Below are 72,089 nucleotides of genomic sequence, written 5' to 3'. Positions count from 1 at the left end.
TATACAATTCTCTCACAAGTCTAAACGCATTAGACCCTAACCTCCTAAGTAAAACTACATTAGGGGCATAAATCACCCAGTGGAACATAATCTCACTAGCATAAACCCTGATATGCAAAACAACCTCATAATCATGAAAGACCCCATTTAGAGGCATAACACAGGGTGCGTAAAACATACTCCATGAATTACATTTCCTAGCACCATAATATTTTTAGCACATAGATCAAATTAGGGCCTGGCGCCCTATTTACCTTCTAGTCCCCCTGGCCAACTGCATCTCAAAAGGGGCTCAAATGCCCTAGGTCCCCAGAGTCAAGGCGTGCTGCAAAGGCAGAGAAAGTCAGGGGTGCGCACTTTGCGCAGGCCTTAACGTAGCAGCTGGCACTAAGTGCTGCGCAGCTGGGAAGGAAAAGATGGGGCGAAGGAGTGCGTCTCACTCCTGCATTCAAATCCTGTCACCTAAAAAGAAAGACCTAAACGGTGCAGCTGCTCACTACTTGCTGGGCAGCTGGGAATCCAATGAGGCCTGGCACCACTGTGCCTCTCCTGCACCTCTCAGGGACTCCTAAATCCAATACTTGCACAGAAAATGTTGCAGCTGCCTGCGCTCTCGCAGGGCAGCTGAGATCAGCCAAATACGCGGGCACCACTGTGCCCCTACATGGTGAAAAGCATGGGCTCCTTTGGGCCCTCTAAATAATCCTGGCCAACTGTGGCAGCTGCCCTCTAGGCATCGGGGCAGCTGGGGACAAGGTATGCAGGCACGGCACCACTGGGCCGTCAAAATAGCTTTGCCCTTGGTTGGAGCCATCTAGGCTCTAGGAACATTCGGCCATGTCGTTGGAGCGGCCGGCTGCCAGACGGGCCGTTCTGACTCTGCCTCTCCCCACCTGGACTCACTCGCACAACTCACCGGCTGGGGGGCGAAGGCAGGACTTGTTCTCCGGGGACTCTGGAGCGGCGCCTTCCACGCCGGGCTCTCTCTCCTCATGAGAACTTCACTTCGAGTCGCACCAGCCTTCCTGTCCCCGCGGGGCTCTTCTCTCGCAGGGCTTCCCTTCCCGGAAGCACCGCCCACGGAGTCCCTGCCTTCCGGGTCACGCTGAGCAGCGGCCCAGATTGAATTCAATATGCGGCTCGGGCCACGGCGGTGATTCTCATCAGTAAAATGCGGGTTGGGCTCCCGCTAAGGCACACAACGCGGGGTGGGCACCCGCATTAAAAATACTCACAACACGGGGTGGGCACCCGCTAAATAAAGCGAAGTCGCGGGGTGGGCGCCCGCGCACTAATCAAAAGGGAAGGGCAGCGAAGATGCAGGGTGGGCACCTGCGCACTATAATAAAAATAAGCGGGGTGGGCACCCGCAAGGCTGGCATCACGGGGGCATCCCCAAGGTGGGGGTTCCCTCCCACAGGGGCTGCAGCTCAGCGCTGCTCAGCTCCCAAGTTCTCCCCTCAGCTGGGCAAATCACCAGCAATAGCAAGCGTTCCTCCTCAGGATAGCACAGGCTTCATCAAGCCTTGTCAAAGGAAAGGCAACGCTAAAAACAAAAGGTCCAAGAAGTCCTGAGCATCAGGGATGAAGCACAACAGCTCCCAGCAAGGGAAAGTCCTCCAGGCATCCAGGGTCAGGGCAGGGCCCAGGGAGGCAAGCCTTCCCCTGAGCCCCAACAGCAGCACGCCCCTGGTAGATTCAAGTCCAGAACAAGAACGTTTTCATGGGGTCACAGCCCCTCTATTTATATCACCAAATCCTTTGTTTTACAACTGTAGGGCAAGGGGAGAACCAGATACAACTGGTTCAAGAGCACTTGAGCACTTTGTTTTGCTCAGCTCCTCTTTTCTATTCACAGAACAGGCCAGGGACATCAGACGCACCACAGGGGGTGGAGCCAGCATTGTGGAGGGAAGGCCCAGCCCTATTCAGGTCCCAGGTGCAACTCCTCCCTCCCATCTACATGCAGATCTCTCCATTCACCACTGGGCAGACTCACCCTGGTTCCTGGAATTCCCCAGCCCTCTCAGCTCCTGTCAATCACAAGCCAGACAGGCAATTCACATCATATAGCACACAGACATGCCAACTTCTAGAAGTGGCACTTCTCCTATAGTTATAATAAATCCACGTACATCATTGTGCAGCATTTATTCTTACGAGTTCGCACATACTAATCTTGACCCTGCACTCCTCTCACATCAGGAACTACCATGGACACACATATCCCCCATGCATTCCTAAGGGAGGGCAGGCCTATCTCACCACATGCACTCAGAGAGCGCACGCACTTTACACTGGGCCACAGTGCTAAAGTGCGCAGAGGCCACAAATCACTACCAATATGTCAGAGCTTAAGGCAAAAAGTTCAGGGGTGACCCTGCCAGAAGGGCCAGGTCCAACACAACCCCCTTCCAGCAAAAACGCAGGGCAGACCATTCACCACCGTGATGGTCTTCCCTGCTTTGGGCGATAGAACACGGACGGGGGCCCGTACTGCAGGGACACCCTCCGGTTCTACGCCACTCTGAACCAACGTGGTTCCCTCTGAAAAAAACTTCTCAGGCCCAACTAGGCCACCCCACTGGTACTCCCTAGTTGTGCATGGCCAGGACCAGGCCCGAGGCCACCCAGATACCACCGGTCCTTGCCAAAGCACAGAGTGGGGGGTAGCAACCCCTGGCATCCAATAGCCATTCTCCACTCTCCCTCTCAGTGTAGTTCCAAACTACCACTGATCCTTCAACCTAAGGTCCGCACCCTCAGGCTGACCAGAGGTCACGGGCAAGAATGCCCCACCCTACCTCTACTTCTGGGGTTCTGCACCCTCCCAGGGAGGCACCCCACAGAAAACAACTCTCCCACCAGTTCAGGACCTCTCTCCATCAACTGGTCTACCACCTGGGACCAACATTCACCGGATGCACCGGGGTCAGAGGCGAGGATTCCCTCTCTGCACCCCCTTCCAGAGCCCTCTACCCCCTTTACGGGAGTGGTACCCCTTAGAAGGCAAACCGGCCAGGACACTGATTACAGTTGCCCTAACGTCCAGATCCGGAAACACCGGCTACTGGCTCCCCAACTCAGGGACGTAAACTTTGTTCAGATGCCTGGCGAACCAGGACTTCACGGGGAGCACGCATGCCCCCCCCCCCCGAGGGTGACACATCACAAATGTGTCGTGTGACAGTCTGCCTGGCGCAGATCTCTCGACCTCCTGTCCATCTGACAGTGCGTGCAGATCCCCCAGGACAGAAGTGGCGTCACCATGGCCAATCACTGGCGACTCAGCCCTCCCGGCTGGCCCCTGACCTACTGGTTCCCACTGGGGAATCCCTCCCCCTCTCACCCCTCCATCTGGACTTCTGCACCCTCCAAACTGGAGCGGTACTGCCAGACACCAGGACTGCTGGAGCTCTGATTACAGACACTCCACGTCCTCTAGACACTGGGAGATCCTACACAAGTTGAAAATTAAGTACACACACAGGTCCTTCCTCCTTTCTTGGGCAGTCAGGCAACCACTGCAGGCCACCTCCCCCAGTTTCAGGGATAGTCTCTCCTCAGTTTCATCTGGTTCCTCTACCCAACAAAAGTTTCTTCTTGTTTCTTAAAGTGATCACTCCCAAATGCCTCTTCAGATCCTAGAACACGGATAGATCCCCCTCAAATGGCTTATTAGTACAGCCTAGGCCCCCAACCTGGTGTTCCTTTAAGAAACCATCCAGGTCCTGAGACGGGTTGTGGTTTGGAATACGGCCCAGTCTTACACCTTCCTCGCAGGACATGATGTGAGGCCTTGCAACCCTCTCACTATACCGGGACCCAGCTGGGCTACTCCGAACCTCTTCCACCACTCTGGGCTGGAAAACACCTCAGCCACTCCTTTTGGAATCACTCCCCAATGCAAGTTCCTTATTTTAGAGAACTCACACCCAATTATTCAGTGCCACACATCACTCATCCACACTCCCCCCCCCAACACTGGTGAGACAGTATCTACTGCCCCTGAATCTCAACCTGCACCCCTTTTACGGGAACCAGGTACCACCCTCTGGGAACTTGGAATGGGACTTCATGCACTGGACACACACACTTCTGCTGCCACCACTGGATTCCACCCTTACTGGTGAATCCAGAAACCACACTGCCCTTAGGCCCTCCCGAGCTAGTGACTCCATACCAATTAAGTCCCCACTGTAGGCCAACCCAAGAAATAGCAAACAGCACAAGAGCAGTTACCTCCTCCAGCTTCTCTGGTTTCTGTCCTTGGCAGGACACCCAACTCAAAGTGCACAAGAAACACATTTCCAAAGAAATTACACTTAAAACAAACTTAGAACAATAATCCCTTTCCATGTGACTATCTAAAATGCATAGTTTTGAAGTGCAGCCAGTCGTCGCTGTGGTAATGCGCAAATGCAAGTTCTAATCCCACCGCTGATCACCAATGTTAGAAATGAGATTTCTGGTTGGCTAAGGCGTGCGCCAAAGCCAGGCAGAAACCACCACTCTAGTCAGGGCAAGGGAGTTACACGCCAAAGATAACCCCTGCTCACTCCCTTGGTAGCTTGACACGAGCAGTCAGGCTTATCCCGAGGCAATGTGTAAAGCATTTGCGCACGCACACAGCAACAACATCCCAGGCCCACCACAAAGGAAACTCCACACCAGGTTATATATAAAAATAGCCTTTGTATTATCATAACACATTAGAATAGTGAACACATATTATACATGGTGCCACCTGGCACTAGGTCATATTTACAAGGGATTATTTACACCTGACAGGGCCCACTGGACCACTGTCAGTACCGTCACAAAGTGAACTTAGTAAATGTAGAATTTAGCATAAACATAGAACACAACCAGTACTACTGGTAAACACTGCACATAGCATCAGCCTGTGACATAAACTACCTTATGCACAGTATCACATTAGGCGCCAAACGCATTTTACGCCAACCTCATCAGTATAACCACACTATACAATTCTCTCACAAGTCTAAACGCTTTAGACCCTAACCTCCTAAGTATAACTACATTAGGGGCATAAATCACCTAGTGGATAATCTCACAAGCATAAACCCTGATATGCAAAACAACCTCATAATCATGAAAGACCCCATTTAGAGGCATAACACAGGGTGCGTAAAACATACTCTCTGAATTACATTTCCTAGCACCATAATATTTTTAGCACATAGATCACATTAGGGGCCTATTTACCTTCTAGTCCCCCTGGCCAACTGGCCATCTCAAAAGGGGCTCAAATGCCCTAGGTCCCCAGAGTCAAGGCGTGCTGCAAAGGCAGCGAAAGTCAGGGGTGCGCACTTTGCGCAGGCCTATACGTAGCAGCTGGCACTAAGTGCTGCGCAGCTGGGAAGGAAAACATTGGGGCGAAGGAGTGCGTCTCACTCCTGCATTCAAAACCTGTCCCCTAAAAAGAAAGACCTAAACGGTGCAGCTGCCCAATACTTGCTGGGCAGCTGGGAATCCAATGAGGCCTGGCACCACTGTGCCGCTCCTGCACCTCTCAGGGACTCCTAAATCCAATACTTGCACAGAAAACGTTGCAGCTGCCTGCGCTCTCGCAGGGCAGCTGAGATCAGCCAAAAACGTGGGCACCACTGTGCCCCTACACGGTGAAAAGCATGGGCTCCTCTGGGCCCTCTAAATAATCCTGGACAACTGTGGCTGCTGCCCTCTAGGCATCGGGGCAGCTGGGGACAAGGTATGCGGGCACGGCACCACGGGGCCGTCAAAATAGCTTTGGCCGATGGTTGGAGCCATCTAGGCTCTAGGAGCATTTGGCCATGTCGTTGAAGCGGCCCGCTGCCAGACGGGGCCGCTCCTCTCCCCACCCGGACTCACTCACACAACTCACCGGCTGGGGGGCGGAGGTAGGACTCGGTCTACGGGGACTCTGGAGCAGCGCCTTCCGCGCGGGGCTCTCTCTCCTCATGAGAGCTCCGCTTCGAGTCGCGCCAGCCTTCCTGTCCCCGCGGGGCTCTTCTCTCGCGGAGCTTCCCTTCCCAGAAGCCCCGCCCCGGAGTCCCTGCCTTCCGGGTCGCGCTGGGCAGCGGCCCGGAAGGAATTCAATGTACGGCTCGGGCCGCGGCGGTGATTCTCATCAGTAAAATGCGGGGTGGGCTCCCGCTAAGGCACACAACGCGGGGTGGGCACCCGCATTAAAAATACTCACAACACGGGGTGGGCACCCGCTAAATAAAGCGAAGTCGTGGGGTGGGCACCTGCGCACTAATCAAAAGGGAAGGCCAGCGAAGACGCAGGGCGGGCACCTGCGCACTATAATAAAAATAAGCGGGGTGGGCACCCGCAAGGCTGGCATCACGGGGGCATCCCCAAGGAGGGGGTTCCCTCTCACAGGGGCTGCAGCTCAGCGCTGCTCAGCCCCCAGGCTCTCCCCTCAGCTGGGCAAATCACCAGCAATAGCAAGCGCTCCTCCTCAGGATAGCACAGGCTTCATCAAGCCTTGGCAAAGGAAAGGCAACGCTAAAAACAAAAGGTCCAAGAAGTCTTGGGCATCAGGGATGGAGCACAACAGCTCCCAGCAAGCCAAAGTCCTCCAGGCATCCAGGGTCAGGGCAGGGCCCAGGGAGGCAAGCCTTCCCCTGAGCCCCAGCAGCAGCACGCCCCTGGTAGATTCAAGTCCAGAACAAGAACATTTTCATGGGGTCACAGCCCCTCTATTTATATCAGCAAATCCTTTGTTTTACAACTGTAGAGCAAGAGGAGAACCAGATACAACTGGTTCAGGAGCACTTGAGCACTTCGTGTTGCTCAGCTCCTCTCTTCTATTCACAGGACAGGCCAGGGACATCAGACGCACCACAGGGGGTGGAGCCAGCATTGTGGAGGGAAGGCCCAGCCCTATTCAGGTCCCAGGTGCAACTCCTCCCTCCCATCTACATGCAGATCTCTCCATTCACCATCGGGCAGACTCACCCTGGCTCCTGGAATCCCCCAGCCCTCTCATCTCCTGTCAATCACAAGCCAGACAGGCAATTCACATCATACAGCACACAGACATGCCAACTTTTAGAAGTGGCACTTCTCCTATAGTTATAATAAATCCGCGCACATCATTGCGCAGCATTTATTCATACGAGTTCGCACATACTAAACTTGACCCTGCTTCCTCTCACATCAGGAACTACCATGGACACACATATCCCCCATGCATTCCTATGGGAGGGCAGGCCTATCTCACCACATGCACTCAGAGAGCGCACACACTTTACACTGGGCCACAGTGCTAAAGTGCGCAGAGGCCACAAATCACTACCAATATGTCAGAGCTTAAGGCAAAAAGTTCAGGGGTGAACCTGCCAGAAGGGCCAAGTCCAACAGGATCGCAGGAAGAATTGACCAATAAATGTTAGCATTGGCTTACGAGAAATAGGACTTTTCCCCCTGCATTGGCTGTCAGTATCCTTCTTGCTCGAAGAGTGAGTTAGATAGGGCAGGGCCCCATTGATCAGCCTGGTGACTGTGTCGTCATGAATTTTAGAAGCCGGCTGTTTGCCCATAAACTCCTGGCAGGCGAATCATATAAACAGGAGCAAGGCTCTGCCATATCTCTTCTTAACCTTGGGTCATTTCTATAGACCTCATCCTATGTAAAAAGCAATATTTTGGTCCTTCAGTCTTTGAGGCCAGCTCCTACAAAGGAGCATTCCAACTCCCTGGAGCAACACACCTTGGCACATAAGGTAAATACAGCCAACAGATTTGACACATTAGAGGGGGTAGATTGACATAATGTCATTGGGGCTGGATTTGAATCCAGAATCAATGAGGGTGTACCTGAACCTCCTGATGGTGGGAGGTAAGGGCAATTAGTATTCCCACATCTACTGCAGGCCCGAGCATATCCCCTTTTGTCAGGCACCTATATCCAGCCAATAGTTGCTGTGGTGAAGTCCATATGGCAGCCCCCCCCCTGTCAAAGCAGGTGGTTTGTCTATGCTGGCTGCCCCTACTTTAGAATCTCACACTCCTAGTCAAGAGTTCCACAATCTAGCCAGCAGGTCAAGTTCTCTGTGCTATAATGTGGTGGGTGTGGATTCAGGTTTTGACTTCAGGAATGGATAGAGGAAAACAAGATTCTAAGCCCCTTTCAAGCTGGTTTTTGGCAACGCACCTCCATGGTAGACCAAGTGTTTAAACTCCAACTCCTCTATTGGAAATCAGTGGTTCTAGAGGAAGGCAGACTTTACCCGGTCTTTGTGGATTTAAAGTCAGCATTTGACTAGGTCACTGGGAATTTACTATGGCATGTCCTGGCAGATAGGGGGGTCCCATCCTATTTGTGTTATCTCAACCAAAGGCTTCATGAGACTAATTTTGTGCAGGAGCGTTGCGGCAAATTAGGGGAAGTCACTGAACCTTTCCCCGTTAATAAGGGCATCAGGCAAGGCTGTGTATTGGCACCAACATTATTTACCTTGTATATCAACTGTTTGCTGATGACACTTGTTAGAAATGGAGGTCTCCAGATGGCAGAGATAGGTACTTTTGTACAAATAGGGACCCTTGCTTCTAGTCAGGGTAAGGGGGATACACAATTTAGATAACCCCTCGTCACCCCCTGGGTAGCTTGGCATGAGCAGACAGACTTATCCCAGAGGCAATGTGTGAAGTATTTGTACTCAAATCACACAGTAATACAGCGGTAACACCACAAATGGACACCACACCAGTTGAGAAAGATAAAGTATCTTTATCTAAATTCAACAAGACCAAAACAACAAAAATCCAACATACATGTAATAAGAATATGACTTTCCAAATGTTTCAGACAACTTGGTCCATAGAAAACTATGGATGCGTGATTTCTCACAAAGTATCTGTAGATACCTCAAAATTCACAAGGCCAAACAGCTGCAGAGATGGGCAGCATCGAGAAACAAAGAGATGTATCAGTTCCTGAGACCTTGGGGAGGCAATGCAGCAGTTCTGCTGCACGCAGGAGAAGTGATGCGTCAAATACGTTCTGTAGTGGGAAGTGATACGTCGACTCCAAGGCGATTCTGGTCCACGGGTGATGCGTATGGAAGACTTGCACAGGTGTGATGTGTGGAAATCCGGGATGCGGCGGCGATCGAAGTGGCAGTGTCGAGTGGTAATGCCTCGGTTTCTTCAGCCGCGATCCCTCGATGTGTCAGTTCTTGCAGTGATGACAGGTGCTGCATAGGTTCTGCAGCAGTGCAGCGATGCTTGGAGATTTTTTCTCGCACAGCAGTGCTGCATTGGAAAAACAGCTGCAAGAAGAGCGATGCATCGTTTTTTTCAGTTCTTTAGGTTTCTTCCACTTCCATTAGCAAGTGCAACCTCCAGATGCCCATAATTGGAATAGGCACCTCATGGCAGGTCAGAACTTTCAGCAGCAGAGTTCAGGGGAGCTGGGGGTGAAAGTCTTGGTGTCCCTGAGACTTTGGAACAGGAGGCCAGCACACATAGGCCCTTGGAGATCTTCTTCAAGCAGGTTCACAGCAAAGTTCCAGTCTTCATGTCCTTTCCTTGGCAGAAACAGCAACTGCAGGCCAATCCCACACAGCACACAGCAAAGTGGCAGTGCTCCTCCCCACAGCTCTTCAGCTCTTCTCCTTGGCAAAGGTTCCTCTTGAGTCCAGACGTAATCTAAATCTCTGGGGTTTCAGGTGTAATATTTATACCCCAAAATGTCTTTCTTCTCTTTGTGCAAGGGTCTCTGAGCTCAGTCCAAACCAGTTCTGTCCTCACTGGTGCAGTATGACCACAGGAGGTGGAGACAGCATTATGCAAGGGAGACAGGCCCTATTTAGGTGCAAGCAAAGGTCCTCCCACTACTCTAAATTCAGCCAAGGCCTATTCAGCTCAGCTCTGAGTCATCCAGGAAGGGCCAGGCACACCTCAACCCCCCCAGTGGCTGTTTACAGTGAATGCACACCCTCAGCCCCTGTCACTCCAAAACCAGACAGTCAATACACAAACAGGCAGAGGCCCACAGAATGGTTATACAAGAAAATGCCTACTTTCTAAAAGTGCAAAAGAAACAATTGATGATGAATGCTGGACAATGCAAACATTCACCCCCAGTCACAAGGATCTAGGTTTAATCCATCATTCTTTTGCTCACCACACCACCCCAGTTTGGACCCAGCCATATGCAAATCAGTCTTGTCCCTGTACCTTGTGGCAACACTCCAGCCCGAACTGCCAAGCCAGGTACTCCCTGCACTGGAAACAAGCATCCTGGGGCTGTTTTCAGGGCATCACCCCTCATCAGCCAGGATAGCTTGAATCCAGTGGTGCAGTGAGCACGAGGCCCACATCTGGGCACACCCTTCATACTAAGGGCAACAAATGCAAAAGAAACAGTTGATGGACGGAATGCTGGACACTGCTTTGCTTTTATCACCCCTAGTGGGATGGGTATACCCAGACGTGGGTCCCGTGCTCTACATGCCACTGGAGTTAAGCTATCTTGGCTGATGTGGAGTGAAACCCCAAAACCGGTCCTAGGATGTTTGTTTCCAGTCCAGGGAGGACCTGGTCTGGCAGTTTTGGCTGGACTGTTCCCATTGGGTGCAGAGTCAAGACTGATTTGCATATGGCTGGGTTCAAACTGGAATGGCATGGGGAGCAAAACAACAATGGACTTAGGCCCAGATCCCTGTACTGGGGTGAATGTATGACATTGTTCTGCATTCTGTCCATTAATTCTTCTTTTTGATTTTTTTACTTTCTAAAAGTGTCATTTTTAAACACACAATTTAAAAACCATTTTTACTAAAAATGTGTTATTACATTTTGAGTTCAGAGAGCCTAAACTTTATTCCTCTATCTTGTTCCTGTGGGACGTTATACTTGTAAGATGTTACAAAGTACTTCCCTTTCTAATCAATGGGACAGATAGCTTTTCAATAGTGAAAAACGAAATTGGCAGTATTTTACTATCAGGACATGTCACATACATCAATGCCTGTCCTGCCTTTCACATACACTGCACCGTGCCCAGGGGGGTACTTTGGGCCTACCATAGGGGTCCCTTACATGTAAAATAAGGGAAGATTAGGGCCTGACAAGTAGGTGCACTTGCCAGGTCGACATGGCAGTTAACAAACTGTGCACAAACACTGCAGTGGCAGGTCTGAGATGCATTTTCAGGGCTACTCATGTGGGTGGCACAATCAGTGCTGCAGGCCCACTAGTAGCATTTGATTTACAGGCCCTGACACACTCATTGCACTTTACTAGGGTCTTACCAGTTAATCAAATTTGCCAATCAGGGAGAACCAATTGTATTCACAACTTTACACAGGGAGCACTTGCATTTTGACACTGATCAGCAGTGGCAAAGTGCCCAAAGCATCTAAGCCAGCAACACAAAATCCAGCACAGCATCAAAAATACAGAAGGCAGAGGCAAAATGTCAGGGGGAAATCACGCCAAAGATGCCAAGTCTAAAAACACTCTTCTGCTCTCTAAGACGATTGGGCATCCAGAGGGTATTGGACAATTCCAACATCTTTTGTAAGCCACGGGCCTAGAAATTAATATCAGGAAAACAAAATTTATGGTCTTCAATTCTGGCCAATCCACTTGTCCAAACCCAAGTTTCAATGGGACTCCATAAGAGAGGGTCTCAACTTTTTACTACCTTGGGATTACGCTTAGTGAACTAATGGATTGGCCATTTCATATTGCCAAGCAAAGACTCAAACTGGCACAATATACTGGTGAGTTTTCAAAGGTGTATAGGTGGTCCTTTCATAAGCCAATCAGCCCTACTATTTAGATTTATAAGCTTCAAGCCTTGGGGGCCTCTATGTATGGGGCCGACCTATACGGCCAAAAGCCTGATAGTGCTATTACACAGACAGAGAATAGCTTGCTTAGGCATTCGTTGAATCTCCTCCGCATTACTATGTAGGTTCCCCTCAGTTTGGATATGGGGAGTAGGCCCATCTTGGAGGGAATCAGCCTTAGGCCTCTTCTCTATTGGTGAAGAATTTGGGCAACTCCCAAATTAATCTCTTATAGTTCAGCCCTGGAGGAGATCCTAGGGTGATGGGAGCTAGTAGATTGCAGTGGCTCTGTCACATTAGGGAAAGCTTTAGAAGCATTGGTAGAGCTAGTCTGTGGGAAAATCCAATTTCAGGCTTGTTCCACTGTCTCTAAAGTAGAACTCGCCAAATGCTACAAGGAGCATAAGTTGGCATCCCTCCTAATGAATTCTTCTTTTGTATCCTTGACCCTTACATGTATAGGTCAAAAGGCCACCTATAAATTGCAAGGAATCTAGGACAAAATGCAACCGGCCTAGCAAGGAAGCACTATGTTTAGTTTAAGCATGCAACCCAATTGTCAAGATGGCCGCCATGTGAGGAGCTCCGGCCAGGAGTTCTGGCCATTGGTCACGTTTTCGGTCCCAATCCCCTGGTGTCCACTTCCTCCTGGACCCTTTTGCTCACCTGATGGTCGTTCTTGGACTACGGTCTCCATTGTTCCTTTCCTCCTGTTTTTGGTCTCCAAAGTGTCAGATGTAATCAGTATCATCGCTCAAACCGGTGGAGCGCAAGCAACATGGTTGATGCCCGATGGAGCGGCATCGACCGCTATAGAGGAGATTGGTTCCGGCACACCGCCATGGCCATCACCTACCCAGCTTGAGATCAGACATGGTTCTCGTCATTTCTCTGGTGCTGTCTCCTCCCTCTCCCTGCCTCCTGATGAAGTGTTGTTTGTCGCCTGTTGACGGAGCCAGTATCAGCAGCGCTGATGCCTGGTTGAGTTCTCAGGATGACTTTTGAGGTTCTGGGAGGAGGTCCACCCCTCCTGATCTTCCCTCTCCCTTTCCGAGCATGAATGCCGCAACTTGCCCTGCTGCCTGCCTCCCTTTATCTCCTGTGGGATGTTTGGTCTTGTGAGTATTTTGCCAGGTATGGGGGTTCAGGGGTGGTGAGCTTTTGCGGCACAGCGGTACGATGCCCCTGGGCTTTTCATTGCCTCCTGAGCCTGGAGGCATGCCTGGACTTCGCCGCTGCCTCCCCTTCTCCAAGTCTGCTCTCTTACACCCAGGCAGTTTTCACGTGATCCTCGTTGTGCTGATCGACAACCCTGTTGCCCTCGCGGTACTGTGCCTGTGAACACAATCAGCTGACATTCTACTGCCCTCCGCCCTCCCTTGCTGCTGTGGCTGCGGCCCCCCTCCAATCCTACTCGACTGACCTCTGCTCTCTTGGTTTTTTGGATCTGGGCTTGTATGTATCCAGCCATTTTGAGATGGTTTCCTTCGATGACCATGACCCGGATCCGCCATCTTGTGGATCTTTGTCCTTTCCTTCGTTCCGCTGGACTCCATCCTACCGACCTTCATACATTTCTCTTTTACAGGACTGCCTTATCTCTAACTCCCATTCAGGTCCCCCTCTCTCCTCTCACCTATCTCAGACTCTGACTCTACCTCTCTCTACCCCTTTTGATGTTTTATTTCTCCGTCACGCCACCTGCTAATAATGCACTCTTCTGCAGTAATTATGTTTTCATCAGTTACCCTTATTTGCTGTCCGCTAGTAACACTTGTTTTTTTTACTGTGTAATCTTCGTGCAACTAATGTGTAATTATTGTACCTTGCAACTTCCCTGTTCCTTGTGTAAAGGGCTCTGATACCTTCGGGTCTAGCCGGTGCTATATAAAACTCATCAAATAAATAAATAAAAAATAAATAAAATACCCCTACCTTTGCAACCATTGGTGTTATGGGGGGCATGAACTGCAGCAGAATTGTCCATCCTGTAGCATAGTCGAGGAAACGGAGACCCATGCTGTTTTCTTTTGTGCTGCTAACAAGAAAGCTAGGTTCAATTAGTAAGTTACACTGTGCAGGAATCTGGGGACAGCACAATGTGTTGAGGCACTTAGAGTTTGGGAATCAGAAACTCACCTTCTCTGTCTCTAGATATCTATTCTCAATTTGGTGCATAAGAAAAAGGTTTCTTTCATTGTATCCACCCTGTTTAAAAGGTTCAATCAAAATAGCTGCTGAGTTTGTTAAAATCTATGGGCCCGATTCACAAAAGTAATCTGGGACAAAATCCTAACTTTACGACTTTCGGTATTCACAAAAGGCATTTAGGAGTAATGAAGTTAGGATTCCTAACTTTACTACTCCTAAACTGTACAAAATCCTAACTTTATGACTTTGGGTATTCTAAAATCTAAACTCCTATTTGTGCATAACATTATGATAAAGAATACAGACATAGAAATATGTGCATTGATATAATGGAGCTTGTATGTGTTCTGAAGAAGTTAAGCTAGAAATGCCAGGTCTAGAGGTAAGATAATCAAGCATCCAAACTATATGAACAATATGAAACGGCGAAGGGTAAAAACTATGAAAAAAGGTGTGAGATAACAGGTAACAGATAACAATATATACAGGGTGAGTAAGCACATAAGTGTGTCTGGACAATCTGTAAGTGTAAAAATAAAAAATTATTGTCCGTAAATGCATTATAAATAACACAAGAATTCCATTCAGTCATTAAGACCACAAGGTTTTATGGAGTCCAAAAATGTGATCCAGTAATTCTCTCTTTGTAGAAGACGATTGTTATTGTCTCTTCCTTCAAGGTTTTCTACGACTTCCAAAATGGTGAATTTCAATTGTCTTATGTTGTGGTTTCATTCCACAAAGTGAGCAGCCACTACAGATTTAAGGTTTTTGGTTCGTATACATGTAGGTTAATCTTAGTACCTTTCATGGGATGAGTTATTACTGAACATTTGATCATATTATTGCAGTTGCTACAATTATAACACCGTGACGATACTTTATGAGATGATTGTATAACACTTTTAGGTGGTTGAGTAATCAGTTCTTTAATATTCTTGCCTCTGTTGAAAGCAAAAATAGGAGTCTCTCCAAAGATGCCCTTGAAGTCTGATTCCAACACTAGTATGGACCAATGATTATTAATAGAATTTTTTAAACGATTGCTCATGGTGGAAAATTTGGAGACTACTACCACGCGTGTAGGTTCCTTCTTTTTGGTTTGCGTCATCAAATCTAGTCTTGATTTAATCGTGCTTCTCAATCTGGCATGTTCTAAAATCTTTCGCGGGTAGCCACGTTGACTAAACCTATGTAGCATAATTTCAGTTTGTTCTTTTAAATCCCTAGGGTCAGATACAATTCTTTTCACTCTGAGAAGTTATGAATATGGTAAGTGGTTTTTGAGAGAATTTTGATGGAAACTTTGATAGTGTAACATATTGTTTCTGTCCGTGATCTTTCTAAATACTGTGGTCTCCAATCTGTCATTGACTCTGTTGATCTCTACGTCCAAGTAAGCTATACTCTTCTGTTGTATGTCGAAAGTGAATTGAATTTGATTGTTGATTTCATTGAGCATGTTCACCACTGCCTGCAGTGTGGTGTACAATCCTTTCCATAGCACGAATATATTGTCAATATATCTTAAAAAGATTGCAATGTGCTCTTTCCATTTATCTAAATTCAAGATGTTTCTTTCTTCACAGATGTGCATGAAAATATTGGCATATGCTGGGGCGGCTCAATTGCCCATTGAAGTCCCAGTGAGTTGGAGATAACACTGGTCTTCCCATTTAAAGTAACTCTGGTAAAGAGTGAAATGTAGTAGTTCTATAAGGAACAGTTTAAAATCTTGATCAAAGTCTGAGTTAAGTAAGGCTTCTTCAATGGCTTCAAAACCAAGGTTGTGTGGAATGGAAGTATAGAGGGCTTTCACGTCCACGGTGCACAACCACATCTCTTCATCAGCCTTGAAAGTGACTTGATTGATTTTCTTAAGGAAGTCTGTAGTATCTTTAATGTAGGTACGTGTCTTGGTAACAAATGGTTGGAGATATTTGTCTAAAAATGTGCCCACTGGTTCATGTAAACTCCCTTTAGTGGAAACAATTGGGCAAAAAGGGGGATGCTGTAGATCTTTATGTATTTTTGGGAGCATGTATATATGTGGTGCTTTAGGGTGGTCCTGCATCAGGTGTTTGCGTACCTTTTCATTGATGGTGCCATCTTCAGTTGCTTTTTTCATTACATTTTTCAGAAGGTTTGAGAACTGTTCAGTCGGATTATATTCCAGTGCACAATAAGTTGTAGTATCATTGACATGATTAAGAACTTGGGCTTTGTAAAAATCGATATCCATAGTTACTAGTGCCCCTCCTTTTTCCGCAATCTGACATGTGATGGTGGGATTGCTACCTCATTTTTTAAGCGTGCCTCGTTCCTTCATGGAAAGGTTGTGGTGTTTAGATCTGTGTTTGAAGTTGAATTTACGAATGTCGTTTTGCACAAGGTTTTCAAACGTGTATAGACTTTTATGGCTGATGGGAGCCATGATTGTGCTTTTGCTTCTGAGACCGCGAAGGAGGTTTTCATCCTTATTGTCTCGTTGCTCGACTGTGTTTTCAAAATAATGTTGTAGACTTAGGTTCCGCATTAGTTTAAACAAGCTGATCTCCAGCTCTAAACTATGTGTGTAACAAGTGGGTACAAAGACGTACCTTTCTGAAGAGTTTTAATTTCCACTGTGCTGAGTTCATAAGAAGAAATATTGATGACTAGGTTGTTGTGTTCTGAGTCTTCTTCCCCTTCAGTCTCTTGCTCATCACTGGTAATGTCTTCGCTTCCGAGCTGTCTTTCTCTGGTTCTTTTTCTTTTGCGCCTCCTGGGTCATCCTTGTCTTTTGGGCCTTCCTCCAAAAAAGGAACACCTTTAGTTTGTGGTTGTTCTATGTTTGTAGAAGTAGAGGGTTGTTCGACAACTGTTCTGCGGATTTTTGATCCTGTATCTCCCCCAGATAACGATGTTTCAGTTTCTGTGTGTTGACTGTAAGGTTTGTTTTGGCGTCGTCTAGCATATACTTCAGCCCAGGAATAAACTTCTCCAAGTTTATAGTCAATAGTGTCTCTTTTGTATTTGTGAATTTTCCTGTCATTGATTTCCTGGGTGTATTTGCTGAGTTGAAAATTGATATCATCCAATGTCTTCGTCCAATCTTCAGTATTCATTATGCTCTCCAGTTCAGATTTGATTTGAACTATTTCCTTAGACAATTCTTCTAATATTCTGGACAGTTCTTCAATTATTAATAAAATGAAGTCCAAGGAGCACTTGTTGAGTATGACGTACCATTTCTCTACAAATTTGGGACTATTCTTACATAAAAGAGGTTTGAGTGGGATCCGTAGACCTCTTGGAATTCGTTGTGTGCGATATTTTATTAACGTGCTGGCATGTAAACGTTGGTTGATTTCTCTTTTTGTGAGTTACAACAATTGTCTGATGTTACTTTCCTTGTTTCTAATATTAGTAGTCGGTGATGGTGCTATAGAAGAGACCCACAAGGTGAATGAGGCTCGCAGCCACAGAAGATGTGATCGGCGGTGACCATTGCGGTGACGCAGACATATTAGGCTCGCCATGTGGAGAAGCAGAGAGCCGGGGCCTAAACAGCAGTGACATTGTACCGGAGGCCATGAGAAGCAGTTTGGCAGAGCGGCACCGGAGGCAAAAGCACAGGTGGTAGAAGCAGCAGTGGGACTCCCAGAGAGGAGAGAAGATGCCCACCTGACCCTGAGAGGCACAAACTGGAAACTGACCAGAGCAGTCGGATGCGACTGTGGCCTGAAGGTAGGTGGAGTAGCCACAACATTGAGTGGGGCGCAGCAGCCTATCCACCACAATGTCGCCCCCTCGTGAAGAGACTTTCCTCCCGGCACCTGTTACTCCATTCAGTGTGTCCCCGCCACTGATCATCCGGAGGGGTGGAAGGAAGACGAGCGGGCCAAACTGCATGTAGCCCTGAAGGCACCGGTAAGTAGACGGCAGGCAGGTCCCCTGACACCGAGGAGCTGGAACGGCTCTCGGTTGCGGCGGCGGACTGGTTGCTCTGTCCCTGCTTCTCCTCCTCACCTCATGCTGCTAGTCGGGGACCTACCACACCATCATTGGCAATGGGAATGGTAAGCTGGGGCCCTCATGGGTGTCGGCACCTGCTAATCGCTGGCCAGGTGGCTTCAGGGAGAGAGATGAACATGAGCGGCCCCTACATCACGGAGAACCACAGCAATAGGTGAACTAGCTCAGAGCGATGTTGGAACATCCTTTGCCTCTTCCCTTAATGATCTCCTTGCAACCGGCAGGGGGCCCCCACAGGAGAATGAAATTACTTGATTGGGAGAGTGTCCAACCTGGAGGCTTCGGGGAAGTGGGGATCTGCATCAGACATATACAGCCCCCCCTCGGACTAACCCCCCCAATAACAGATACCAGGTGCATTCACCACCCCCCAAGGCCCCACCACGGCCTGTGAAAGCTTGCCTACTCTTCTACAAAGACAAAGGCCATATTTTAAAACAGGTCATTATTGAAGAGACTGTCATAGTGGGAAACAGTAAAGTCAGGATATTTCCAGACTTTTCAAGAGAAATGCAGAAACTGAGATTGTCCTTCCTGGAAGCAAAAAAGTGCTCCTGCAGCAGGGAATACAATACGCAATGCTTTTCCCAGCTAAGCTTCGAGTGACAACTGAAGAGGGCTTACGTTTTTCACATTACCCACAAGACGTGTGGAACTGGTTAAACCAATACCCGCATCAAGGCCCTAGCCAGTGAGCACAGGGGAGCCGACCTTGCAGATCCCAATCATGGCAGAGACTTAGGTGCTGCAACACAGTAGTCCCAACGTCAGAAGAGATCCAGCTGGAGAGGAGAAGAGCGATGGCAGTGGTGGCATCACTGAGTCGCAGCAGAACCGTGCCACCATTGCCCACAGAGGGCAGAGGGAGTAGAGAATCTCCCCGATGTTTGTGGACTCCAATGGCCGCCTGCCAGTTAAATGAAGGAAAGCACTCTATTCACTACTCCTGATCACTTCCTCCCAAACATTTGTACATGGGATTAGGCTTTTGGTAGCCACTTCATCCGCTTTCAAAGATGCTGCTACCATCACCATATATAACAATGGGTAAATCTGCATCCAAGCCGCAGACTGCCATCTTGGGCCATTTGAGGCAATTTTCCACATTATCAAGAACTCCATAACTAAGAGAAATCATGACACTTTGACGAGGTGGCTTAGCTCCCCATCCTCCCCTCTGGTCACCGAAACGATCTCATCACATAGTTCCACCCACCCATATACTCCACCCCGTTCCCCACTTCACTCTTCGACCAAGAGCTGCTCACATTTTCCCATCTCCCCACCTCTGCTGACAGGATCGGATTCTCTTGAGGTTATCTGTGATTCCCCGAATGCAGGCATACATAGCAATGGATCTCTCTCAGCCATTCCATACTTACCCTCATCCTTCGCTAACCCTTGCTTACTCTCTACTAATGTCTCCACAATACGTCCCTTGGCTCATAAGGTGACTACCCTGAAGTCCGAACCCCAAATCACTAACAACATCAGTACTCTTTCGACCCCAGAGTCTCTAGGAAATCAGCACATGAGTTCTCCCACGCTCCCTGGCAAACTTAGCTACCTTTCCAACTTAACCTCCCCATCTTGGGAACTTTCAGGACAGCAGTACCCAACCTCTTCTATCAGAACTCCCTCTCCACCTACTGGCTCCTGGATACACTCCACCAAGTTTCATCACCACCCTTTGCCTTCATCCACCCTAGATTATATCTCTTGGGATCTTCAACAACTTGAGGGTGCCTTACAAAAGCTTATAATCATCACCTCAAAATTTGCTAAATGACTGGTGGCTAACAGGTCGTCAGGGAAGAACAGGCACAATCTAGTACCAGATACTTACCACTACACTAAGCTGTCATCTACCCCTTCAGTCAAGGGATTATCTCCGAACTATGCCTCCCCCTCCAGAGTTGGAGAACCATACCCTGCCCGAACACTCCCTCTAGACCCTTTAGATTTAAGAATTCCTTCACAGTTAGGGATATTCACTCCCTCCTGCTTACTCATAATTCTACCCACACAGACAAGCTAGATAACCGGGAACATATTCAACCCATTCCCCTGAACCCGCTCAGAAGACCCAGACACAACCCTAATGCTTTAAACACCTCCAACCCCAAACAAGTTCTTATCCCACACTCCACTTCCAGCTAATTCATTCCTCACTTGAATTGTATGCTTATCAATTGTAGTTCTGGAGTGAAACAAGCCACGGACATCGATGAACTCATCCTTTCTTAGGAACTTGATCTCCTAATACTTACGGAAACCTGGCTAAAGGATTTTTCTGGTCCGGTTCTTGGCATTCTAGTTCCTCTGAGCCATAACATCATCAGACTTGACAGATCTGACAGACCTGGTGAAGGCATCACCTGTATATAGCAGAATAGTCTTATAGTGAAACAGTCACACACAGCTGCTGTCTTTCTTGCGAATACGTGTGCATAGACATCACAAACAACCGCAGGCCGCTATGCAAATTGCATATGTTTTACCATCCACCAGAATGATACCTTCCCCTTTATGGGAAAAATCATGGAAATCATCTCTTCCAATGTGGGACAACACTGTCCCCAAATCTTCCTCCGAGACTTCAATCTTCACTGGAACGTGAATGACCTTGCAGTGACAGCCTCAAAACCTTCTTAGCCAACCTTAAGCTGATTCAGATCTTTTACAGCCCCTCACACATTTTGAGCTCGATCCAGGACCTAATCATTGCTAAACCCAATTCTAACTGCAATCGGTTGTCCCTTGTGACTGGACTGACTATCACTACATCTTCTTCCGCATCATTGAAAATTGGACAAGGAAAATATCACAACCAAAGACTCCCAGGCATTGGAAATGATCTTTCTGAAATGAAAACATGAATGAAATTATATCCCTTAGCAATAAGACCTTGCTTCTACCTATTGACATGTCTGAGGTACAGGTCCTCACAGAGCATCACAACAATTCCATTTGAGCATTCTAGATGCAATTGCACCCTTACAACTAAAAGGAAGCTCTACCAAAGACTCCAAACCTGGCCCAATGATAGCTTAAACACCGATAGACGCAAGCTGAGACTACCAGAAAGATCCTGGAGAGACTCTCTGTCCCTTGAACACATTATGCTTATGAGAACTAGGAGGAGCACTTACAATAAACATATCAGGAGTGTGAAAGCTAACTTCTTCAGAAGCCAACTACAAAATGCCAGAAACAGACCAAAAAAACTTTTGAATTAATCAAACTCCAATTCAACTATCTTTCCATTCTCAGGCCCGCATTGGTTGGGATATTTTAGCGCTTCCATATGAGAGGGGTGGGTTTGGCATGCCGAACCTGCAGATTTATTACCTGGTGGCGCTGGCAAGCTTCGCATGACATTGGTATTGTACGGATCTTCGGATTCCGTACTGTAGGCCTGAGGCCGACTTGGTACTTCCATCTACGCTCAACTCCCTGTTGCCGCGGGGGTTCCCTCACGATCCGCAGAATCTCCAGACTGTGTCCACAACTAGCTGGGCCTGGCATGAGCTGCAGCGTGTCACTGGGGCCCATGTATTATATTCCCCCGCGCTGCCGCTGGCAGGAAATAGTTGGATCCCCATCCTACAGGAGACCCTGGTAAAGTGCACATTGGCTAAGTTTCAGATGACCACCTTTGGTGATTTGTTCCCAGGAGGGCATATCTTCTCCCACACTGAAGACCCCCGACTCCGTCATGCCACCACCATGGATCACTTTGTGCTAATGAGAGTGCAGCGTGCGTTGCGCATGTACGTGGACGGTTACCCTCTGGAGCCCCCTGACTTCACCATTTTAACTGGGGTTATTCAAGGTGGGGATGGAAGCCACTTAGTGGATCGGATGTACAAGGCGGCGGTAGCATTACTCCCATGCCGTGATGCAGGTGGGTGGGCAGCGGGGGAGCGTAATCTTGGCTACCACTTGTCGGATGTGCAGTGGAGTCAGTGTTGTTTTCAAATATGTTGCTTGTCTCCTAGTCATAGCCACAAACTGCTGCATATCAAATTTTTATGGAGGGCATACATGACCCCTTGTAAATTGAATCGTATGGACCCTTATCGTTCCCATGCGTGTCCGCGGTGTCGCTCCCCGGAGGCCGGTTTTGCGCACATGACGTGGACTTGCACTAGTATAGAGGTTTTTGGTGATTGATTTTTAGAGAACTATCTCAGATGGTAGAGGCTGTAATTGCACCATCGCCTTTGTTAGCACTCTTGGGAGATGTACATAGTATTCCCAAATCTAAGCGCCGCTTTGTTGCCATAGCGCTTCTTCTTGCCAAGCGTGAAATTGCTATCACGTGGGCCGGTCGCCTAGCCCCTACGCTCGCTGCATGGCTTCGTAGTATGACATTTTGCAATACCACTAGTGATACATTTGCACAGCTGCAACCACCGGCTTCTCGGCCCGTGGATATCTGGCAACCGCTTCAAACTTATCTATTGGCAGCGCAGGGTGTTGGTGCCCCTCCCGCGCAGGAGCCATCCGAACCCCTCTGGTACCGCAGCTGTGTAATGTCATAAATGTTATTTGTATCTCTCCCTGTCACAGGACTAACGCATTCCAATTGTTTGGTCTCTCTGTAGGTAAACCAGCAAGTGGATTAATATATGGTACTGTAAGGTCTCTAGCCCTGTATGTACGTACAGCACTGTTACGCAGGATGTTGTCACATGTTTTTCACTGTATGCTACACTGTGATGCTATGAACATTATGTTGTTTTTTGTTTCTTTTTGTTTCTTTATGTTTTTTTGTAATTTGGAAAATTCAATTAAAAAAAAAACTATCTTCCCATTCTTTCACCAATGGTTGCCAGTACACAGACAAATTGTGATGATCTTTCCTCCTTCCTTGAAAAGACAAATCAGATTGAAACTGATCTCCGGACTGCGATGAACCAACTGTCAGTCTCATCCCTATCAACCCCTCATCCCCTCTCACCCCTCAGCCTCCACCTGCGCCAGGGTTCACCCCCAAAAATAGCGTTTTCTGGACCAATCACACCCTTTGACGAAATCTCTATACTCAACTTGCTTACAACATTGAAACCCTCTATCCACTTCAGTGACCCTTTACCCTCAAGGTTCTTCAACAAGATGAAGAGGTCCTTAGTCCCACTCTGGACCAAAATAGTAAATGACTCCCTACGGCAAGGTATGATCCCGGACTGTCTAAAGTCGGGACAGGTTACGCCCATTCTTTAAAAAAACACTGCGGATCAAGACGACCGTAATAACTTCTGTCCTATCACCAGCATTCCAACTCTGTCACAGCTCCAAGAGAAATGTGTACATGTCCTACTATGTAGCTACATTGACCAATTCCAGCTTCTAGATCAATTCCTATCTGCTTTTCGTCAGGGCCATAGCACTAAAACGGCCCTTACTCACTTAGTGGATGATGATCTAAAAATGCTGGATGAGAACGAAGACTGGCTTCTTATCCTCCTTAACCTCTCATCAGCCTTTGATACGGTCAAACATGTCAACCTCCTGGACTTACTGGAAGGCAAGATGGTTCTATCAGGTTCAGTGATAAACTAGTTTGCCTAATTACTTCACAAAAGAAAGCAAATAATTAAAGTCAATCAAGCCCTCTCCAATTCTACTCCAACCACACTTGGGATCCCTCAGGGGTCTGCACTCTCCCCCACGCTCTTCAACTTGTTCATGGAGCCTCTAATGGAAATGATCATATCATCTAACATTCACTAGCACATGTATGCAGACAACACCCAACTGTACCAGAAAATCTCCTCCCCGGAAGATATCAGGTCACTCAACTCAACCCTACTCAAAACACAACACTGGCTGACTTCCAACCATCTCAAGCTAAACTCCTTCAAAATGGAATTCCTCCTTTTCTCTTCACCTAAGCAGGCTCCTATCATTGTTGAATACGTGAAACACCTAACAGCTCTGAACTGTACACCACAAATCATGGACTCCACAAGATCTCTGGGAATTATACTTGATAAGACCTTGAGTATGCAGGAGGACATCAACCCAGCCACCAAAGGAGCAAACTTCCAAATGAGCATCCAAAGAAAGATAAAACCCTTCCTACCCCCGGATTACTTCAATTCTGCTGTTCAAGCCCTAGTCATTTCCAGGTTGGATTATGGTAGTGCAATGCTCTGTGGTCTGCCTAGCTACAAATTGGCACTGCTCAGGGCCTCTCTGAATACAAGGCTTATAACTGGATCCAGACGAAATAACCACATTACACTGGATCTAAAATCCCTAAACTGGCTTCCATTTGAGGCTAGGATACATCTTAAAATTGCTTGCATGACACACAAAGCCCTTCACCTTAACACTCCGTTGTATCTAGCCCCTTAACTGGAACTCTTTGGTTGTGGAAAATCTTCTTGGAGTTCCAGCACCTTGCTGCTGAAACCACAATTTTTTTTTAATTTTTGTGGTTTCAGCAGCAAGGCGCAGGAGTTACAGATTCTTGGGGCAATACCAGAGAAGGCTCGGTTATATGTCCTACTTCTTTTTAGAAGTAGGACATATAACCGAGCCTTCTCTGGTATTGCCCCAAGAATCTGTAACTCCTTGCATCCGGAAACCAGACTGAATCCCTCAACAGCATCTTTCAAAAAAGAAATTAATGCACTACTGATTAATACTTTCTGATCTGAATTATACCTATTCCACCCTTGGTACCATGTTATAATGCTTCCTCAACAAGCTTGTTTTTCCCTCCTTTTACAGACTTCCTTGCCAAACTGGCGCTGCTTTATCCTGTTTTCCATCCTGAGCGTATAATTTTTTTCAACATCTCTATTTGTTTTTGCTCTTATATGCTTGTTATATTCTCTTAATGGTGTTACAATATATTGTTCCTCTTGTGTATGCCTGTATCTTGCATACTCTTGTTGCTGTTTCTGACCCACTTGTCTCCCTCTCTTTTGTCCTTGATCATTTGTAAAGCGTGTTGATACCCGTTTGAGTCATGTTCGCTATTGGACTTGGCCCTTTTTGGCCAAAGTTCCTTAAACTTTTTGCCTTCCTCCTAGACCTTTTTCTGACATAATGTTGCCGACTTAGATGCTTTGGGCACTTTGCCACTGCTGATCAGTGTCAAAGTGCAAGTGCTCCCTGTGGAGCGGGTACCTGTATAAACTGTTATGGTAATAGGTTGTCCATAATTGGTATGTTTGTGTTACTAGTAAAGTCCCTAGTAAAGTGCACTATGTGTGCCAGGGCTGGTAATGCAAATGCTACTAGTGGGCCTGCAGCACTTATTCGGCCCCCCACACAAGTAGCCCTAAAGAGAGATCTCAGGCCTGCCACTGCAGTGCCTGCGCGCAGTTTGATAACTGCCTTGTTGTCCTGACAAGTGCACCCACTTGCCTGGCCTTACCTTCCCTTTTTATGCACATCAGACACCCCTATAGTAGGCCCAAGGTATCCCCCTGGGCAGGGTGCAGTGTATGTGAAAGGTAGGACATGTACTGAGGTGTGTACCATGTCTTAACAGTGAAAGGCTGCCAAATTTGTTTTTCACTGTTGCAAGGCCATCTTGCCCATAGGACAGAAGGGGGAATGCTGTGTCCCATGGTTCCAGCATATCTTCCCATAGGCATAAGATGGAAAGATGGAGTTTAGAGTGCCAGAACTCAAAATTTAATAACACATCTGTTTGTGAAGATGGTTTTTAAATTGCGTGCTTAGAAACCATCAGGCACATGCATCAAGCTAAGAAATAGAGAGTCCTTAATTGCGATTTTTAAGGAATCGCAAATAAGGACTCGGTATCTCCTATGCATGACACAGATACCGAAAAATGACCGAATCGCAAAAAATTGCTAAACGCGTTAGCGAGAAACCAAAACAAATTGCTAATCGCTGAAAACACACAAATTGCGATCTCGCAAATAGCGAGATCGCTATTAGCGAGATCGCAATTAGCGAAATCGCTAATTGCCAGGTCGCAATTTTACCGATTCGCATTTGGAGCAGCCTGATGACCTCACAACCAGGAAGTAACTCTTCCCATGTTGCAGTCTGTGCCCATAGGAAGCCAGAGCAGGAAGCAAAGTGCCTGTGGAGAGCTGTGCAAAGGAAGACTTGGCATCCAGACTACTGCAAACACCAGAAATGGCCCACACATCAGCAGAGGAGGGGGCAGGGGCCAGAAAAAGAAATATCAAATTCAGTGAGAGGGAACTCGAGTACCTCATTGAAGAGGTTGTAAAGAGCCATGACAAGCTCTTTGGGAAGCTCTCCCTAAAAGTCCCAGAGGCTGAGAAAAGATGCATCTGGAACAGGATCAAAACAAAAGTCAATGGTGTGGGTGTGACACACCGCAGCATTGAAGAGTTAAAAAAACGCTGGTATGATCTGCGGAGCCGTGCCAAGGAGCGAATTGCACAGAGGCTGAAGGAGGCAAAGAGCACTGGAGGAGGACACTCGACAGTCCCGGACAACACAGCCCTGGAGGACATGGTGGAGGGCACAATCCTGCCAGAAGCTGCAGTGGGAGTGATGCAGATGGATACATCCGGCGCAGCCTGCAGTACACAAGGTAAGAGGCCCTATAATATACCCATCAATGTAAATAATAATAGCGCCCATACAGTAATAAGAAGGCAAGCAGCTGTAATCAACCCCAGGCCACAGTTCATATACAGCTACTAATGCATCATGGGATTCGTAGTCCCCTGAACCAATTAGTGAGTCACATTGCACTTTGTGTGGCCATTGTACCAAAAAAGCTTTACAGACAGTGATTACAGACAGTGAGAACGTAAGAGCTGACAAAATCCCCTTGTTGCAAAACATTAGCCCAAACAAATATTAATCTTGCACTGTTTCACACCACAGGTGCTGAGGAAGGAGACACTGATGAGAGCGAATGCAGGAAGAGCACACAGACCACTGCAGAGACTGCCGTTGCCATACCAGTCACACCTCCCAGCACATCCCAGGCACCCACACGACGCAGGGCTACAGTCCCTCCCCTTCAGCCAATGGAGAGCATTCCGGAACCTGAAAGGGCACCTGCACAAAGCCTGCCTAGTGTCAGGTCCACCACCACCACCCCGCAGACAACGGTCCAGATGACGCGAAGACGCAGGGCAAGGGGCCACATATCAGCACACAAGGCATCGACTCCAAATGTCTGGGGAGTTGTCGAGTTGCAGATGATGAGGGTGCAGCGCCAGCAGGCATGACACATGGGAGCCATCAACCTGCAAATGTCTAAATTAAACAAGAACTTCTCCACCATGGCAGATTGCGTGAGTGAACTCACTCAAGCAGTTGTGGAAGGCAACAGGCACACCAATGCCACATTACACGAGCTTGTGCGTGTGATGCAGGAGGGACACAACACCGAGAGGAGGAGGCATCGCCAATTCATGGCGCGCCTGGCTGGATATACAAGATCCAACAATAAGTTGAGCAACGCTACTGCACTGCTGTCACGGAGGTCGGTGGCAATGCAGATTGACATAGGGCATTGTTGTGGGGACGTGGCCAGGGCCCTTGGCCAAGTTACCACTGCTGTTGAACAGCTCCAGGCTGGTGCAGGTGGCCTCAGCAATGCCACTGGAGATGAGGGGAGTGAGGGGGCATCCAGCCTGAGCAGCATGTCTGCGCCAGTCAGCACTGGCAGGAGGTGTAGTACACGTCGTTCGACACCTACAATTGCACCAATGGGTGGGGATGCCAATGCAGGCGAAAGACGCCTCGGTGTGCGTGGGAGGAAGCGCTGAGCACACACATCCCTCCGGATAATTAGCCATGGTGGCGTAACCATTGTCAGGACATACAGAGGGACTGGTAATGAAGTCCGAATCCTTTTTTTGATTAGTGCCTTGGTACATGCCGTGAATGTACGCTTAGGCTACGTGTATGTTTAGACACACAACAGTCCATGTTCACGTGCAAATAAAAACTTTGCATGTAAAGAATGATAGTTTCTGTCTCATGATTACCTACCTTTGAAGTGATGTTGGGTGATGTGTGCACGTTTCAACTGCCCCTCCGCTGAGCTTGCAGGATGCGGGTGTCATGGGTGTACAGGGGGATGGTTGTCCGCAGTGCCGTAGGCATCTATGGGTATGCGTCTCGTGGTAGCTATGTTGGGCTACATTGCACATGCTGCCACTATCCTACAGCAGGTCACGGGCTGGTACTGCCTCGCACCACCAGGTCTGTGCAGGATGTGGAGGCGACTCTTGAGCTATCCAAATGTCTGTTCAATCACATTACCTGTCCTGGTGTGTGCTGCGTTGTACCGCTGCTCCTGTTGGGAGCCTGGGTTCAACTATGGAGTCATGATATAGTTCCTCACGGCGTATGCACTGTCACCTACAGGGTAGTGTGGAATGTGTTTGTGTCAGGTATGCATTGCCATTACAGAATTATTTAGTGTGCATAAGTATATTGTCTGACCTAGCAGGTGTCCCTTGCCATATCCCCCCCTGAGCAGGCGTGTGTGTATGCCAATGTATCGGAAGATGTATGAATCATGGATGCTCCCAGGATATTGGGCTACGATGTCGGTCATGATGTTATTCACATTGCACATTGGTTGGACATTGATGGAGTGATAAGATTTCCGGTTACGGAATATCTACTCATTGACTGATGGTGGACATATGGCTCGTGGGTGCAATCTATGCATCATATCACATTAGGGAACTGTGCAATTCAAAATGAATGGAGTTTGGGTGGGTTCAATTCCCTTTGGGTTGTGGGGAGGCTGATGTGGTTGTGGATCAGAGTCATCATGGCAGCCAGGAAGGATCTTAAGAAACGTGAGAGGGAGCCTTGTGATACCCCTCCCGCTACTGCCACTACCCCCTGGAGACCTCCTGATGCAAGTAGGTGCAGGCAACATTACACCTGGACATGGGGAAGGATGGCATGGGTCCTACGTGTCTTGCGCTGCATTAGTGTTTCGAATTCAGCTATGAGGTAAAGTTTCATGGCAGCGTTAATCCTGTACTAATCATATATATCCTCATCAGTTTGTTACAACAGAATGATGCGCAGCCAGAATGTCCTCTCCTGAAATCTCCTTCTGCCCTGGCCTGCTGCATGGATCCTCATCCTCACAAACACGTAGTGTGCCCCCATTGTGTGCGTCCTCTATGGACTCATTGGTCAGTTGCAATACCCCTCACCAGCTTATCAGCTGCAGTTAAAAAAAAAGACAACATTTTTTTTACCACCTGCTTCTGATTCTCCTTAATCTGCACTTGCAAAAATTCGATTTTTGGGAAAATCGCTATTTGCGATTTTTGATGCATCCATTAGCGATTAATTCTTGTGATTCTTTATTTGCTCCCACTTTTCAATTTTTCGTTGATAAGGATTCGCTATTTCTGGATTCCCGGTATTTGCGAGTCGGTTTTTTGGCGATTATTGGTTATTTGGTTGATGCATTGGGAAACGCTACAATGCGCTCGCAAATTGCTATTCGCTAATTTTGCAAGCACATTTTGCCTTGATGCATGTGCATGCATGTTTTTAAAAGTGGCTGGTTTCTTATCTTGCACCATCTTGTGTGCCTCTGCCTAGTTGTATATTGCCTGCCTCGGTTTGAATGTGACAGGGTCTGGGAAGTGTCCTGAACCCAGGGAGGAGAAAGTGAGACAGTAACAGCCTGGGCCTGCATTTGATATGGGGGGGGAGGAGTAGCCCCCTGGATGTGAAGAAGGCTGTGTTGCTGCCATAACAGGATGCCTCCACCTCCTGCTGAGCGTATGGGCCCCAGACCCCCACTATCAAAGGAAGAAGGTGTGCCCTGGTAGGAAGGCACCCAGAACTGGTTTGGACTGGGCTCAGAGCCCCCTCAACACAAAGACTTCAAAGGCAGTTAGAGGTATAAATGTAAGAGCTGAAACCCCTGAACTCAAGACTGCAATCCATACTGAAAAAGGATTGAACCTACTTTGTGATCAAGAGGAACCTCTGCCAAGGAGGAACAGCTGAAGAGACTGAAGAGAAGGACTGCCCTTGCTGTGTGTTCGGGGGCTGGCCTTCTGTTTGCTGATTTGACTAAGAAGAGGACAAGTGACTTTGCTGTGTGCTGTATCCTACTGCTTGTAAATCCAGTATTTGTAAAGAGCAAACGACTTTTGAGGACTTTGCTGTGTGCTGTGACCTGAAGTAGCGTGTCTCCATGGGCCTGAGGAGAGCTGGTCCCCTGTTGCGGAATCTCAGGAACACAAAAGTTTCCAATCGTGTCTCAGCGATGCTGTGTGCGTGGTGCTGTTGCATGCCTGAGACTGCCGTGTGGTCCGTGGTACTGTTCACGAGGTACCCGTGATCGCATGGCCCGCTCTGCGTGAAACATCGTCCACGCTGCTGTATTGTTGTTTGTGGCCCGAGCCGTCATCTTAACTGAGGCTGCGAGTAAAGATCGCCGCCGCCGGCCCCTGCCGCAATGTGCCAACGAGGTACTTGGAATTGAGGACTGTGTCTCAGTGACGCTGTGTGCATGGTGCTCCTGCATGCCTGAGACTGCCGTGTGGTCCGTGGTACTGTTTACAAGGTGCCCCGGGATTGCATTGCCCCCGCAGCGTGAAACATTGTCCACGCTGCTGTTTACTGTTTGTGGCCCAAGCCGTCACCGTAACTGTGGCTGTGAGTGAGGATCACCGCCGCCGGCCCGTGCTGCAACGTGCTAAAAGGATTGCCTAAAGCTAAGGAAGCTACAAGGTGAAAGGGATCGTGATCGTTGTTCGTCGAAGGGAATCTGCCCAAGAACATCAGCGACGGAGAAGGCAGCACCGTAACCTGTCCGGCTACAGTGCCGCAGCGCCGCCTAGCAACAGAGCTCCAACGAGATCTGGATCGCCCAGCAGGACGTCCAACGAGCGGGGAGAGAGAGAGAGCAATGCAGCGCACCCCCCCCAGGTAAGGCTTGGACTCCGGTTGGGAGCCGCAAGCGTGTGTGGGCTGGTGAGGCATGCAGGAGGAGTACACGAGTGCTCCAAGCTCTCTCTCACTGCACCGCATTAGATGCGCTGAGTTCTTGAGTGGCCCGGACCTACCCCTGTAAGTCTATGACCATTGTCTCTGCCGTTGGGGCCTAGTGGTTGCCAGGGATGACCATGCAGATTGCATTACGAATCAGCATTATTATTGTATTATGAAGTGCCTGATTCTTCCATCACAAACCGCATTATTATTGCATTACGAACTGCCTGATTCTTCCATTACGGACTGTCCTATTATTACATAACGAACTGCATAGCATTACATTAGGACTGTATTGGAGATCGTAAATTGCTCTTTAATACTGCACGAACCTACAAGTGATTGCTGGCCTAGTTACCGGCCAAGTGAATTATTACGAATACGCATATGTTGGGTTTCTATCGTTTGGTCTCATCGTATTCCTTTTTATAAAGATACTGTTATTTTTATGAAACCAGTGTGGTGTCCATTTGTGATGTTATCACTGTGTTAATGGGAGTGTGGTTGCAAATACTTTACACATTGCCTTGGAGATAAGCAGGGCTGCTCGTGCCAAGCTACCAGGGGGTGAGCAGGGCTTATCTAAAGGTGTGTCCCTCCTTACCCTGACTAGAAGCAAGGGTCCCTATTTGGACTAAGGTACCTACCTCAGCCAACTAGGGACCCCCAGTTCTAACATTCGCGCTACATAAAACTCTACAAATAAATAAATAAAATATATAGAAACAGGAGAGGCATTCATATTACACTCCTTCAGGACACACATTTAATAGCGAAAGAGGGAGTGCAATTGCAGAGGTGATCAAGGGTCCAACCTAATTTCACCACCTACTCAGCCTATGCTCACTGCACACTCATCTGGAATAGGGCCAGAGGAATTACAACATACAGGGCATGTGATAGAACCAGAGGGCAGATAAGCGCTCTCATCCACCTATGTGAGATGTACCAATAACCGGCAGGGCTCGGGTTTTCCCGAACTGGCAAGCTAGATGGGGAGTGATAGACACCTTGTGCCAGATGAATCCACAAACTAGAGACTATTCCTTCTTTTCGAGCCTCCAAGAACTGCACATACGATTAGACACCTTCGTATGGACCCTCAGTAACTCATGAGGTAAAATACCTCTCCTGTACAGCAGCTGATCATGACTCTGTGCTTCTCCATCTGAACTGGGAATGCTTGGAAACCTTTATTCTCACCTGGAATCTTAAATTCGAGCGGCTAGAAGATCCCCATTACCAGTAAGGTATCTGTGATAATATTCAACAATATTTCGCCGATAATAGTGGTACAGCCTCCTCTCCATTATTAGAGTGGGATGCATTCAAAGTAGTTATAAGGGGTAAATGTTTGGCTGAGTCGATGGGCATCAGATGCACGCTGTTGCAGAAAACCCAAGCCTCTCAGCTGGCCCTGAGGGAGGTGGGAAACGCAGATCTGAGCGCCCAGAGCTTCATCAGTGGTTGCTAGAGAGTAAGGAACAAGTGGTGAGCTAAGTGGAACGCCTCTGGTGTTTCCATTTTAGAAACTACATGGTTAAGGCCCGCACGGAGTATGACCGCACAGGCTCACTGTTGGCATGGTTGGCTAAGCCAGCGAAAAAGGGACCAGTGATAGTAGAACTCCAGGCGGATGAGATGACCATGCTAAACAGGCAAACTGAGAATAACCATCACTTCCTTAAGTATTACACACAGTTACATACAAGCACAATAGAGCACAACAGCAAGTTGTAGAGGGCTTACTTGGATCCCCTACCCCTTACAATCCTCACTAGGGGGGAAGCTCAGGAACTAGCTGCAGATGTCTCGGTACAGGAAAACAGTGCAGTGATAAAGGGCCTAGCAAAAGGAAAGACACGGGGATCCAATGGACTCCCGATGGAATTGTATGGCAAATAGAATGGTTGTATTTTATATGGAGTGGATGCAACTGGGGCAGAGGTTCTTCGCGTGGGCCAGATTATTATACACAGACCCCATGGCAAGAGCTTGTACAGAGCAGACCATCTCTGACAGCAATGCTAATGGACGAGGGATAAGCCAGGAGTGCCCCCTGTCCACATAACTGTTCGCACTGGCAATGGAGCCACTGGCCTGATTAGCCAGACAGGGCTACTGGTACCAGGTTAACTGGGTGAGAGACTGCCATCACCGCAGAGCCCTCTATGCAGATGATTTCCGGCTCTTACTAAGGGAAGCGATGGAAGACCTCAGGGAAGGCAGGCACATGCAAGAAGAGTTTGGAGCCCTATCCATGCTAAAGGTCAATTGGCAAAAATCAAGCATTTTCCTGACAAAAGCGAACCGGGCCCGCCACTGGGCCTAGACCAATTGCACTGGAAACCGCGCTGCTTACAGTATTTGGGTGTCCAAATTTTTCACAGTCAGGCTGACTCCCTAGAGGAGAATGTGGGCCTAGCTATGAAAGCACAGAGAATGAATATGGGATTCTGAAAAACTGCTTCCAGTCTCTGTGGTCGGCAGAATCGTGCTGCTAAAGAGGGTGTAGCGCCTGCGTCTGTTGTATTATTTTACAGTTCTCCCACTGTGGATACCTAGACCGTTGTTTAGGGAACAGGATTTCCTGACCACTGGGTTCATATGGGGGGTGCTGGATGCAGGCGGGTGGCGCACACCACACTGCAGCATCCAGTCACTGATGGGGGACTTGCCGTACCGAACTTTGAAGTGTATTATCTGGCCACACAGCTGCAGTCATTCACGCAGTGAGTGGCAAGTAAACAGAGCCAGGGAGAATGTTTGTCCCCACGCTGGACCGGTTCCTGGAAGTTCTATTACAAACAGGGCATCGTGCAGAAGGTGACACGAGGGAATTTCAGGTGATGCACAGATGCTGGACCCGTTGCCTCCAAAAGACAAGGCAGGAACTCTCATACTCGCCTGACCTTCCCATCACAATGCTCACCACGCTACCACGTGAAGGAAACTGGGGGAAGACGGACAGAGTGAGCAACCGCTTGGGCAACAAATGTGGGAGATCTCTTCTGTGAAGGAGAGCTCCTAACCCTTCGAGGAATTTAGAACTGAGTTTGACCTACCACAGGGCCACTTCCTATTGCATGAGGCAGTGACAACGGCATTTCGCAGGTACTGAAAAATGGGCCTGGAAGAACCTCAACTGCACAAGACATACCAGTATTTGGTGAAAGCCTCTGAGACTTACACATTAGTGACAACCTTAAAAAAAAATAATAAGGGGGTATGTGGTTCTGCCCTAGATACACTCAGGACCAAATAGGAAGAAAACCTAGATGTACCAATTCCTAAGGGCACTTGGGCAGATATCCTAGACAGAATACCCAAGGTGTCCAAAAACGCTATGTTCAAGTTGATCAGTGTTCATACTCCATAAAGCCTACCTCACACCTGACCATAATAACAGATATTTTAAAATGACAGATGCTGCTTGTGTGAGGTGCGGGACCGTTGGTGCAGACCTTATGAGTATGGTTTGGCACTGCTGTATGTTACAAACCTACTGGGAGGAGATAAAGGCAACAGTAGTGGGGTTGTGGAGGAAGAGATCCCCGGTTACCCGGGTCACTGCTTGCTGGTTCCCTCATACCTCCAATACAATGGTAACCAGCAGGTTCCAAGACTTGCCAAATATATTAGCTAAAAGGGAAATATCCAGACACTGGAAATCGCCAGGGGATCCCCGCATCAATGTATGGAAAAGGGAGCTTGAGAAATGAGCTGGATATGAAGGAGAGGTGCTGATGCGAGAAGCTAGGAGAGGCAACACTAGAGGATCAGTGATAGGAGGTTACCCCAGACATACTCAAGGAGATATCTAATGTAACTAGGAAGGGTGGGAGTTACAAAAGTCGGACAATTGTTCATTGTTCCTTGGCACCTGATTGCAAGCAAGATAATGAGTCGTGCCCACTGTGATTGGGCTGTTTCCAGATGTGAAGTGAATGTTTGATGCACATTGATTACTATAAAACTCAAATAAAATGTGTTAAAAAAAAAAAACAAATAATGCAATAACGCAACTTCAAAATAAAAAAAGCATTGGTTATGGACAACGAGGCCACGTAGAAGTATAGGTTTTGAAAAACAATAATGTGAATAAGCCAACAGAGTCAAATAATATTTACTTAAATATTTACCATCTCGTGATGAAACCAAGGAAACAACCAGCAATAACCAAAGCGTCTGACACCAATTTGCACCCAGTGCATGCAGCATGCTTTATTTACTCCTCATCAGCACCAATCAGGCCAAGAAATAACCAATGGAGTCGCCGTTGTGAGCATTTTTCGGCCATCTGGGGACACCCCGGTTTCTCTCGGGCAGCATCAAGGCAAGGCAGGGACTGTGTTTTACGCCGTTTTTTTCCTCCAAGAGCACGGAGAAGTTCCATATGGTTGAGATCAAAGGTGTTGCTGGGTGCATGGTTCTGCTTTATTGCCAGGCACTGCTGTTAATTAGAAAACAAGATCAGAGGCAGTATTAAAATCCAATTAAATTGATATGAACAGATTGCCAAGTGATGTTCACTAATGTATAATTGAGCACCATGCAAATTTCGGTGGCTGCCTTTTGTTTTCCCCCCTCACTCTGGAATGAGTGATGAAGCTATGAAGTTTTTCCTCGTTGTAAAAGATAAACAAGTTAATGCGCTGATCTAGGGGGTATTGCTTCAGTGATTGATGAAAATGAGAGAGGAATATTAAAGTGTGGTTTTTATAAACTTTTTTTATTATGGTTCTTCTTTTCGCCTCTGTCATTTGCTGTTATCTGCAACTAAGCTGGTGTTCCTCCACGTCTTGACAGCCCCCCGTCGGGGATGAATTTCTGCCCTGCATGCCGTTTCCATTGAAATGGAGGATTGAACATTTCCAATAAAGAGAATTGCTGGTTAAATAAACAGTCGCAAGGGGATTTTGCGCACGTCTCTCACTTAGTTCCTGTAGGGATTGATAGATTCGATTTTGCATCTTTTTTTTATTTCTGTGTGTGCATTTGTGTGGGTGTGCCTGTATGTGCGTGCATGTTACGCTTGAATTTGACTTTTCATAGCACAGCTAGCAAAAGTACAACGCAAGAATGCATAACTGCCCTTAAAGGAAGCTTTTGTTTCCACCACATGTCTTTAGGTCGGAAGTCATTCGGTCTCAGGGTTATTTGTTGTCCATAGATCAGTAAAACTAGTTTGTAGTGAGCAGTGGTAAAATGCTAGACTTTCAGTCATTTAACTTTGTGTGATTGATTGTAAACTCTTTGTTGCCTTCGCTCTGTAACCGCTCTGTACAATAGATGTAATTGTTTGCTGTTTTATTGTAATGTATTCTCTTCTTTCTAGAGTAAAGTGCTCTGACATCTTCTTACACTGAGATACAGACAGATAAAAATTCATGAAGTACTCAAAGCAAGGTAGAGTCTGAGTCATAAAGGCATTGTGCCCTTGTATGCTAAGTTATTTAACACCAGTCTTGTGAAGTACAATCGTGCCTTCTTGAAACCTCTCGAGCCCATCAACACATTGTGGAGTGTTCCTGGCAAAATCGAATTGATCAAGACATTAAAAACAACTTGAAGAACATAGCTATTATGCCCATTAGACCAGGACAGTTTTCATCCTCTTTCAGAAGTAAATGTGATATTACTCCTGTCTCTGGTCACACTGAATGCCATCGACAAGATGGCTTTTGCCATGCCATTACATTAATCTTTGTGACTGTATCTTTTGGTATTGTAAGGGATCAATTTACAATGAGTCAGTGGCCACAATGATTCAGGCTGATTTTTCTCCACATTAAATGGCAGGAGGAGACGGGCACCATTCTGAAGAATGTCCATACACCCAATAGATCTGGTATTTTGGTCTTTGTTTGTCTGAAAACATATGTCCTCTTTCTATATTTGTTTAGTGTCAATATATCAGTCTCCCACCATTTCTGTGGCACTGCCACTCCCTAGTGAGGACATCCAATGTGATCAAAGTATTGGGCCTGGAATTGTCAACCCATCCAGTTTGTGGTTCAATATTTTTTGGGGCAGCTGTTGGCACAATTCTACAACTCAACAGATTGCGAACCATCAATGGTAATAACGCCATTCCTGTATTTAAAGTTTGATTGTATTGCCCCCTAATCGATCATAACTAATACATGGCAATTACCCAAGCTGTGTATCTACCGGGTCAAATGGCAATAAATAGAACACTCCACTGGTGGAAAAATCATGAACATAGCACTTTTCATGAGCAGAGAGTAAGCACATTCCACTTCTGAGAAAAGACATGAAGGAACCAGTTTGCATACATAATCATGTTTCAGACAACAAAAGTCCCTGCGACTGCAGCTGTACCTATGCACTTTTCCAATAGTGGCGCTTTAATGTTTTGCATGAATGAGCTATGGGGTACCTCCACTCGGAATGTATGGTAGCGTTGCTGCAGGAAACACTGATATTGCACTGGGACAATGCAATCATTGGCCTCATGTTGTTATATGGTTGCCCTTTGTTGTCAGTGCCCATTACCCTTCTACTTTTCATAAATTTTGAAGTAAAACATAAGGTAACACAGATGTTGAATTACCTTCATTACCCTAAGTTTTTTAACATGCTCATACAGTAATCCACAAATTCAGATCAATTAGTACACTACACTCACCAAAGGTGATTTTAGCCTTAACTGCATTTCATTATTTTGACTCGAGTTCCAGCTAAAGGATTTTTACAGCCCGGAACAAAATATATTATGGTGGCCCCTATTTGATTTTTGTCACCACTTCTTCTGCTAATTTAATCATGCATGATGTCAAACAACCTTTCAGAAATGGAATCAGAGAGTAGGACAGTGGAATATCTTAGTAGATGTGGTGCATAGCTGCTCTCTTCCTCTCACACAACGCAGCCCCCCAACTTTGGTTTCTGGACTGCATTCCGTTGCATGAGTTTCTAGTAAATATACCCCCACGTTTCACATCTCCTCTCACTTCCCTATCCAACAAACCACTATTTGCGCACGTTTTCAGATCAATAAAAGAGTCCATAGAAATCCTTGTCCAAGAATCCAATCACCAATCTTTCCACTGGCTCTTATAATCTATAAATTATTAAAAACAGCAGCTTAAAAATACACAATGGGGCAGATTTACTAAAATTTTGCATTGGGTTTGTGCCGCAAAAGTGGTGCAAACTGACACAAAATGTTTATTTTGAATCTACTTTCCAGCACAAAATGTGTTTCCGCTGGAAAATTGCCTGAAATTAACATAAAGGAGCTCTTTGAATTACTTTGACTCAAGGAGTCATTCAATGGGAGGTACACGGGCATTCCCATGCGGCCACCCATGGCTTTTGATGCAAAACCCTACGACATATTCACAAGAAAATGTTGGAGGCGGAACTATGCCAAATTTGGCAGTGCCACGCGCCTACATTTTCAAAATGCAGGGATGCGCCATTTTCACAAGAATACAGTGCACCCCTGTGGTTCTCCTAGTGCTGTTGCAAAAAAAGCTGCCGAGCACCAACGCGAGCACCCGGCCACCATGTTACAATGGTGCCTGCGCTGCAAAGACGATTTTTTATATGCAGGAAGGGAAAGAATCAATAATGGCGATTTGCACCTTCTAGCAAAAAACTAGGAAAAATCACTAATTACTCCTCGTTGCACCATTCGAACTCCCGGTATTCCATAGCATTAGCTTTTGGCGCTGCCTAAGTCTTGCAAATCTGGGGGAGCGTCAGAAGGCAATGGGTGTTGTGGTGGAACGCCCACAACAACATCCATTGCATGTCCCTTAGCCGCATAGGACTGCTGGTGGATTGGGGCATATTTGCAAGGTGGCATTAACCCCTTCGGTGCCACGCCCTTTCCCCCTCCTGTACCGGGCGTTTCCTTAGTGGGCGGGTTTCATGACGAGATAGTCTCGTCATGGGCACAGCACGACCGTGCTCCATGACGAGACTATCTCATCATGGGCACAGAAGAGGTTAAGCCAAACAAAGTGGCTTACCGCCACCTTGTAAATATAGAAAATGGTGCTGCGCCACCAGAGCATCAAAAAAAGTGACGCTCTGGTGGCGCTGAGGGCTTGTAAATATGCCCCCTTATCTACAAAAAATACTATACTAAGTTTTGTATATAAAAATAACGTCTCTTTGGGTCAGGTGTATAAAGGAGAAATATTTTTAATTCTCCTAACTCTTCCAACTTTGCATGTGGAAAGCACTGTCCAGCACACATTCAAAGTAGGAAACGTTTTAAAGTTTGTCTAGGCATAGAATTTTGTACTTGAAGGCTACCCTTCCAGGAGAAAACGTGCATCTTCCATTCATGTATATTTGAATCCTTTATTCCTTGTTTAGTTTAAATATAGGCATTTTTGTTAATGTTCATTCCACCTTTAGATTTTTTTTTATAGTTGAACAAAGATAGTCCATGAGCAATTCCGTTATCTGTTAAATAAATAGTTTTTTTTAAAAAGCTAATTGATTTGATTCACAGTAGATATTCATGATTTCAGTGGTAATACCTGATGAATGAGCACTACAAGTGTTTAAGACCTGATTTTGTAGCAAATGCCTCTATTTCAGTGCAGTGACATAGAACCTTAATTCAAGGGTTACCCAAAATGATATACACTGGCTGTTGAAATCTAATTAATTCAATATTGTAGTAGAGAAGAGTTTGCCTACCACTGTATACCTATTTAATGGAATCTCCAGACTCATTTGATCTTAGTCTGATATCTCAAGATACTCCAAGAGTACTTTTGGCCTAGAAAGTGGCTTGAGTATTTGAACATTTTTATTATTTCTGAAATGGAGCAGAGACCAAGGTAAGGGGTATGAAAGCACATCAACAGATTGAGTGGATAAACTTAAAGGAAATGAGGACGGAGAGTGGGTGATAGAGGGCACAGAAAACAAAGATAAAATATGACAGATATACATACACTTTTACATATTCAACATGTTACATCTATAGCAATGACCTGATGCTTGAAACCGTCCGCCATCATAGATTTTGGCATCGAGATGGCCACCACTGGAGGCTACTCCCAAGATGATTGCAGTACTGATGGCCCCATGATTAATGACGCTTTGCAAACATCCATCAGTCATTACAGCAGCAAGAGCTCTCAAATGGGCACAAGGGAACACATTTTCATGGTATAAAAACTCTGACTAAATGAATAACCAATTAGATACTATCTCCCTGTATGGACGTAACTCCGCCCTCCAGGGTCTGGCACTCAGGGAGAACCCACCTATACGATATATGACAAAATGTGTCGTAAGGTGTCTTTCTTATATCAGTACTTGACAAGTCGCGGAAAAGGGGTCCACAATATATATAAATAATCATAAAGAAGGTATCATTTTTATCACTTGCTTTCTTTTAGTGGTGTTCATTCAGTGTACTGGTACTTGTTGTTTTTATACAGGCAAGACATTTCTTATTGAACTCTTTTTGTTGTGTTAGTTTGTAGTTTTTTTATTTTTTTATTTTGCTTTCTCCCTTTTCATCGGTACAGCCACCGACAGCAGTGCGGAAATGCCACTTTCAGGACAAACGCAAATATTTGAAGACAGCTGATCTGTGCATTTCCCCAGTCCTTGTTATAACCAGCTTGCTGCAAGTGTCATGCTCATTAAATTGGTTGCACTTTATATTGGATTAGAATGATACAGAGTTCATTCCCCTAATAAACTCAAGCACAAAGAAATGGCACTAAATTAGCTTCAAATGGATGATTCTTTTTTCGAAATCCTCTCTGAAACGCATAAAATAATAAAAATGGGCCGGAATATACTTACTATTTCACTGTTTTGTCATGTAGTAACATCATTTTTGTTCATCGTTGCAATTAAAAGGCTCAGTAGACAGTGAAGGTTAGCCAAAAATGACATTTTATTGAAAATGACCTATGCTGTCCAGTGATTGTTTGTCATGGGAGCATTTCCATGTAACAGGTTCCTTGTAATATTATAAAAGAAAAGGTTGTTTTCAGAAATAATTACTAAGCCCGGCGTTGATGTAGAATGGAACTTTGCTGCACAAATGATCTTAAGGCAGTATGTGTAGTCACAGAAAAGTTCACTCGTAAGACATTGTGCCATTGGAGTTTTGCAGATTCTCACACAGCCAGCCAAGGGTAAACTTACCCTTGCAGTTTTGTAAAGTTGCAATGCTTTGAAAACTGGTTGGTGAATGTGATCATTGACCAAGGGCTATTTAAGAGTGAACTGAAGATATGTTGTATGTCGGTCAGCAATGTTGAAACACATTTGGGATATGTGACCAGATGTACGACCATTCCATTTTGCTAGTCGCAAAATGCGATGTATTGCGACTCGCAATTTACGACCCGCAAAATGGAATGTACAACAGTGTCTCAGACACTGTTTGCGATTTCAAATGGAGCCGCTAAAGACCTACCTCATTAGTATTAATGAGGTAGGTCGCAATATGTGACCCCTTAGGAATCTAATATATCACAGGGATGGTGGCCTGCTGGGGACAGTAGATCACCATGCCTGTGTTTGCTTTTTAAATAGAGCAACTTTTTTATTTCAAATGCAGCCCGTTCTCCTTAAAGGAAAACAGGATGTGTTTAAAAGAAAAAAAATAAACAGGACAGTGGTCAGTGGGGCCGCTGCCTGCTCTTAAAATGTTTTGCCCCAACCATTCACAAAGAGTAAGGGGTCTCCTGGGGACCACTTCCCATTAGTAACTGGCTTACCAGCCACTTGAAGAAGGTGGTAGCTGTGATTGTTTTGAGACTGCATTTGCAGTCGCAAAACAATCGTACATACCAGTGTGACTCGCTATTAGGAAGGGAAGACCTTGGCATGCCCCTTCCCTACTAGAAAATCACAAACACTATTTTGAGAGTCGGTAATAAATTACTGACTCACAAAATAGGGTTTGTACATACAACAAACCTTCTTAGCAATTGCAAATGACCCAATTTTCCATTTGCAACTGCTAAAAAGGGTCGTACAGCTGGCCCATGATCTTTATTATTGCACTCCATGCTAAGCATGGGTGATCATAATTGGAACAAATCTGAATAGGTCACATTTTGAAAGAGCTGTGGTTTGTAGAAATGCACACATTTCATAATTTCAGTTTGAATAAATGCGTTTTACAGGCCGGGATGTGAGGTTATGCATCTAAGGCCCCGTTTACAAGATGAGCGGTGCAGAATGTGTGAGCGTAATGCCTCTGTGTGTATTACCATTGAGCTGACCTGATTTTACCGGCCTGAAAATCCAGCCAGTAAAATTGCCTCAGGGATGGGCTGCATTGCATCCTGGCCTCATTCCCCAAATACAGCCTGACCTCCTTCCTCTGCCCAGGGAAAGTTCATCATTTTCCCCCTTACCAGTAACTTCCTCTCCTACCTTCTCTCACCTTCTCTCACCCTCCTCACATATCACCTCATACCCGTGCTTCACACCATGCCTTGCACCAATCTCCGCACTCACAACTAGAACCTGCTCAAAGTAGATGGTATATGTGCTCAATAATCCCCAAGCAAGAGAGAATCCCACATATGTACAGTTATTCCCCAATCTGTGGGGACTAACTCATAATTGTTTAGTACTGGTGGGGTGTTATCACACAGTACCAGTGTTTACCCCGTCCGGTACCAAACTTGTAATCAGGGCCTATGTGACTATGTGCCAAAAATGTTTCCACTTGTACATTTTAAGAAAAGACAGTGTGTAGGAGAGTAGAATCTGCTTCACATGGGAACCGCCACTTTTTTCTGGTATTTCACTGTTTTTCGACCTTAGTCTGGCTGTGGCCCTGCTAATCAGGACCCCAGCCTAGCTGCTTCCTCTCTAAAATGGTATCCATGTACATTAGGTACATCCCTAATTGGATTCTGGAGTGCCTTATAAGTCCCTAGTATGTGGTATACTATGTACCTAGTGCATAGCTACCTCAGAGGCCTGTATTATGCCACCCCTGGGAAGCACTCCAAAATGACACCACAGGTCTGCTACTGCAGCCTGGGTAAGGTGGTGCATGCACCCCTTACTGTGGTATAGGCTACCTATATCACTACCATTGCGCACACATATAAAATCTATAAGTCACTCCTATGGCAGGCCTTAACAATCCTGAAGGCAGAGTGCTTGCTTTTTATGTGAGAAGGTGCCCCTGCATGAGCAGAGCCCCCCTGCAGCGTTCGGAGTACCTCCTCTGATGCTCTTTGTGATGAAGCCTGACCATATACTCTTAAGTGCATTATAACCTCGCGGTAAATGTTATCTTTGGACTGGCTGCACGGAAACATGTTGTGTTTGATGTCAAACACTTTGGATTACTACCCCCCGCCAGTACTGGCGGCGGGGGTAGCATTCCACCCTTCTAGAGGGAGAGACATATTCACACTAGCCTACCCGGTAAAGACTTTCTAGAGCCCTGGCATCACAAAATGGATGCCACTGTCACAGACACGGGTCTGGCCTCCTGCTGCTGACCGAAACTCTGGCAGGGAAGGCCTGGACAATAGGTTTCCTGTCCCAGGGAGGTGTAACCACCTCCCCAGACAGGCAGATGTGTATTGGGGCTGGGCGGGAGCACTCTCTGGTGCTTTGAAGTCCTGCACTGGGGGCACACTTGGTGTCCCTGTTCATAGTCCAGTTCAAACCGGTTACAGGGGCTACCTGCCCCTGCTCTGGTGAAAACTGGACAAAGGAGAGGGGTGTAACCACCCCTCTTTCCCAAACCCTTCCACAGGTGGGTCCCCAGAGTATGTCAACCCCCCATCCTAGTATAAGTATAGGAACCCAGTCCTTGAGACTTTAGATTACCCTCAACGAAACTCTGCAACATATATCCTGGACCTTCGACTTTCTATTTCAACTAGAAGATGGAAGAAATCTCCCTTGGGGTCAAGGAGTGACTCCCCTGCTTGGCAGGCACCAAAGAAGCAACTGTCTGGTCTGCAACTCTGAAGCTCCCGCCGGACGCCGAAGTCTTTGCATCACCAGAGGTGGATTTCTAGACTTCCCCGAGGCTACCCTGAGTCCACAGCAAAGCTGAGGCCCTTGGCTATCGTGGGTGACGTGGAACCGTGACCCCTGGACACCGTGAACTTTTGCCAGTACATCATCTTCCAGGTCTTCCTCGAAGTTGTGCTTTGGGCTCTGAGTAGCCCCAGCCTTGGGCACCTACAGCACCGAAGATCTCTGGCCTCCATGAGTGACCCGTGGGCCAGTTTCCAGTGCGACTGCTTAAGGCTCCTTTCCGATCGCTAGCCCGTTGGCTAGTGGGTCCCCATGAAGCCAACTCCTTTTCTGCTTGGCCTTTCCTGGTTGCTCCAAATGTGCCCTGACTTACCCTCGCTGGGTGGGTCCCCCAGACCTTGCTGGTCCGCACCGACGTCTTTCTTCTACTTCCCCTTGACTTGCCGTTGCCAAGGCTTCTTGGGTCCATTCTGATCGTCGACACTGCAGCACTAGACAGACTTTGTGGGACAGCTCGAATCCAGCTCCTGGTCATCGTGGACGCCTCCTGGACCTCGTGGCTGAAGAGTCAAGACACCCGTCAACTCACCTGAAGCACCCGACATCTGTGGGCATTGGACTATCGTGCCCCTGGTCACTGGTAAGTGACCCAGACTCTGTCCCCTCTGCTTTCAGGTTCCTTCCATCCTCGATCCAGGCTTGGATCTCTTCGGACACTTCTCCTCTTCACCGCAGCAGCACTTCTTTGCCAGCTTCCATTGAAAACAACGCCGCGACCCGACACCAAAAGACACCTATGCACCCGGCTTCCCTGGGTGAGGTAACTCGAGTACTCCGGTGCTCCTGTGGGTGTTGGCCCTTGACACCTCAAAGTCCAAAAGGGTTTGCTTGTAGTCATCCTCTAAGTGTCCTTAACTTGTAATTTTCCAACCGCGAATTTCCCCATAGAAGTTAACGGCGATTCGCGCCTGTGTTCTAACACTGCACGCGTCCCCCGTGGGTCCCCTACTTCACTACCTTGGGTGGTCCTTGGGGCCCAAGCACTTCTAAAGGCCCTAGGCCTTGTGTCTAGATCAGTCGTGGTTCTTATACCACTTTATTGGTATATGGTTTGGTATGCCCCTAGGGCCCAAACGAGAATTTGTGCTTTTATTGTTGAATACTGACTTGTAACTTAAGTATTTCGAACTCCAGCCTCATAAAGAGACTAGAGGGGTGTGTTTTATCCTAAATACATATATTTTGAATATATACCTGGTGTGGTTGTCTTTTCATTTGGTCATACAAGAGATTATAGACTGGTAAAACAAGCTGCTTTACATTCCTTCAAGACTTAGCCTGAATGCTGCTCTCCATAGCTTCCACTAGGACAGCTTTCAATAAAGGTTGTCTTTAACCTATCACATAAGGGGTTGTTTGGACTGGTACAAGGTGCCCACTTTAATTAGTGGACAGCATATACCAGGCCAACTTCTCACACAGTGTGTCGATGTTTGAGACTGTAAGAGATCTAAAGTATGTAGTGACCAGAACAACAGGTATTCTCTAGATGTGCATATGCTAGCCTTTCACAGACAGTACTTTTTTAAGCAGAGTACTTTGTTTATTCTGGACTAGTGCTCCACAAAAATGTCAGGTTCACCTTTTTATTGACTTTGGCTTCTTACCAGGTTTCACTAGTCGAGTTTGGTGTCTAAAGAATCGTTAATTAGAAAGTCATATTTTTAATTCCAATTCTAAAAAGGCCACTTTTAGCAAGGTGCAAATCAGAAATGGTAGAATGCACTCAGTAGTAATCCAACTTTTTCTGTTTTGTGGTTCAACGGCGTATGAGGCGTGCAGACTGGATATGCGCTCAGCCCTCGCGCATTGGTTAAATATGAGAAAAAGGAGCCTCAATAAGGTCACCAAACCAGCTGCACTGCCATATGTGTACATGAATCAACAAAGTCCAAAATCTTTAGACAGTTTGTCCCACTTTAATCTTCATTTTTATCAAAGTTTTTCATCTTGTCGTTTTACACTTTATTTTTTCCAGAATGATCCTTTCAGGTATTGCACAGTAGCACGAGTGAGTTCATGTGGCTCAATGCTTGTTATAAAATACCCAATGCATTTCGGGAAAATTCCCTTCATCAGGGGTATCGCATCTACTGCTTCACTGCACCGTTATCTCAAAATGGACCGATACAACAGAGCCTAAACTCATTTAGGCGGTCAAAGTATGTTAGAGATCCTGCCTGCCAAGTAGTTGTTCCATCGGCCAACTGAAATTGAAAGGATAATTTTGGAAAAAATAAAGTGTAAAATGACAAGATGAAAAACGGTGATAAAAATGAAGATTAAAGTGGGATAAACTGACTAAAGATTTTTAACTTTGTTGATTCATGCACACATATGACAGTGCGGCTGGTTTGGTGACCTTATCCAGGCTCCATTTTCTCACTTTTAGCAAGTTGGCATTTTTTGTCCTAACCATTTGATGCCTGCAGCCTGTTCCTGGGTCACATGACTAACTGTAGCTAGCAGTTGATCTTTGTGTTTCGCTCGCAGACAATGAGAGAAAGGGAAGATAAGTGTTGGCAAAATGGGCCATTCTGAGTTAATGAGGGGTAGGAGCTGTCACCTGCCACACTTGCACACAACAAAGGCTGCCTGAACACTCTCACAAAGGCATTGTCACTAGTCCAATGTGACCCCAGACAATCTGGGGCCAGGACAGGGAGGAAGGCGGATGCCTTACACCTCAGAGTGGTGGAAATCTCTAGAAGCTTCCTCCACTTCAAAGTAGGCACCAGGTATACATATTGGAACTCAGACCCCAACTCTTCAGTACACTTCTGGAACTGTGGGCTCTGTCAGGAAGAAAGACTGTTGTGCTGCTGAAAGAACTGCCTCCCTGCTGGACTTCTGCTGTGCTGACCTGCTGCCTGCTGCCCTCTTGTCCCTGTGAGAAGGACTGGGCCTGCATCTTTTGAACCCAGGATCCCAGATTGACTCCAAGGGCTAGTTGGCTGTCCTCCTAGCTAGAGCCTCAGTGATAGAAGGCTCCAACAACTTTGAACCCAGCACCTGCATTCTGCCATCTGTGAGTCCTACCCACCAAGTAGTATCACCCCAGTCGTGGATCCCTTGGAAGTGGCCCTGAAGGTGCTCTGCCAGCCCATCTGCTGCATGACGCAAACCCTGAGCAGAACCACATTGCCTCTGCTGCATGGACTTTCCTAATACAAGGACTTTTCATCAAGCCCCATTGGAAACCGCTGCTGCACGATGCATCCCCAATGCAGACCCTCGCATCGCAAGCCTCTCATGGACGACAGCCTTGACCACGACGCAGGACTCTGCATCGCAAGCCCAGCAACTTCTTCTGAACCATCTGGTTCGCGACGCATCCTCAAAGCAGGACTTCACATCACAAGCCCCCTCATCGACGGCCTCCTCGACGATGATGCAGGACCTTGCATTGCAGCCTCGCAGCTCCTTGGGACCGATGCTGCAAAACACATCCATGCATCTTCGACACCAGACCCTGCAACTCTTCGCAACCAGGATTTAGGGTAATCTTGTTCAGCGGGCCTAGCGGGGTCTCTGTGCCTGGTAGTGTTCCATCACAGTCAGCCTGAACTTATGACTTTGTCCCAGTCCAGCTCGACCAGATAACCACATTTGGTGTTTTGTGCTTTTTGCTGCTATTTTCACTTAAATATTTTAAATTGCATATCTCTGGTTCTACTGATTGGACTTTTGTTGTTTTCATCTTGATTTATTTATAAAAATTTGCTCTGTTTTTTAATTTGGTGGGGAGATTTTTTGTGTTATATTTTCACTTTATTACTGTTTGAAGTGCTGCATAAATACTTTAAACGCTGACTTTTTTTGAGGTCTTTTAAATGTAATGAAGATAAACTCAATATATGGATGTTAGACCAAGGTAGATTTCTCAAATCCTGGAATGTTATTTGTTAAGGTCAACATATATTTAACGCCAACATGTCACTTCACCAGGGCTATAAGATATTTTCTCTTATACAAATGCTGTTAATAGAACACAGCACAAAGAGTTTTATTGTACATAAAAATGTAACAGTGATGACAGCAAAGGCAAGGTAATTATTCACCGAAGAAAGTGAACAAAAGAAAACAGTACAAGAAATAGAGGAGAAAATGGGATAAAAAGTACAAAACATATATTAAGAGAAATTCACATAATGAAATTACATAAATAACAACAATGACCTCTTTGAACACATAAGAAGAAACGAAAAATAAACTGATTTCACATAAAGTAAAATCATTCATAAATCACCAGATACAGTCACAGTAAAAAAGCGACTAACACAAAAGTTAAACAACAAGGAGACAGAAAGAAAAGCTTTTAAAGCGAAGTCATACATGATAGAAAGGCAGCCCAATGTTACAGAGTTGATAAATAATGAAAAGAGTGAAGAAATCGAAAATCAATAGTACTGATGTATTTACTGAATCCCTAAGATGTTGTATACTTCATATTAATGATGAACATTTTTATAAATACACCATGTGCACCACTATAACAAACCAAATATTAAAAAAGGTGAAAAAACCAAGTTCATACTTAACAGAGATGAAATGGCACAAGGTTAATGTGATGAAGTGATAAATGATGTGTTCTTCTTAAGTTTCATGAATCTGTCAGTGATTAAAAATCCAGTGTTTAGTAAAAATCCTTATTTACTCTAATTGGTTCATAATCAGCTAGTGGGATGGTGACCTAATCATTATACATTTAATGAATACTCACACAGTGGATCCGGTGTGTGTTGATATTGTATTTCTTCTATTCTTCCAAAATGTGATATTCAAGCCATTATCCATGTCCATGTTCCATATCAAGTGTCGTTCAAAGAAGGGTTCCCTCACATTATTTTAAGGCTCTACCTCCAATAATTCAGGTTGAAAAATTAATAAATTAAAAGTGCCCGATCCTGAGCTAAACTACAAAAGATGCCTACGATTAGCACATGCACGTAAAACCAACTAGGGTCTGAGCACCACATTTGTCCAACATTCACTAAATTAATTTTGAAAAATACCATGATGACCGTGGATGTGAAAATTAAATGGAAAATTCTTCCGCTATATAAGAATTTGTACTGTTTCTATCAGCAAAGGGCAGTCATGATTGTAGTGATGGTGCCACCCGGCCCGCACTATACATTGTATCTCACACATGCACGCACCCAGAGGGTGGGCTCGCCCGAAGGCTTAAATAAATGAGCGCAAGACTGCTCGGGGTCTTTTGGCTCACAGGTAACTCACTGTGTGTGTGTGTCCGTTATTGGTGCTGCGTAAACACATCAGAGGCCTTAGTCTCCGCGCAGCGAATGTCCGGCCAGGCCTGGACACCACATTAGCGATGAGACGGGTCCCACCCACGCCTCTGCCGCACCTTGCCTGCTCAACAGCTTCCCCGGTGCTGCGGATCGCGACAGGTCGCCGCCGTCATAACATTCTGTGAGGTGGAAGAATTCCGGTCCGCCGAGCCTGCACGTGCTGCTTCACCGGGTGCCCACCATGCACTGCGTAGCTGTGCCCCAGGTCGATCGAGCACCGGTTTGTGCTGCATCAGCGGGTGCCCACCCTGCACTTCGTGGCTGCCTGGTGCCCCGCCCTGCTGTGGAGACCTGGCGGGATTCAAGCAGAGCTGTCGAGGCAGCGCCTGGAGCTGCATCTCTGAGGTGAGGCTGTACCAACCCTGCGCGTGCTTCTGCTCCGGCCAGGCACGGCGCTCCCACTGCCACGTGGTCGAGCCTGCGGCCCCTGCCATTTGCAAGGCCCGATTCGGCCGTGACCAGCGCTCCCACTGTCACGTGGTCGAGCCTGCATCCGGCGGGCAAAGAGTGTGGCCGTCTCTACACTGCAGTATTCAAATTGATGACTATAGCGGCACAGCGCTTCCCACGCGCTTGTCCCCTGCACCTGAGGATATAAACAAGCACTTGGCAACACAAAAGGAAAAAAAACTTAAATGGTGCACAGATCCTCCCACATTTGACCACGGCTGGCCCCACCAGCCACTGGGGGGAGTAACTGTTTTCACCTAGGCTTCCCCCGCCCAGTGCCCACAGCACGCAGGCCGCCCTCGCGACAACAGCAAAAAAGCATTGGCAAGTGCATCAGGCTACCAGTCTGCTTCTGCTCACAACATTACAACAAACAAATGATGGACGGAATGCTGACAATGCAGACATTCTCCCCCAGTCAAGAGATCTGGGTTAAATCCATCGTTCTTTTGCCCACTACACCACCCCAGTTTAGACATGGCCATATGCAAATCAGTCTTGACCCTGTGCCTCATGGGAACAGTCCAGCCCGAACTGCCAAGCCATGTCTTCCCTGGACCGGAATCAAGCATCCTAGGACCGGTTTCTGGCTATCAGCCGTCATCAGCCAGGATAGCTTGACTCCAGTGGCGTAGTGAGCACGGGTCCCACGTCTGGGAATACCCATCCCACTTAGGGCGAAAAGCGTTACAACAAACAAATGATGGACGGAATGCTGACAATGCAGACATTCTCCCCCAGTCAAGAGATCTGGGTTAAATCCATCGTTCTTTTGCCCACTACACCACCCCAGTTTAGACATGGCCATATGCAAATCAGTCTTGACCCTGTGCCTCATGGGAACAGTCCAGCCCGAACTGCCAAGCCATGTCTTCCCTGGACCGGAATCAAGCATCCTAGGACCGGTTTCTGGCTATCAGCCGTCATCAGCCAGGATAGCTTGACTCCAGTGGCGTAGTGAGCACGGGTCCCACGTCTGGGAATACCCATCCCACTTAGGGCGAAAAGCGTTACAACAAACAAATGATGGACGGAATGCTGACAATGCAGACATTCTCCCCCAGTCAAGAGATCTGGGTTAAATCCATCGTTCTTTTGCCCACTACACCACCCCAGTTTAGACATGGCCATATGCAAATCAGTCTTGACCCTGTGCCTCATGGGAACAGTCCAGCCCGAACTGCCAAGCCATGTCTTCCCTGGACCGGAATCAAGCATCCTAGGACCGGTTTCTGGCTATCAGCCGTCATCAGCCAGGATAGCTTGACTCCAGTGGCGTAGTGAGCACGGGTCCCACGTCTGGGAATACCCATCCCACTTAGGGCGAAAAGCGTTACAACAAACAAATGATGGACGGAATGCTGACAATGCAGACATTCTCCCCCAGTCAAGAGATCTGGGTTAAATCCATCGTTCTTTTGCCCACTACACCACCCCAGTTTAGACATGGCCATATGCAAATCAGTCTTGACCCTGTGCCTCATGGGAACAGTCCAGCCCGAACTGCCAAGCCATGTCTTCCCTGGACCGGAATCAAGCATCCTAGGACCGGTTTCTGGCTATCAGCCGTCATCAGCCAGGATAGCTTGACTCCAGTGGCGTAGTGAGCACGGGTCCCACGTCTGGGAATACCCATCCCACTTAGGGCGAAAAGCGTTACAACAAACAAATGATGGACGGAATGCTGACAATGCAGACATTCTCCCCCAGTCAAGAGATCTGGGTTAAATCCATCGTTCTTTTGCCCCCTACACCACCCCAGTTTAGGCATGGCCATATGCAAATCAGTCTTGACCCTGTGCCTCATGGGAACAGTCCAGCCCGAACTGCCAAGCCATGTCTTCCCTGGACCGGAATCAAGCATCCTAGGACCGGTTTCTGGCTATCAGCCGTCATCAGCCAGGATAGCTTGACTCCAGTGGCGTAGTGAGCACGGGTCCCACGTCTGGGAATACCCATCCCACTTAGGGCGAAAAGCGTTACAACAAACAAATGATGGACGGAATGCTGACAATGCAGACATTCTCCCCCAGTCAAGAGATCTGGGTTAAATCCATCGTTCTTTTGCCCACTACACCACCCCAGTTTAGACATGGCCATATGCAAATCAGTCTTGACCCTGTGCCTCATGGGAACAGTCCAGCCCGAACTGCCAAGCCATGTCTTCCCTGGACCGGAATCAAGCATCCTAGGACCGGTTTCTGGCTATCAGCCGTCATCAGCCAGGATAGCTTGACTCCAGTGGCGTAGTGAGCACGGGTCCCACGTCTGGGAATACCCATCCCACTTAGGGCGAAAAGCGTTACAACAAACAAATGATGGACGGAATGCTGACAATGCAGACATTCTCCCCCAGTCAAGAGATCTGGGTTAAATCCATCGTTCTTTTGCCCACTACACCACCCCAGTTTAGACATGGCCATATGCAAATCAGTCTTGACCCTGTGCCTCATGGGAACAGTCCAGCCCGAACTGCCAAGCCATGTCTTCCCTGGACCGGAATCAAGCATCCTAGGACCGGTTTCTGGCTATCAGCCGTCATCAGCCAGGATAGCTTGACTCCAGTGGCGTAGTAAGAATTGGCTTGGTAGTTTGGTTTGCCCTGTTCCCATCATGCACTGGGACAGGTACAGACTAATTTGCATGTAGCCAGGTTCTGAGCTGGGATGGTGCAGTGAGCTAAAAAACGGTGATGGATTAAAACCATGATCTCTTGACTTGGTAAGAGTATTCTGCATCATTCAGAAACTCTGTCCATCACCACCCCCTTTTTCCCAAATCGATTTTATCCACACTCAGTGTGGGAGGGTATGCTCAGACGTGAGTCCCTTGCTCATTGCACCATCAGGATTCAGGCAAGCCGGGCCGACGAAGGCTGTGATGCCAGAAACCGGTCCCCGGAAGCTTGTTTCCTTCCCAGTATAAGAATTGGCTTGGTAGTTTGGTTTGCCCTGTTCCCATCATGCACTGGGACAGGTACAGACTAATTTGCATGTAGCCAGGTTCTGAGCTGGGATGGTGCAGTGAGCTAAAAAACGGTGATGGATTAAAACCATGATCTCTTGACTTGGTAAGAGTATTCTGCATCATTCAGAAACTCTGTCCATCACCACCCCCTTTTTCCCAAATCGATTTTATCCACACTCAGTGTGGGAGGGTATGCTCAGACGTGAGTCCCTTGCTCATTGCACCATCAGGATTCAGGCAAGCCGGGCCGACGAAGGCTGTGATGCCAGAAACCGGTCCCCGGAAGCTTGTTTCCTTCCCAGTATAAGAATTGGCTTGGTAGTTTGGTTTGCCCTGTTCCCATCATGCACTGGGACAGGTACAGACTAATTTGCATGTAGCCAGGTTCTGAGCTGGGATGGTGCAGTGAGCTAAAAAACGGTGATGGATTAAAACCATGATCTCTTGACTTGGTAAGAGTATTCTGCATCATTCAGAAACTCTGTCCATCACCACCCCCTTTTTCCCAAATCGATTTTATCCACACTCAGTGTGGGAGGGTATGCTCAGACGTGAGTCCCTTGCTCATTGCACCATCAGGATTCAGGCAAGCCGGGCCGACGAAGGCTGTGATGCCAGAAACCGGTCCCCGGAAGCTTGTTTCCTTCCCAGTATAAGAATTGGCTTGGTAGTTTGGTTTGCCCTGTTCCCATCATGCACTGGGACAGGTACAGACTAATTTGCATGTAGCCAGGTTCTGAGCTGGGATGGTGCAGTGAGCTAAAAAACGGTGATGGATTAAAACCATGATCTCTTGACTTGGTAAGAGTATTCTGCATCATTCAGAAACTCTGTCCATCACCACCCCCTTTTTCCCAAATCGATTTTATCCACACTCAGTGTGGGAGGGTATGCTCAGACGTGAGTCCCTTGCTCATTGCACCATCAGGATTCAGGCAAGCCGGGCCGATGAAGGCTGTGATGCCAGAAACCGGTCCCCGGAAGCTTGTTTCCTTCCCAGTATAAGAATTGGCTTGGTAGTTTGGTTTGCCCTGTTCTCATCATGCACTGGGACAGGTACAGACTAATTTGCATGTAGCCAGGTTCTGAGCTGGGATGGTGCAGTGAGCTAAAAAACGGTGATGGATTAAAACCATGATCTCTTGACTTGGTAAGAGTATTCTGCATCATTCAGAAACTCTGTCCATCACCACCCCCTTTTTCCCAAATCGATTTTATCCACACTCAGTGTGGGAGGGTATGCTCAGACGTGAGTCCCTTGCTCATTGCACCATCAGGATTCAGGCAAGCCGGGCCGACGAAGGCTGTGATGCCAGAAACCGGTCCCCGGAAGCTTGTTTCCTTCCCAGTATAAGAATTGGCTTGGTAGTTTGGTTTGCCCTGTTCCCATCATGCACTGGGACAGGTACAGACTAATTTGCATGTAGCCAGGTTCTGAGCTGGGATGGTGCAGTGAGCTAAAAAACGGTGATGGATTAAAACCATGATCTCTTGACTTGGTAAGAGTATTCTGCATCATTCAGAAACTCTGTCCATCACCACCCCCTTTTTCCCAAATCGATTTTATCCACACTCAGTGTGGGAGGGTATGCTCAGACGTGAGTCCCTTGCTCATTGCACCATCAGGATTCAGGCAAGCCGGGCTGACGAAGGCTGTGATGCCAGAAACCGGTCCCCGGAAGCTTGTTTCCTTCCCAGTATAAGAATTGGCTTGGTAGTCTGGTTTGCCCTGTTCCCATCATGCACTGGGACAGGTACAGACTAATTTGCATGTAGCCAGGTTCTGAGCTGGGATGGTGCAGTGAGCTAAAAAACGGTGATGGATTAAAACCATGATCTCTTGACTTGGTAAGAGTATTCTGCATCATTCAGAAACTCTGTCCATCACCACCCACTTTTTCCCAAATCGATTTTATCCACACTCAGTGTGGGAGGGTATGCTCAGACATGAGTCCCTTGCTCATTGCACCATCAGGATTCAGGCAAGCCGGGCCGACGAAGGCTGTGATGCCAGAAACCGGTCCCCGGAAGCTTGTTTCCTTCCCAGTATAAGAATTGGCTTGGTAGTTTGGTTTGCCCTGTTCCCATCATGCACTGGGACAGGTACAGACTAATTTGCATGTAGCCAGGTTCTGAGCTGGGATGGTGCAGTGAGCTAAAAAACGGTGATGGATTAAAACCATGATCTCTTGACTTGGTAAGAGTATTCTGCATCATTCAGAAACTCTGTCCATCACCACCCCCTTTTTCCCAAATCGATTTTATCCACACTCAGTGTGGGAGGGTATGCTCAGACGTGAGTCCCTTGCTCATTGCACCATCAGGATTCAGGCAAGCCGGGCCGACGAAGGCTGTGATGCCAGAAACCAGTCCCCGGAAGCTTGTTTCCTTCCCAGTATAAGAATTGGCTTGGTAGTTTGGTTTGCCCTGTTCCCATCATGCACTGGGACAGGTACAGACTAATTTGCATGTAGCCAGGTTCTGAGCTGGGATGGTGCAGTGAGCTAAAAAACGGTGATGGATTAAAACCATGATCTCTTGACTTGGTAAGAGTATTCTGCATCATTCAGAAACTCTGTCCATCACCACCCCCTTTTTCCCAAATCGATTTTATCCACACTCAGTGTGGGAGGGTATGCTCAGACGTGAGTCCCTTGCTCATTGCACCATCAGGATTCAGGCAAGCCGGGCCGACGAAGGCTGTGATGCCAGAAACCGGTCCCCGGAAGCTTGTTTCCTTCCCAGTATAAGAATTGGCTTGGTAGTTTGGTTTGCCCTGTTCCCATCATGCACTGGGACAGGTACAGACTAATTTGCATGTAGCCAGGTTCTGAGCTGGGATGGTGCAGTGAGCTAAAAAACGGTGATGGATTAAAACCATGATCTCTTGACTTGGTAAGAGTATTCTGCATCATTCAGAAACTCTGTCCATCACCACCCCCTTTTTCCCAAATCGATTTTATCCACACTCAGTGTGGGAGGGTATGCTCAGACGTGAGTCCCTTGCTCATTGCACCATCAGGATTCAGGCAAGCCGGGCCGACGAAGGCTGTGATGCCAGAAACCGGTCCCCGGAAGCTTGTTTCCTTCCCAGTATAAGAATTGGCTTGGTAGTTTGATTTGCCCTGTTCCCATCATGCACTGGGACAGGTACAGACTAATTTGCATGTAGCCAGGTTCTGAGCTGGGAGGGTGCAGTGAGCTAAAAAACGGTGATGGATTAAAACCATGATCTCTTGACTTGGTAAGAGTATTCTGCATCATTCAGAAACTCTGTCCATCACCACCCCCTTTTTCCCAAATCTGCTCACAACAGGCAACAGCAAAGTACACTGCCTACATTAGCTCTGCGCCCTGCAGTTTGCTACTCCAGCACCACCATCAAGCACTGGCCAGAGCACCAGGTCACCGGTCTGTCCCTGCTCAGCACCCACAGCATTCAAGACCCCAGCCACAGAAGAGCGTATTCGGAAATTACGGTCTGGATCACCCACCGGCCTGGAGATTTTTAACAAGGGAAAAATCCTGCACCCTATGTGGAAAGCTCAACCACTTTGCGAAGGTATGCCGTGGAGGTAAAGCGATACGAACGCAGCATGGGCCGTCAACGGCAGTGAGGCAACTGACGCTAGAAGACCAGTTGGATCAAGTGGACACGACCCCCCCAGGATTTGGCCTAGAAGCAGACGACGATGACGTCTTCATTGTGTCGTTCGTGAGTCGAGAAGGTCCGAAGCGTCGACCTCCACCCATGTGCACCATCACAGTGGCAGTCTCCTCTGTAAAGGAGCTCATAGACACCGGAGCATCGGTGAACGTGATGGACAGCGACCAATATGAGCAGTTGACACCGCGACCCCCACTCGCACCCTCCAAGGCAAGAATATACACCTACGGTGGGATGGAGCCACTTCTCCTACGAGGAGTCATGAAGGTTGAGGTCGCCAGCAAAGGGCGCCGCCTGCACACACGGTTTCACGTCACCGAAGGAAAACGAGGGACGCTCCTCAGTTGCCACAAGGCGGAAGACCTGGAACTGGTTTTCTTCGCCAATCAGGTACATGACCTGCACGCCCAAGATATCCTCAGAGATTTTCCGATGTTATTTGAAGGGCTGGGGTACCTGAATGGAAAGCTATTCAAACTACACATCGATCCGACAATCAAGCCTACGGTCCTGAGGCACAGGAGGTTGCCGTTCCACCTCTGCCCTCAGGTGGTAGAGGAGCTGAAAAAGTTGGAGCAGTTGGGCGTAATTGAAAAGGTGTCAGGCCCCACCCCGTGGGTGTCGCCTTTGGTTGTTGCCCCCAAGTCGAAGCAGCCGGGCACTATTCGACTCTGCATCAACATGCTCCTTCCAAACAAAGCTGTGAAGCGGGAACGCCATTTCACGCCCACCATGGATGACATAGTGGCCAACCTCAACGGGGCCAAATGGTTCACAAAACTCAACCTCAATGCCTGCTACCACCAGCTGGAGCTTCATCCCGATAGCAGGAACATCACGACTTTCTCCACCCATGTGGGGCTACGTCGTTACAGGCGACTGAGCTTCAGGGTGTCCTCCGCAGCGGAAGTGTTTCAGAATGCAATAAGGGAGACACTCATGGGGTTGCAAGGCGTTAACAATTTGAGTTATGACATCCTTGTGTTCTCAAAGACCCTAGAAGAGCACCACATACACCTCAGGGACACCCTTCGACAGCTGCCAGAAAGTGGACTCACCCTTCACCGAGCGAAGTGCTCGTTCTACCAAGAGTCAGTGGAGTTCTTCGGTTACATCTTTTCCAGAGATGACCTATAGGTTGATCCAAAGAAGGCCGCGGCCATACGCGCTGCCCCGAAACCTACGTCACCCACAGAAGTCTGTAGCTTCCTTGGCACGGCCACATATTGCGGACGTTTCATTCCCAATGTGGCATCCCTCTCAGAACCTCTACGCAACCTTACGAAGTCGGGTCAGCAATGGGCGTGGACCGCAAAGGAAGACATGGCTTTCCATGCAGTGAAGGATGCCCTCATAGATGACAAAGTTATGGCGTACTTCCGACCCAACAGACGCACGGAGGTGGTGGTGGATGCTAGCTCCGTGGTGCTAGGTGCAGTTCTCATGCAGGAAACGGAAGCGAAGCAGTGGGTCCCAACTGCATATGCTAGCAGAGCGCTGACAGGAACAGAGATGCGGTATGCACAGATAAAGCGTGAAGCCCTGGCCATCAAATGGGCATGCCAACATTTTCATCTCTATCTCTATGGAGAGGTATTTCGTGTGGTCACCGACCATAAGCCTCTCGTTCCACTTTTCGCAGGCACATCCAGGTTGGCTCCCCCAAGGATCGAGAGATGGGCAGTTCAACTGCAAGCCTACTGCTTTGATGTGATCTTTCGACCCAGGGTCAATAACCCGGTTGACTTTCTGTTGCATCAACCTGGCACGTCTGCTCCCCGGGGGACTTGGCTGATTAAGTCAACATGGAGGAATTTGTTCGAATGATCTCTCAAGAAGCCTGCCCGAATGCTCTCACGCTCGAGGACATCCGGAGAGCTACTGAGTCTGATGAATGTCTGACCAAGTTCAAAGCAACATTGGTAGACCGGAGCTGGCATCACTTTCTCGATGGAGTCAGTGCCTTGACAGAGAGCCCGAAGCGAGCTCAGCGAAGGTCTTCATGGGGTTGTTCTATGTGGCACCACCCTAGTAATCCCCATGAGCCTTCAAGAGAGAGTGGTCTGCCTGGCGCACCAAGGACACCAAGGGATAGCTAAATCCAAAGCCCTTTTCAGAAATAAGGTATGATTCCCTGGCATGGACACCATGGTCGAAGAGGCCATCCGCACGTGCCACTCGTGCAACATCACTGGAAGCGACCCCGCACCACACCCGGTCATCACCGAAGTGCCATGCTCGGAACCATGGACACAATTTAGTATTGAGTCATTCCCCGATGGGCGGAGCACCTTGGTCCTCATTGACTCCCACTCAAAATTCCCTGTTGTGGAAGTACTGTCAGCAACGACTTTTCCCAGGTCAAGGCGGCGCTTGACCGTGTCTTCGCAATGATGGGACTTCCGGAAGAAATCAAGTCAGATAATGGTCCGCCCTTCCAAGGGAGAGAGTTCCAGGAGTACCTGTCATCCCGCGCCATTCGACATTGCAAGATCACGCCACAGTGGCCGCAGGCAAATGGAGAGGTTGAACGCTTCATGCGGACTCTGAACAGGGCTCTCAGGATTGGCGTCGAAAAGGGAGATGATGCCGAGCACTGCCTCCAGCAGTTCCTAAGTGCATCCCGTCAGACAACGCACTGTAAAACACAATGTGCCCCGGCACACCTGCTGTTCCAAAAAGTGCCGTGGGACAACATTTCTGCCGACCCATCCTGGAACCCACCTGAGCTGGATCAAGACGCTACACAAGCCAGAAGAAGGAGTACCAATGACAAGGCAAGCCAAGCGCGCCAGGCACAAACGGTGGACATTCAAGTAAGAGACCGAGTCATTGTGAAGGACCGATACCCGGGATGGAAGTATCACACCCGTACGAGCCGGAGGTGTGGGAGGCCATCAATGTGCAAGGAACCAAGGTGTCGGCCAAGCACAGAACTCGAGTGGTCACCAGAAACGTGTCCTGGTTTAAGAAGGTGAGGGTCAGCCTAACAACAGCAGGTGAAGAGACAGGAATCGAAGAAAGGGGAGAAGAAATGATACCACCGAGCACCCCACGAAGCAGCCAGACAACGGTGCCACAACGTCCAGAAGGAGAATCACTAGCCGGTGAAGAGCAGATAAACCTGAGTGCAAACCCCTCGTCATCGGAAGGGGACACTCGAGTGACAGGAGTAGAGAACAACTCCCGGAGCCAGCGGTATGGTCTTCGGCCGAATCCTGCTCCCAGCCAAAGACTAAGAGACTTTGCGTGCCATGTGCACAAGAACTGAAAGAGCAATATTCAAAGATCTTAGTATCCAAAAGACTGGAGCGATGTAGTGACTGTGCCACCCGGCCCGCACTATACATTGTATCTCACACATGCACGCACCCGGAGGGCGGGCTCACCAGAAGGCTTAAATAAATGAGTAACTCACTCTGTGTGTGTGTCCGTTATTGGTGCTGCATAAACACGTGAGAGGCCTAGCCTCAGCGCAGTGAGTGTCCGGCCTGGACACAACAATGATAATTGGGAGTGACAACAATCTGAGAAAATGGAAAAGGCGTGTTCTAAAATTATCAGAACACAAATAGTCAGTAATGGCTTTGCACACAACGAAGCAAATCTACAAAAAGGTGGGAAAGTTACTAATTTAAGGTGGTATTGCTAACAGCTGATCTATTACAAATGATATCAAAATAGCGTGTTTGGTAATCCCAGCGGTGCACGGAATCCTAATGTGAGTGAAGAAAGCACGAGTCCTTTAGAGGAAAAAAACAATCCCTAACAAAACATCATGCTGAGGAACAACTTACTGCTTTGATGTCTGACAGCTCTATGAAGTCTAGGGGTCTGTAAACACCTGGTCTTCATATGTTTCCATTTTTAAATAATGTGACAGGCACACACCTGAAACGGTGATGTTCTGCAATTACTGGTGCGCAAACTCGTTAATCACTATAGGACCACTTCCGGATCCTCCATCTACTACGTTACTCGGCTTATAAAGACAAAAAAAATACTGGCAATACTTTAACGTATCATGTCCAGTGATAATAATTAGCGTCCAACATCGTAACGTGATATTCACAATAGCACGGAGAGGATTAATTTTTTTGTATGTGGTTATTACTTTAGAAAAAGGAGACACAAAAACACAAATAGTTGCACTCGAATTTTGAAAAATGGAAAATGATCTCGAAACAAAATCATAGATGAGAGCCCATGGGTACCTCATGCGGTTCTTAATCACACGCCTAACCTATGGTTTGTTAGCTATGAATTCTCAGATATGCACACTACATATAATCAGAATATGGGATCCCACTACTGTCTGGCTCATAACAGGCAAGTGATGTGATGGACACTCAACGTGTTGTTTGACTGTTCACATAATCTGCTATGGGAGCTTCAGCTCAAACCATCATATCTAAAATCAAAGTTCTGATTAAAGACCGTAGGAAGAGACTATTTCAGCTCAATCGTAAGTGAATAAGATCACATGATCAAATGTCATAAATAATAGTGTAATTATTTTTTCTTGTTAAAATCTAACGTAAAGGCGTTAAATTTGAACATCCCAAAGCTCTCCCATTCTCATAGTCTTTTTCATGATTCCCACCTCTCCTGTGTGGTTTAATAGTTTCAATTGTTACAATGCATATGTCCTGATGTCTAGTGCCATAACTGACATCTTTCAGATTAAATGACATAGGGTATTTATCAATGGGATTTTTGAAGGCTCTCAAATGTTCCTTCCAACGCTTTTTAACCGGGCTAATGGAAGAGTTTAAGACATGCACAGATGATTACATATATGCAGAAGTGGGTGTTGCAAGTCATAAAATCTCTAATGTTAAAAGCATTCTTTTTCTCTATGTCAAACATTGGTGTTTGTTTGCCACGTGTGAAATTGCAAAAAGATTGCAGCAAATACAGTTGCCACATTTATCGAAACCAGGGGTATGTAAAATTGTCTCTCTCCTGATGTCACCAGGACATAAAGTGTCCTTCAAACATTTATCTCTTTGGAAGGTAATCTGAGGGTGAGTATGTAGATGCTTACTTAGATCATCATCTAATCATAACAGATGCCAGTGATAGTAAAAATGTTTGTGTATCATGGGACTCTCTTGATTATACCATGTGATGAACATGATGCTACCACTCCACTCATCCTAGAAGTTTTAGTTTTAGTTGTCTGAGTTAATCTCCATTTTTATACAACAAATGTGTTCTCTTTACCTGTTTAATTATATTGAAAGCTTTTTGAATCACTTGGGGTCTGTAACCTCATTGATTGAATAAAACATGTTCTAATCTTGGTAGCCTCAGTTTTAAAGTCTAAATCTTTACTACAGATCTGTATAGCTCTGAGTAGTTTTCAGTATGGAATGTTATGTTTCTGATGAGATGGGTTTGCTGGAGTTGAATGTTAAATTCTATTACTGAAGTGGATTTTCTGTCTAAGGTGCTCAGTAATTTCTGATTTTAGATGTATATAGTTAATGGTTTTTGCACTGTACTCAATTGATAATTCAGTATTCATATGAAAAAAATATCATCAATGAATCTTAGCCACAATAATAAATTGTTTTCAAAGTTTACGGCCAATTCACCACAACTCATTTCTCTTTCAAAGTTCCCCCGTGAACAGGGATGCATTCGATGGCTCGAATCGAGAACCCATCGCAGTTCTGCACGTCTGATGATACACAGAATTTTCATAGAACAAAAAATGATTGCTCAGTACAAAATAAGCCATCTATACCAACATCCTACTATGTGATAATAGGTTGGCTCGGCTGCTGCTAAAATAGTATTTCATACTCTTAATCCCACATGTATTGGTTATGCATGTTTATAGAGATTTCACATCCATTGTAACCAAAAGCATGTTATCCTCCCAGGGAATATTGTCAATACTTGTTAGGATATCAGTGGTATCTTTTAACCCCTTCCATGCGGGGCGGATTCCCCCACTGTGCTGAGCGCTGCTTGCGCGGGCGTGGTCATGACGGAACGGTTCCGTCATGAGCACAGGCCAACCGACGCTCATGACGGAACCGTTCCGTCATGAGCGCCGAAGGGGTTATGTATGAAGGCAAATCCTTTACAAATGGTGCAATGTAAATATTGATGCACAATGATAAAAATTCACACACAGAATTATTACTGTAAACTATCAGGCTCCCTTGTGGAGTAATCGGAATTTTATGGACTTTAGTCAAAAAGTAAATTACTAAAGTCCTTGGATTTTTGATATTTAAATAAGTATATACTTCAGCACGCAATAAACATGAATCTCTCCATTTGACTAGAAATTTTGTGAGCTTCTTTTCTGTGTTCTTGATCAAAATATACATAACTGGTCGGAGAGATGTCTTAAAGCCTTTTTATTGTAATCCTCAGAGTTTAAAAGTAAAATAGAACCACCCGAGTCTGCCTTATGAATAACAATCACGTTATTTTTCTGCAGAGAATGAAGTGCTGCCTGTTTCGGTTAAGTGTAATGCTTTACAATCAAACTTTAGCTTGCCTGTGTCTCATAGTACACATCTATCAAATATATCAGTGTTGTCTTCATTGCCAAGCTTGGGAAAAAAGGTTGATTTTGGCTTTAAGCAACTCTCTATTGGTATGTTGAATTCAATATCCAAATCTGTCGCTATTTCTTACAAGGTAGATGGACTTGACTAAGATAATGACACTAGAGTTTGGATTTCCTTCAAATCTCCGACTGAATGCATGGAGTGAGCAATACCTCCTGCCCCTCGGGGATGTTTCGGTGAAGCAATCTCCCAAAAACATTTAAATTTCTGTACACATTTCAACGAATCCACTTTAAAACTAAAGAAATCAAAATGTTGGGATGCTACAAAGTTAAACCCTTTATTGAGTACATACAATTGTTCTGAAGATATGACATAATCTGATAGATTCAATACTATATACAATTCTTATTCCCGTCTTGTTTCATTTGTTGTCTTGCCCTGACCCCTGTGCTGTCTCTTTCTTCTTCTGTTCTTTTGGTGTCTTCTAGTTGTGGTTTCCTGTCAATATCGTTTCTCTGTAAGGATTCTGCCGTTCATTTTGCCTTCTGCATTCTGCATAATTCTTCTAAATAAGGAGATTTAGGTTGACAGAAAAAAGAGCTGGTGGAGGGCTCACTATGCTGCTCAATGAAGTTTAACAGCTACTTTTCTCTTTGGTCTCGCTTAAGTCTTCCTTTTTGTTTGAAACGCCATCATTTTTTTGGCATAGGAGTAAATTCTTCCTGAATTTTAAACATGAATATCTTGTTCTAATTTTATTAGTTTATTGTTTTTCATCTTATTATCATATTTATCAAGTATGCGGTCCAAAATCTCATTGTTTTTGTTTGTCACGTCCTTATACTTTAAACCATCGATATCTTTCTTAACGTTGGTGATTTCATTTTGTGATCGAATCATAGTCACTTCAGCTTGTTCGATGAGCATGGATATTAAGTCAAACAATGTATTTTTTAACTTTAAATGCCAATTTTTGGTGATTCCCTCTGTCATATCTTCTGCTGAAGGAAACAGATTTATTCGTAACCCTCTTGTTATTCATTTTCTATCCAAGTATTGCTTAAGGCTTTGTACCTCCCACCACTTGGAGCTCTCCTTGATCATAAGTCTTTCTAGTTGAAGAAATAACTGTTTAAGGCTTTTACATATTGCCTCTAACGTAAGTCTGACTGCCCTGTGCCAAGCTACCAGTGGGTTCAGCACAGGTTAATTTCAGGTTTGCTCGTGCCTCACCCTGACAAGGATCGTGGTTCCTGCTTGAGAAGTGTTTTGCTCCTCCCCCAACCCTGCCCCCAACAAGTAATCCAATTTCTTACAAACAGGATTCTGGAAGATATTGTTTTCTGTCCCCAATTAGCAATGCCATCACAATACTCATCCCTAGTTTGAGACTCCTCCTATACCCAGTATTTATTATGAAAAGATTAATTCATATATATAGTCACTGAAAAATGCACAGTTAAAAACTGAGTTAAGGTTTTGACTCAAACGTGGAAAACCATTGAAATTCGCAAGTTACAGTATGCAATGCTTAAACCTATTGCCATAACTCACAGCCTCTGCCTTATTTTGCTTTGCTGGTCTGTCCTTTATTCCTATACCATTTTAAAATGGGTGTTTTGTGTTTTCTGCATAGTCGGTGATGTAAGTGATGCCATGTGTTGTGTGCTTTCCATACCATAACTGGTAAATTTCAGTAGTTTTGTGAGTTTCAGCCAAAACAATGACGCAGTTTTTAACTGTGGTATTTTCCAGTACATTTCTAGTTTTTTTCATAATTCATTTCTTTTCCCCAGGCCCCACTGTGCATTGCCTTTAGCTGTGTGCTGCAGGGTTGGTCACAGATCCTGCAGCCCTATGTCCAACCCACTGTGGGCAACCAAGCCCATCTGTACACAGCTTTCAGACTGGTGCAGTGGTGGCTTGCCACAGGACTTGACTTGTGGCCAGGCCCTGCACCCATACTGATAGTCATCCATCCTTTTTATCACCTTTGACAGTACACAGTGTAGGTTGGCCACACGACCTGACTGTGGCCAGGCCCTGAGCTCAACACATGGTGGGCATCAAACCTCAGCTAGGCATTGATTTTGACCATGTACGGCTGAGGTAGTTCCCCGGGTCTGGCCTGTGCAACCCTCAGGCCTTGCACGGCAGAGGATGCGTGCACGGATTTGTACATTTCTCCAAAGGCTGCCTACCACTTCCACACGTCATTTAGATCTGTGCAATGGTGGGATCCTGTCTTATATTGTTTTGAATTTTCTTAAATCATTTTTGTTTGAAAAAATCACGATGTCTTTAACTAAAATAGTCTGGGATAAACTGACTGCTACGTAATCGCAATTTTCTTACATATCACAATTTTGTGGTGGTAAACGCAACTTTTTGAGATTTTAACACCCTTTTCCACACCTGAGTGTCCCTCCCAGTAATCGCCTGGCAAAGGGCACCACTGACGGTGCCCCTATCATTGCTGTGGACATTTTTTTCAAAGTGCAAACTGTTATTTTATTTTTTTATTATGACGTTCAAAATTACTGGGGAGGGGGGGAAATATCTTCATAAGCCAAGAACATTTGAGAAAAAATCAGGATTCGTGATATTCTGAATTACAATTTTACATTTCACAGATATAACCCTTTAAAGCTTGCTGGGTAACATTTTTAAACATTTATACCTCAAAAACGAATGAATAGATTTACACTAAGCTTGGCGGGGGGTTTTGTTTATGCTGGCATAATGTTGTGTAACTTCCCGCATTTCGCGATATGCCATAATGTCACTTTGTGTAATTGAGCTGTTGATCGGGTAAAAATTCTATTAAAAGAGCAACTGAGAGCACCTGAACAACCCTATTGAGCAGAATGCAGAAGATATTGTTAGCGTTACACACAATTTTTTGCTATTTTTTTAACATAAAGCACATCCTCGTGTCAAACAAGACATGTGTACGCATTTCCTAGAGCAAAATTTAAAACCGGCATTTACGAAATATTTGCGTAATATTGTGACAATTTTGCTGAATTTCGAAAAAAAAAAAATGCAAATTTCACCCAGACCAAATTCCCCTCAAACCTATGAAGGCGCACTTTAAGCATAAAGTTCTACTTTCATGGCATGGGCAGAGTAAATCAGCTGAGTGGTTTTGACTGTAGGCACAAGCAAAATTTCTATGGGAGCTAAAATGGGAAAACATATGTTTTCATCCTTCGCCTTAACTTTCTTCCTTTGCATGTACCCGCACCACAACTGGCATACCAGACCTCAGCTCACTATGCCAAGAGATTGCTGAATTTGGTACCGAACCGTTCATGGGGTCAAAATTTATCATGAAATCAAAAGTGCCTCTTCAATAGAAAGTGTGCCTACAAAATATCAGCTGCCATTGTGTGACACAAAGGTCCATATCCACAGAGTCAAAGTTGTGTCAAATGTAAACGTAGGTAAACCAAGCTCCCATCTGATGACAATAGAGGGGGAGATTTACTATAATTTTGCGCCGTGTTTGCCTCACAAAAGTGACGAAAAACGGCGCAAAATCTTTTTTTCCTAATTTACTTTCCAGCGCTAAACTGGTTTAGCGCTGTAAATAACATAAATGTAATGCGAAGCTGCGCATTGCGCTGCTTCGCATTACTTTGCGCCATGGGGGCGTGCCAAGGGTCGTGCATGGGCGTTCCCATGCAACCACCTAAGGTTTCTCACGTTAAATCCAATTTACTAAATACAGGAGATTGCGTTTAGCGTGAGAACACTGCGCCCTTTTAAACTAGGCGCAAGGAAGGCGAAATGCTCTCATTTCTCCTTCCTTTTACAACCTTGCATGCGTTCTCCACTGTGCAGCACGCATACAAAGTGGGAAAAGCTTTAATTCCTGTCTAGGCATAGTATTTTGTACACAAAGGGTACCCTTCCTGTGCAAAACCTATGCTAGACTCACACACACACCCTATCGCTGTGGCACTAAGGTGGTGCGTGCGCACGCCAGCTGAAATTAGCATCGGCACTAGGGAAAGGGAGGAGAGAGCCATATCTTTGAAAATATGGTGCTGTCCTGCTCCCGCTCTGTCGCGCAACGCAGCGCAGCCTCGCGGGAGGCTACACTGCGTTGCGTGGAGATTTTGTAAATCTCCCAGGAAGTGTTTTATAGAGAATTTGCTGCCACAGCCTTTTGTAGGCAGCAATTGTTACCTGTGCACCGGATATGATCAGAAACATTAACATTCCCAAATTGCCGGAAGAAAAATAGGCTCAGAACCAGATTTAGCGAACATGAGCTTTAGAAGCCATTTTGAACCAATTAACGTTTTATTTACTGCCAATTTGGTCGTAAGAGTATTTCTTTGCATCTAAAAATGAGTATTTTTTGCATCTAAAAATATAACGTTTCTCCATACAAATGCTCCATCGGTTGAAACGTATTGGAAGGGTGTAGTAAAAAAAAAAGCAACGAGAATAACGCTCATTTTTCATCCAATTGCCTTCTAATGCTCGTAACCCTTAGAAAAGAGATCAAAACAGCATGAAAGAGATAGGCCTGCATGGGACAGGGATAATGTAAATGCCCTTTGTATCCACCCACTCCCCTGCTTAAGTAAAAGAGAGTCCTGTGATCTCCCCGTCGAGAGTCAAGCTTGGAGAGGGCCGGGCGTACCTCCAGTAGCGTTCGACCTCTGACCTCGGTCCAGTCAGAATCCCCAATCCAGCCCCATGCTGGGCTAATCTGGAGAGGGAAAGGGGGCGGGGGCTACGGAGGAGGTGCGCTCTAATAGAGATGCAACAATACACAGATCTGACAATGGACTGCACTCTGCAGACATAATAAAGGCCGGGGGCTACATAGATTCAATCGGCGAGGGGGCTGAGTGTAAAATAAAGGGTGGCTTTGGACCTATGCACACAAGTGGCAGATGTGGAGGGTACGAAAAGATGGCCAAAACTAGCTTTCGGTGATTGAAGAGCATCACAAATGGACAGCGGGAAACCAATATTCAATTTTATCGCTTTACAAAGAGATGCAAGGTCCAGTGATAATACATAGGATTCTTTTAAAGCTCTGTGAGTCTGACTTCAAGAGCTTGTGCACGAGCCGAGCCATAACAAGGTTTGACATGTAGATAGTGCAACAAACATCAAGTAAAACCATGATAAAGACTCCTCACAATTTAAAAAAAAATCTTTAATATGCTGATCTGTACATCAGATTATATCAGTGCATTGAGAGTATTTATTAAATGGACTTTTTAAGAGTCCCCCACGCACTTGATGAGAATGCCATTAGAGATCAAAGAGTCAAATCAGCTTTTATGTGCAACATATATGTGACCTATATGCTTATTATACTTGAGGCAACATTATACTCTATTAAATCAAACAGAAGAAAGGTTTTTGTACAGTTCACATCCTTAACTCGGGAATCTCAGGGTGCTCTCATGTGCAATAATGAAGCAAAAGGAAACTTATGCATAGGATCACACAATTAGGTCACATGAGGAAACCAGAATTGATCCCAGGATTTTTGATGTCACATGCAAATTAGCAATAAAATGGGCATCTCTTTCTGTCTCCTCCATTACATGAAAGGTTGGTGTTTTGTCTTACATTTTTTGTGCATGAGGTTTCAACTTGGCTGGCAGGCACAAGTCACATGAAAGTTTGGCGCGTTTTGGGCTCAAGGGGCCATAGAGGACACTGAACTGAGCCAGGCATGTGGCTCAAAACTTGCTCAAGCCCTCTGTAGCTTGCCTCCCTCTACTAACACAGGTAGATCAATCAGGGTTAAAGCTTGTTGTATATTGGCACAGTCTTATGTATTGGCTTCACCAGTAGCAGCAGGGTCCCAGCTTTTGCTTGCCTAAGAATTCTGTGAGGCTTCAGCTCCATGGACATCAGTGCAAGAAAATGTGAGGAATAGCAGAGGTAACACCATTTGACTGCCAATCACCTCAATGGGCAAACCTCTTGTCCCAGCCACAAATAAACTATGATTTGCACCTGAGGGGCTAGGTGGAAGGTGCAGACAATAATCACGGTTTTTAATGTCCTGTTTACTTCAGGTTCATGCAGCTGCCTTTGCTGACCTGTACAACCAGGAGCAGGATGGGTAGTGCCAGTAATACCAAACAGTGCACCAGGGGTTGCACCTACTACCGCGGTTCCACTGAGTTTACCATTCAGAAGATGGTAAAACTGGTGATGTTACAATTATGTAGGAGTAGTAGAGTGAAGGGAAAAGTATTTTCTTGCAGGTGGGGGTATTGTCCCCTCCCCATCAGTGAAAAAAGAAAATGAGGAGTGGTGCTACGGCAGCCAAAGTCTTTATGTAATTTATCTAGATGGTTATATCGGTTGTAAAAATCGAGTCCGTTTCTCCCACACCCAGAAAAAATGGTTATGGTCAAACCTAACTACTCAAAATCAGGCAGACACATTTCCATGAAGTAATTCCGCACCACCTGACTCATGATCAGGCCCTGTGACCTCAAATTGTCACATGGTGGAAGGAAGCCAATCTTTTCAAGTCATTCACCGATGACGCAACAATGATGTGTGGTACACGCCCTGGTTTCCCACACAAAGAACCGTCAATCATTTTTTTTAAAAACACAATCATAATACTGCTCGGCTCCACAGATTTCGGTAAAGAGGTACTTTCTTATGTGTATCACTACTCATGGATATTGTATTAGCTTAGGCCCTCATTACAAATAGCGCAGAGTACTATTACCGCATAGATTTCAGTGCTAATACCAGTCTCCACGCTCAGAAGTGTTAACAGTATGGTATTAAAGGGTGGTATTACTGCACCTGGTAACACCAAACTGAGTATTACCTCTTGCTTTTTCTGTCACTAATTCCATATGCTCAGAAAAGGTGGTCGGAGGAGGTCGAAGTTGTGGGTGAGGTGCACCAGGATTTCAGGAAAAAACATGCACTAAACGGCCCAGATTGTGCATGTTCTACCACCCCTCATTGCTATTACTAGGCCCAGCATTAACACCCCATTTAACAAGAGGCTTCGAAACTAGACTGTTACTGATGAAATGAACGCTAGCCCCTGCTATGCAGTGCATCGCATAAATAGAAGTTCATTGGCTAAAACAACATCATACCACCATGACTCTGATCAATGAGAAATCCCTGACCACAGAAAAATGGGCTCAGGCCTGAAACATCGGAAAGACCATATAAACATTTGCGGCCGGTGCCGGTAGGAGTGGTAAGGCAGGTGGATCAGGGAGGTAGTCGAAAGACATGGGAAAAGGGAAAATAAAACTAAAAAAAAAGAAAAACACTTACCTTGCGCTCACGAGCAAGGTAAGTGTTTTTCTTTTTTTTAAATGTTATTTTCCCTATTCTGTCTGACCCCTACCCCCCCCCCACCCCCCCCCCGGCCTGCCTCTCTCCACCACCACCCCACCACTCTTACCTGCACCGGCCTCGTCTGCATATAAATTTCACATGTGCACTGTACAAGTGCAGGTAACATAAAGCCTGGATTTACTAAATCTAGATATACTAAGCCTTTGACAATGTCCTGGATTTACTAAACCTTTGCGTCGCACTTGGGTTGCTCAATATGACGCAGGGAAACACAAAGGCTTATTTGGAATGTACAAAGCCACACAATTTGCATGCGCTTGAGTGGCTTCATAAAGAAATGTAAGGCATTGAGGCTGCTTATGCTGTGTTACACTGCAATTCAACTTGAGAGGCGTTTCATGGCTGGAGCATGGGTATTACCATACATCTATCCATAGAGTTTGGCCCATTCCAAGATTTACCAAAGCTAGTAAACTTGGGCATGCGTCAAACTGCTACGCCTTTCCCAGTGAGGAAAAAGGCATTCTGCAGCACATATAGGAAGAGGAAAATGCCTCTAAGGATTGTTTTTGTCCAGGAAGGTGTCCCTTCCTGTACTAAGAAAGCTCCCTCATGGCCTATCTAGTCAATTCGTTCAGAGACTCAATCTCTACTGGGCCATATACAACAGTGACACTTAGCCATCTTCTCCTTACTTTATATTCCTAATTTCTCAATAAATCTCATAAAAGTTTCACATTATTATTTCATGTTTTCATTCTACTTTTTTTATACACACAATAGTTTTCTTGTCCATCTTAGAAAACAAAATTAATTATATAATAACAATAAATATATATAATATACATACAAAGTTACATTTGAAAAAAACAATGACCCCTGGATAAACCCAAATCAGCAGACCATTCAAACACATCCACACTCACACAATCTTCATACAACTATATCTGAACAAGGGAGGTTAAAGGTAACAAGAAACCTTCATGACCAGATTGAATTTTCTGCTCAAAGCACAAGGCTGAACATAAAGTCTACGCACGTTTCGGAGGTGTATATAAAACAATTGGACCACCTTCATCGGGACCTATCCAGCTATCCATATAGAGATCACAACGCCCAGGGGACGAGGGTATTAAGATTCATGGTTCAAGGATGGCATCTATAAATTCCACTTGATAAACAAGGTGCCTTTCTATTTTCTGTTAAAATGCTGGCGATTTTATCCGAAGTAATGTATCTTTGTTCGGGATGCTATAATCCACTTTTAGGTTACTTATTCAAAAAAGCCTAAGCCCAGTGCAGACCAGGTGTTGCAAAAGGACGTTTTTGATACAAATACCAAGATTTTTCTCATAATTCCATTTGGACCATAATGCCAGATACTAATTCTATCCTCTATTTTCAACTGGCATCAATGCGGTGCATCACAGACGCGATAACCTTTACCGCGAGTTCCCACTTCTTTCACAGGACGCTCCACGTTATGAAATACCGTGCAAAAGAAATCCTACCTTTAACGCAGACACCCTTCCACCAGGGCCTGTGCTGGTACTAGGCAGCACACAGTGCACCAGCACAAGGATAGAGTAGAAATGCTCCATATCTTTGTAAATTTGGAGCATTTCTGTTCTCTTCCCTTCACACAACACAGCAACTTTCAGTGGGGGCTGGCAAGGAACGGTTGTGAGGGGGTGGTGGAGGTGGGGGTGGTTAGAAAAAATAAGAAAAAGAAAACTTATGTGCTGGTCGCCAGCCGCCGCCTCTCCTCCGATGCAGGAAGCAGGAATAGGAAGCACCCAGGCTTCCAGTCTCTCCTTGCCAATCACGATCCTGCTGA

Source organism: Triturus cristatus, chromosome 9 (assembly GCF_964204655.1).
Source record: "Triturus cristatus chromosome 9, aTriCri1.1, whole genome shotgun sequence".
Taxonomy (NCBI): Eukaryota; Metazoa; Chordata; class Amphibia; order Caudata; family Salamandridae; genus Triturus; species Triturus cristatus.
Note: the sequence above shows the minus strand (reverse complement) of the source record.